General features: G+C 39.4%; 3 protein-coding genes across 3 annotated transcripts in view; 2 read left to right on the top strand and 1 right to left on the bottom strand.

Moving 5' to 3' along the window:
* Window positions 1–32,723: 32,723 nt before the first annotated feature.
* LOC110017066 (C-type mannose receptor 2-like) lies at window positions 32,724–35,141 on the top strand. The gene is made up of 3 exons (XM_020711561.2): window positions 32,724–33,086; window positions 33,230–33,580; window positions 33,825–35,141. The coding sequence occupies exons 1-3, from the start codon at window positions 32,831–32,833 to the stop codon at window positions 34,166–34,168; spliced, it is 951 nt and encodes a 316-aa protein (XP_020567220.1). The 5' UTR covers window positions 32,724–32,830; the 3' UTR covers window positions 34,169–35,141.
* Window positions 35,142–48,590: 13,449 nt separating this feature from the next.
* On the bottom strand, window positions 48,591–51,844 carry LOC105356460 (C-type mannose receptor 2-like). The gene is made up of 2 exons (XM_023966273.1): window positions 51,466–51,844; window positions 48,591–49,142 (listed from the first exon to the last, which is right to left on the bottom strand). Exons 1-2 carry the CDS (start codon window positions 51,806–51,808, stop codon window positions 48,799–48,801), a joined length of 687 nt encoding a protein of 228 aa, XP_023822041.1. The 5' UTR covers window positions 51,809–51,844; the 3' UTR covers window positions 48,591–48,798.
* A 19,292-nt stretch (window positions 51,845–71,136) lies between these two features.
* The window catches only part of LOC110017024 (C-type mannose receptor 2-like), a 1,174-nt gene continuing 221 nt past the window's right edge, over window positions 71,137–72,089 (top strand). Inside the window, exons 1-2 of the mRNA XM_023966260.1 lie at window positions 71,137–71,477; window positions 71,768–72,089. The exon at window positions 71,768–72,089 is cut by the window's right edge and continues 221 nt beyond it. Of these exons, the coding sequence (XP_023822028.1) occupies window positions 71,273–71,477; window positions 71,768–72,089 (527 nt within the window). The 5' untranslated portion in view covers window positions 71,137–71,272. The remainder of the gene's footprint in view (window positions 71,478–71,767) is intronic.

Below are 72,089 nucleotides of genomic sequence, written 5' to 3'. Positions count from 1 at the left end.
AACCAAACAAGGAAAAGAAACTGAAACTGTTAGACATCAATGTAGAACTCAGAGTAAACCATCTGTGCTTATTATCTGACCTTTTTTTTTCTTGCTTTTTTCTTTTTCAGGAAGTCAGACATGTATTCAGAACTGACTAATGCAGAGCTGGATGCCATCATTGCAGAGATCCAACAAAGTCACCCAAATACAGGATACAGAATGATGAAATCATTCCTTCAAGCCAGAGGACTGCTGGTGCAGAGTATGCTTAATATAAAGTTAATTATGTAGCAAATGCAGTCTCTCTGTTGGACCTAAATGATCCTGAAATGTTGTGTATTACTCTTAAAACACAAATAGTTTTTTAAGGATCATTAACAGATAAGATTTAAAAAAAGACTGAAAACCATTCAATGGATTGTATTTTGCATGAACACTAATTTTTGGAAAGGCTCTTCATATTTAATGTATTTTGTCTTTAAGAATTAACATTGTTTTCTTTTTTCTTTGTGGTAGTAACAAGAGTACGTGATTCCTTAAGAAGAGGGGATCCAATTGGGACTGAAGTTCTAGCTGTGGCCAATCGCACATTAAGATGGAGGCAATACTCTGTTCCTGCACCAAATGCAATGTAGCACATTGATGGAAACCACAAATTAATACGGTATTTTTCCCAATTCTGACACTTTTTACAAGTGTACCTTTCTTGCTCCCTAAAACTTGTGGTGGCTATTTTTACCACAACAGATGGACATTTGTTGTGCATGGTGGCATAGATGGCTTCAGCGGTTTTGTGAAGAATAGTTAGAAACTGCCTTTAACTTTTATTACACTTAATTTAATTTATTAAACTTAATTCACTAAGCATGTATTGTCATCTCAAAATTATATTACATTTGAAGGCAGCACAGCCAAGCTTTTGTTCTCACAGTTTATTCTCATACTCCCTTTTTCTGTGTGTGTGTGATGCCTCAGAGATAACTCCATTGCGACCTTGGAGCTTCTCTCCAGCAGCAACCTGTGGGCGTGATTTTCATACGGGGTCCATCGGACGATCTTCTAAATATGCAGATGCAGGGTTTATATACCAAGCCCATCTCCGAGCTCGTTGGTTCGGACTTTTGAATGCACCATGTTCATCTGTCTGTCCCCTTCGTGTTTGTACGAAGTAAAACCTCCACAATAGATAAGTAACTGTCTCTGAGTCTTATTCATTCATTTCTGTATGCAGGAAGCTGAGAGGGAACAAACCTATTTTACCTATTTACAGTCCTGTTTACAATTTCCAGTTTCCTCACAGGTCTAATTGTTTATCTGTGTGCTGCAACAAACAATCGAGCAGCTATAGTGTTGGAGGCCTTCATTGGTGCCGTCATCAAGTTTGGTTTGCAGTCACGTGTGCGCTCTGACAATGGTGGTGAAAATATCGAGGTAGCCCATTTCATTTTGGAACGCAGAGGGATTAACTGAAACTCCCACAATTCTGGAAGAAGTGCTCATAACCAATGGTGGGAGTAAACCATTGCACAACCAGTGTATTTCTTTATTATTTACTTTATAAGAGGTTGTCCAATGATCAAAGGGTCAGCGGTTCAATTCCCGCTCCCCCCAGCCAACTGTCGTGTCCTTAGGCAAGACACTTCACCCTCCTTGCCTCCAGTGTGACTCCACTTGTGTGTGGATGTGCATGAATGTCCCGGTGATGGTCAGAGGGGCCGTAGGTGTGAACTGGCAGCCACGCCTCTGTCAGTCTGCCCCAGGGCAGCTGTGGCTACACCAGTAGCTTACCATCACCAAGTATGAATGTGGAGTGAATGAATAATGGACACACTGTAAGTGCTTTGAGCGTCTGGAAAAGCGCAGATAAATCTAATCCATTATTAATAGACAAACATTTTCATACTTTAAGGCAAACATACCACCAAAAAAACACATTAGGCTATACTTCGATTTTTAGACATTTAACTGAGCATGTGATTTTATATTGCATAAGATCAACCCAGTTTAAATCATAATTCAAAGAAGAAATGTTTCTTCCCATTTGTAATTGTAATTTTTTCACATTTTAATCATGATCCTGTTCTTCCAGAATTGAGCGCCTGTGGAGAGATGTGTACATTCAAGTCCTTGAACCCTTCCATTTTCTTTTTTGTAATCAGGAGAGGGAAGGGATGTTGAACCCTGATGATGAAAGTCATCTTTTTGCTCTCCACTGGGCTTCCCTGCCTCAGTTACGTAGGCAACTTGCCTTCTTCATGGATGCTTGGAACCTTCATGGCCTGAGAACATCAGGTAGCAAGTCTCCTTATCAACTTTGGGCATCATTCAGACACCATGATGATCCTGATTAGGTATGTTGAGTGCATCATATCAGGAACAATTTTAATTATCCACTTAAAGCTTCAGATATGTCTATATTTCATAATTTAAACATTAAACGTTTGAACTGATTTCTTACCTTAACATTTTAGAATGAATTGAGAAGGCTGAAGTTAAAATGTTGAAGCTGGCATAGAGTTTGCATAAGAATCAATAAAGCTTGCATAATTAAATTTTTTTTTAAAAACGCATCTTTTAAATGTTCAGGTGGAGGCAGACTATGGTATTGATTGGGATGGACCATACGGCTTTAATGACCTTGAACATAAAGCAGGTCAAGTGGAAGTCCCACAAGCTGGCGACAGCTGACAGAGGATGACATGGCTGACCTACCTGACCCCAATGTTCCCTTTATGGATGCCCTCGACATTTACACAGCCACTTTACAACAGTTGATGCAGCCACAACCAGAACTGGATGAGTGAATCTTCAGCACAAAGATCCATTTATATTCTCATGACCCAGAACGGTTATTGCATCTTTTCAAACAACAACTCACCAATATTAGAAATGTTTTTTTTTTTCCAAGGCTTGCAAAACTATCAAACATAATTCAACATGTAAATCAGAAAATTTAACATTTATTAAAAAATGTAAATATATCAAAAGTTGTGTTTACTTGCTAACCTTGACAACTTCAACTTTTTTAAACACTAAATGGAAACTTAAAAAAGTAATGCCTTGTCTGGTAACTTGGGCGCTTTTGAGGCAGTTTCAGTGTCGATATGCAGGTTGAGGCCACAGGCATGCAAATGTCAGAAGACACTTCTACATATAGCTGATAGGGAGGTATACTTTGCGGCTGAATAGCTTGGTTGGTAAGGTGAGCGGCTACCATCCAATCCAGGGTTCGATTCCGGAGGGGAAGAAACAATGGTACTGGGGGCAATTACCATATCAATGGCGAGCAATTCACATCACTCAGTGAGGATCCTTAGGCATGGCCCTTAACGCTACTGCCTCCCGAGCGCAGTTCAGTTGCAGCTCACCGCTCCCCAGGGGATGGGTCAAATGCGGAGAAGAATTTCCCCATTGAGGGAAAAATAAAGTATCCGAAAAAAAATAAAAATAAAAAAATACTCCAACCTGTCCGAAATTTCAGGAGTTGGTGTAGTTCCTGAGAAGACCCTACAAAGACACAGTCAGAAGTAAAAAAAACAAAAACATTAAGACACTGCATAAATTACCTTTTGAACTAAAAAAATACATGAATCGCTGCTTTTGTGTAAGGTGATAGTCAAAAACAAGATGTCTAAGTCAAATAAATGTCTAAGTCAAATAAAGCAATCATTTGAAAGTGTTTCCACAAATATCCATCTATGGAAAGTTAGGTCCTTGGTGACATCAATGGATTCACCAAGAGCCTGCACCGATATGCTTTCAGGTCTAACCTATCTACGGAGAACCTTGTCAAAAAGGCACATTAGCGCCTTCATTTCCTGAGGAGGCTCAGGCGTGCTGGGATGGGGATCGCAGTGCTGGCCTTTTACAGGTGTGAAGTAGAGAGCATTCTGACCTCCTGCATTTCAGTGTGGCACGGCAGCTGCTCTGTGGCAGAGAGAAAAGCTCTGCAACAAGTGATCAAAGCTGCACAGAGGACTGTGGGCTGCAGCCTGTAGACCACCACGGAGATCTATGAGACCAGATAGAGGAAACGATGAAGCGTCGTCAAAGCGATAAAGAATTCACAGATTTATCAAACTCATTATAGAAATGATTAAATACGTAAAATGTATTTTTTATTTAATCAAAGTCGTTATGCTTTTTATGTTCATTTGAGCTTTTATTGTGAATTTTCTTGCAGTTACAAACCCTGAAGTAAGTCCTGCACCGTTACCAAACTCTGCTGAAGGAATTTTGATGGACAAAAAGCACGACCCTCAGGCCAATAATGTGTTTTTTGGAATGCTCCTTTGTACTGTTTTGTACTTAAAACAAATTTTATTGTGATGACTCTTTGTATGCTGCAGACATGTATCATATTAAAGATTGTTGTTTTCACTGCTGTCTTGTTTCTCTTTAAACTTGCCTCATGTTACAAGAAGTAATCAGGCCAGAACATGTTTTTACAATGTAGTTACTTTACCCTTACCAACAAGTTAGCATTGTCTCATTTGGTGAGGTCAGAAGACCCAGTGTGTATGTACATTGTACGGGAAGGTAATACGTGAACATACCCATTATTTACTACTGAAAGTACCATGTAATAGAGTGGAAATAGGGTGACTTTCTTTTACAGTACAGTTTCATTGTACTTAAGGGGTAAGTACCAAGTAATATTCAAGTGTACATACCCGGTATTTAGTAATGAAAGTACCATGTAGTTGAGTGGAAATAGGGCTGACTTTCTTTTACAGTCCAGTTTCAGTGTACTTAAGGGGTAGTTTCTGTGGTAAATTCATGGTAAATACCTAAAGGTATTTAGGTTTTTGGTTATTGTGATGCAACATCTAACTTTCCAACATCTTTTTTCACTAGCAGCTACTGGTGGAGCTCCTCATCTGACTGTGCTGGCGTCCTCTGGTTAAATAAAGTACAAGTTTGATCGTTTAATATAGTAAAAGATATGAAAAAACTTACCGGCACATTCTAAACTGTACTGTTGACGTAAGACTCGGTGTTATTCGGTAGCCAATGAGCTTCTGGATATCAGGGATGTCCCGCCTCCCCTCCCCTTGACTGACATGTCGCTGTTTTTACGTGTCGACAGGTTTTAGAATCAAAACCGCAAAAAATAAAAGCGCAACTCAAAAAATAAAAGCGCAACTCAAAAAGACAATTTCAAAATAAAACTGCAACTCAAAAACAGGATTTCAGAAAGACGAGAAAACAAATTGCCAGCTGAGAAATAGGATTGTGCTTTGGGTTATAGCTTTTGGTTGCAAATTGTGGGTTTTGGTTCTCAATTTATGCATTTTCATTCACAGATTTGGGGTTTTGACGCGCGTTTTTACTGTTTTGATGCGGAATACTTTAGGCGCTAATTTGACACCATACAAATGTCCATCATAACAGTCCCACACTAAACAGCTATGGCCATAATATTTTGATTAGCACGTGAAGCATATATTTTGCCCCTGCAGGGATTTATAGCAAAATATTTAAAAACTGCTCATCATGCTGTTTGTGGCAGTGTGACAGTCTGATTCTATTTTAACTGTAAAGTGCTTTGAGTTGCACAGGTAAAATTTAATAAAGTTTGATTAATTGATATTTTTGCTTCAGAGGATTCACAGATCACACACAGACATGTTGATTTAGTGTAATGTCAACAGAAAAACTTAACAGTATATTTAACATTTTAAGGAAATTCTTAGTCATAAATTCACAAATCTGGCTAAATGAAAAAAATCAATGCTAAACCAAAAAAATATGAATTCTGTTTGAAATAATTAATTTTTTTTTCTTCAGTCAAAGAGGCGGAATCGAAGGTAAAGAGCTAGTTTAGTGTTTGAGCCTCAGGTAAAATTTAATAAAGTTTGATTAATTGATATTTTTGCTTCAGAGGATTCACAGATCACACACAGACATGTTGATTTAGTGTAATGTCAACAGAAAAACTTAACAGTATATTTAACATTTTAAGGAAATTCTTAGTCATAAATTCACAAATCTGGCTAAATGAAAAAATCAATGCTAAACCAAAAAAATATGAATTCTGTTTGAAATAATTAATTTTTTTTTCTTCAGTCAAAGAGGCGGAATCGAAGGTAAAGAGCTAGTTTAGTGTTTGAGCCTCAGTAGCAGACACTATGTTAGATAAATATAACGATTTGAAGGAACCTAGAAATACCTCAGCAGGGTTTTTGATGGCACATATGACACACTAAACTGAAAGTTATGAATGCAAAATCAAAGATAGGGAGAAAGTTAGATAAGAGACAAACACATCTGATAACATTGGTGGTGCAAACGCAAAAAACTATATTTTGAAACCAAAGAAATGGGTTTTGAAAGCAAATATTAGTATTTTTATTTGCAAATTTGGAAGTTTAGTTTTTAAAACTGAACATTTTGTTTGCAATTAAGGACATTTTCATGTCAAAACTATGATTTTTGTTCTCAATTTGATGGTATAAAAATCACTTTATAAATAAGCAGAACACAGAGATTTTGAATATGATTCCATTGGTTAGAATCATCCATAGAAATTGCATTTATTTAACAGATCAGTAGAAAATGTTTTTATCATACATACACATCTCATAATGGCAGGTGAGGATGATTACAGGTGAAGCACTAAAATACAGAGAGATGTACATGCAAACATGCATAATAACACCACAAAGCATTGCAAAATGAGAAAACCAAAAAAATAAAAACCTTATGCAGGATCTTTATCCAGTAGCAGTAAAGACTAAACCCCTGCATAACAAAGAAACAACAACAATATAAAATACTGAGAATGATCTCCCAATGATGGGGGGCTGGGGGACGACAGCACCCTTTTCAAGATATAAAAAAAATAAAGCTGAGCTCCTGGCCGTCCTACTTACGGCCCTGCCAGCAATGCTAACTTTTTTCTACACTATGATCGCTCGTGTTAATTATACACAGATCCACATACCCACAGAGACAGAGAGATTGTTGCACGGTATATATCAATATATTTTAATGTTTGGACGTTGGGGACAATAGCAAGTGTTCTCGAGTCAGAATGCTTAAGTCAGAGTCATGTCACGACTTAAAGTCTTAGTTGAAGTCTTCTGTTAAAGTCTTAATCGAGTCTATAGTAATCAAATTCATGACTTTCGTCTGACTGAAGTCTAAATCATGTTATTTGAGTCCACACCTCTTGCAGGTCCTTATGTGATAGGTTGCCTAAACCTCAAGTGACAAGGCTGTTGTTTGCTGTGCTGGCTCCTAAACTGTAGAATAAGGCCACCCTCTTGGAGAGTTTTAACCCTTGTGCTATCCTATGACCCAACCCTTACACTGACGTGTTCTCCCTACCATGACAAAGGTGGATTAAGGTGGAAAGATTTCATGTAATCCATGGACACCAGTGAGGTTCACAAATCACTGAAGAAAAAAGGTTAAGCGCACTGTCTAGTGGGTCTAAATGACCCCACTCCCAATGTTAAAGTGCCTAGGATAGCACAAGGGTCACAGCCAAACTGTTCCTCCACCACCCCATGGTGTTCCTGTTGGTTGTAGGTTGTGTGCCAGTGTTGGGCAGCAGTGCCACCATGAGAATGTGTGAATGTGTGGGTGAATGGGACTGTGACTGTAAAGCACTTTGGGCTTTCGAGGAAGGTAGAAAAGTGCAATACAAGTATAAACCATTTACTATACAAGTATAAACCATTAACCCTTAGCATATGTACTCTGCCTTAGTTCCCTCCTTTAGTATCTGCCTAGCTGAACTTTTATTATGTCTTTAATTCTCTTTTAATTATTTATATATATTTTTAAAATTATACTTTATTAACTTTTCAAAAAGGAACACAACTCAAACCAGCACAGCACAGCAGACATCTAATAGTAATAGGAACACACAATATATGTTACAATAACATGTTGGGATGTTTTCTTAAAACAGTTACTAAATATTTAGAAATACAAAATGTGAGCCTCCTTTACAATGTATATCAGATAATTCTCGAGGAAGGTGATCCAGATGAGGCTGCCACGTCTTGTTGAAAATGTCGGAGTTACCCTTTAACAGAGCACTGAGGCGTTCCATTGGAAAAACTTTAAAAGTCTCTCTGTACCACTGTGTAACTGATGGAGGTTGCACTTGTATCCATTGTAGAAGTATACATCTCCTAGCCAGGAGTAAAAGTTTTTGGAGCAACCTCATCTGTCCAGGTAACACAGGCAGCCTCCCAGACTGGCCAAAAAGAAACAAAATAGAGTCCAGGGAGAAAGATTTATGAAAAATTGAGCTGAGCTCCGTAGCAACATTTTGCCAAAATCTGGAGATGAACTGACACTGCCAAACACAGTGGTAGTAAGATCCAACAGCGTTTTTACATTTTATACAGAGAGGTGAACGCTGTGGTTGAATCCTATGTAAGACCTCAGGTGTATATTGAGTTCTGTGTAAAATTTGACATTGGTTTTCCCTGAGTTTGTTGCATGCAAATGTTTTTTGAGCAGACACAAAAGCATTTGACCAAGTTTCAACATCAAGGTCAATTCCCAAATCTGTCTCCCAATGATACTTAGATCTCTCACTTGTTAGAGGGTTCAGTGCCATTAATTGTGCGTAACAAGGGGAAAGGAATTTCTTCTTGGAGGTGGCATTTTCATTAAATTTCAAAAGAAAATTTTCTAGTGGGTGTAGGATAGGTTGGTCACCTGGGAAAGAGAGGGAGGTCCGAACAAAGTGTCTCACCTGTAGGAAACCTAAAAAATCTTGACGTGATATCTTGAATCTATCTTGAATTTGTCCAAAAGACAGAAAAACACCTTTTTCGAAAGAATTGCAGACAAGTTTTAAACCCTTAACATGCCATTTGTTAAATATCCCAAAATCGAAGCCCGGGGAGAATGCTACATTTTTAATAAGAGGCTGCATCGCACTGAAAAAGTTTTTTCGACCCATTTGATTCCTGATGCTGTTCCAAATTCTAAGTGTAACAATAAGAATAGTGTTGTTCTTTATCCCCACTGGAAGTTTAGTTGGATCTAGGGATAAAAGACTCAGTAATGAGAAAGGCTCATAACACCAACTGTCTACATGGAGTTCAGATTGATGCAAAAATGAGTGTAACCATCCTGATATAATGTGTAAATGACAGGCCCAGTAGTAGTACTGAAGGTTAGGCAATGCCTGACCACCCCTATCAACCGGAAGCTGCAAAACCCTCATCTTAAGCCTAGATTTCTTTCCATGCCATATCAATTTGAAAAAAAAAAACCATTCAATTTCAGCAAAAGTGTTTTTGTTAATTTTCAATGGCAACATTTGCATGGGGAAGAGTAACCTGGGAAGGATGTTAATTTTTATCGAGCTTATCCTGTCCATGTCCATAAACGATAGGGGGAGGTCAAACCACCTATTTAGGTCACTCTTAGCTGATTGCAAGACCATCTTAAAGTTTAATTTATACATCTCTGAGGTGTTTGCAGATATCCTTAAACCTAAGTATGAAAACCCTTCATATGACCACCTAAAAGGAAAATTAGTAGGAGGGTCCTTTCCCAACCTGTGGCTCCCCAGTGGTAAGGTTTCAGATTTATCAAAATTAATTTCCTACCCTGAAATTTGGCTGAATTGCTTAATAATATTAAGTAGAATTGAAATAGATGTCTCTGTTTTTGTTATAAATAACAACACATCATCTGCATAGAGGGAAATTTTGTATTCAGTTTTGTTCAGTTTGATTCCAGATATCCCTGGATGGGTCCTTATAGCCTCTGCCAGAGGCTCCATAGCAAGTGCAAATAATAGGGGAGAGAGGGGGCAACCCTGGCGAGTTCCTCTGCCCAGAGGGAAACCATCAGATATTAACCTGTTCACCAAGACCCTTGCAGCAGGGGCACTATATAATAATTTAACCCAGTTAGAAAATTCAGGGCCCACCCCAAACCTATGCATTACACAGAATAGGTACCCCCACTCCACCCAATCAAATGCTTTCTCAGCATCTAATGAGATTGTAAGGGCTTTGTGACACAAGGCAGAACACAGGACTGGACTCAGATGCAGAGTTTTAGATTGTTTTAATCACTAGACTTGATACTCTTAGGCTTAGCTTTGTCAAGGAGGTAACAAAACAAACAGGCACTGGACACAGGGAAAACCAGGCTATAAATACATGAGGAGGGGAAACACAGGTGGAAACGATCAGGGATGATGAGGCAGGCTCAGCTGTGGGGAAACAGACACGGGCAGGGAGAGGAAGGACTGAAAAGAGAGGTAGGTTAAACCTTCAAAATAAAAAAGGAAGTAAAACACGAGACAACACAAGAGACGGACAGGAACTTGATGAGACATGACACTTTGAAGTTATTACTTTGTGAGAATTGAATAATGTTTAAGAGTCAACGTACATTGGACTGGGAGTACCTGCCCTTAACAAAGCCTGTCTGGTCAGGCTTCACCAAAGTCGGTAACACCCCCTCCAGTCTTTTAGCCAAGATTTTAGATAGTATCTTACAATCCACTCCGAGTAAGCTGATAGGTCTGTAAGATGTACACTCAAAAGGAGACTTGTCCTTTTTTTAAATCAAGAATATATGTGCCATATTTAAAGTTGGTGGAGTGCCCCCTGCTCAAATGATTCTTTAAACCTATCTGTTTAAGCTTGCATTTCCGGAACACAATTTCTCATTCTCTGTCAGCTGATTTTATTAATGAATCCAATTTATTTATTGTTTTTAACATGTGATTTTATTGTGTTTTACCTCTAACTTTGTACAGTGACCTTGGGTGTTTTGAAAGGCGCTTTTGAATAAAATGTATTATTATTATTATTAAACATATTCAATAAGGGTCTTACAATTTTTTTAGCCATTTTTTTATAAAAATCAGGCCCAAACCCATCAGGGCCTGGCGCCTTTCCACCTTTCAGGGAATTAATGGCTTTCAGAACTTCTTCTGGACAATGAAGACAATGTCGGTAAATCAGTTCCATTGAGAAAATGTTCTACAAAATGTGCAGTGTTGTCACACTCTAGGGAATAAAGATGTTGATAAAAATCTTTCATAATTTTACACATCATTTTGGAGTTGAAATGTATATGACCTATTTTATCTCTAAGAGAAGGTATTGCAAAGGACCCACTCCTCCCCTGAGCAAGTCGGGCTAGGAGGCGTTCAGGTTTGATTCCAGATTCAAAAAGTCTGTGTTTTGGAAAAAACATTGTTGTTTCTGCTTTTTGGGTAAGTAGTTGGTCCAGAGCAGACCTGGCTGCATATAATTTCTTAAGCACAGATGGCGAGGAGGATTGTTTAAAGTCTCTCTCCAAAGTACAAATTTGATGTTCCAGATCTAATTGTTTGGTGAGACTATTCTTCTTCTTTGCTGCGGTAAAAGAAATTATGGAACCCCTAAGAAACGCCTTGCCAGCTTGCCACAGAACAGATGCACTAACCTCTGGTGTATCATTTGTGGTGACATATAATTCCCATTGGTCTTCCAAATATTTTATAAATACACTTAGAAGAGATTGGTTCAAACGCCACTGTCTTGATAAAGGATCATAATAAGGTGGTAATAATTCTATAAAGACCGAGGAGTGATCTGATAAGACACACGGATTAATGGAACATAGATGGGTTTTATCCAGGACAGATCTGGAGACAAACAGAAAGTCAATTTAGAAAAAGACTAATGAGACCTTGAAAAAATGTAAAATCCCTTACATTTGGATTATAATTCCTCCAGGCATCAAAGAAACCCAGATCATTACATAGCCCATTTGTTGCTTTTGCCATTTTAGAGAGTGGCTGGGTCTTAGGTGGGCTGTAGTCAGAGCCGGGGATCAAACCTGTGTTAAAATCCCCTCCTATTAGAACATGAGAGGGACAAATGGGTGAAACTTCTGCCAGAAATTTTGAATAAAATGCACTATCATATACATTTGGAGCATATACATTACCGACCAATATTTGCTCACCATACAAGATTCCAGGTATTGTTACGTAACAACCCTCTCTATCTTTAACAATTTTTTCCACAGTAAAGGGTAAGTTTTTATGAATAAGTATTGCTACACACCTACTTTTAGAATTATAGGAAGAACAGAAAACCTGCCCCACCCAGTCGCGCTTTAATTTTGAATGTTCATGATCAGTTAGGTGAGTTTCCTGTAATGGAGCAATTTGCACCTTCTCTTTTTTAAGCAAAGTGAGAGTTTTACGCCTTTTGATAACGTGATTGATTCCCTTAACATTAAGGGTTAATATTTTTGTGCTACTCATTACATACAATCATCAGTCCAGCATGAAGTAAAGCACCATGGAAAGGGGAAAAGAAGAGATTCTCAAAAAATAATGCAATATCTGGATCTGCTGTGCTGGCAAAAACACTACCATCAAACAGTGATGGCCAAAGAACAATTACACACATCTCAAAAAACAAAAAAAGAAGAAAAAAAATACCAAATAGGAGTGGTGTAGCGATTACAACTGTATGAAGAAATAAAAATAAAAAAACACTAAATTCAAATTGTAAGGAGACCCACGATGCAGCCAAAAGTTGCTTCCGCTCCACAGGAAAAAAAAGGTTTTAATCCCACTCCCGCTCCACCCACCTAAACATATTATGACCACCCTTAGCCATAAATAAGAAATTAGAACCCCCATCATACCTGTGTGTGTGGACGCACTCAGGTGACAAACACACTTGTGCATAACTTGTTTTTAATGTCTCTATGTCACTGTAACAAAAGGCACTTACGTGGGCCATGTTGGTCAGTGAGTCCGTTATGTCCTCAGCCCAGAGTCTTAACAAAAGCCTCTGCATCTTTTGAAGAAGAGAACTTGTGCTCAACGCCTTGGTGCTTCAGCGCAAGTGTGGCAGGGAAACACATGTTGAAGCGGATTCCTCTCTCAATGAGCGCGCGACACACATCGTTGAAAGCGCGCCTCCTTTCGCGCACCGCTGAAGAGAAATCCTGGGTAAAATAAATCCACTGGTCGTCATATTCCAGCACTGGTGCCGCTTTCACCACTGCCATGATCCGCTGCTTGTCACTTGAGTTGTGAAGCTTGATGATAAGCGGCTGCGGACGCGAGCCTTCCCGCGTCCCGAGGCTCCTGTGTGCCCAGTCCAGCTTGATGCGCATGATCGCGTTTGGTCTCTTATCCAGACCGAGAAATGAGGGCAACCAAGTTTCGAAAAACTGAATGGGGTTTGCACCCTCTGTGCCTTCTTTCAGGTTGACAATCCGAATGTTGTCTCGTCTGCTTCTGTTCTCTAAATCATCCACGCAGCTGATCAGAAGAGCAATTTTCTTTTCTGCGTCCACCAGCCGCTTCCCCAGACCCGTAACTTCGTCCTCCACATACGAAACCCTCTGCTCCGCGGCTGTGATGCGTATTGAATGGTCATCCAGTGTGATGGAGATTTTGTCCAATGTCTCAGAAAACTTAGACAGTGTCCTCCATTGTTGCTCCAAAACTTTTGGAAACTTTCAATATCAGAGCCTCCACGTCTTCTGGGGCCTGAAGATGAGGCAAATCATCCGCTAGCAAGGCGTCTTTGTGGCTATCGCTAGCACTAGCATGGCGTGCCGTGTTCTTTTTAACTTGAAGTTTTGATTGTTTCGACATGGTTCTTTGTTCGTATATCCAATATGTCACTGAGAATTATCAAGACAACTCTTTTACACCCACCTGAAGGCGATAATGGTGGTAGCGGTTATTAAATCTTTATAAAGGTTGGATAGGAGCAGGAGCACAGCAAAAACACGTCTCCTAGTCCAATTATTTATATTTTTAATGTTTTTTTTATTATATTATGTATTGGTTTGACCTTGTGTACAGCACTTTGGGCCTTTGATGGTGGTGGAAAGAGATCTACAAATGAGTAAAATGAAATGATAAGATTGGGTTTACATTTAGACGTACAGAGAAGTTTAAAAGAGTAAGGCAAATACAAGAAACAAGTATGGAGTCACAGTCATCTTAAGATAAGATAAGATAAAGATAAAGATACTTTATTAATCCCAGCTTGGGAAATCGGGTTGTTGCAGCGTCAGCGTTAGGCTCAAGATACAAACACACAAACAATGGGTGACAATAGAAAACAGAACAATCCATCAGAAAAACAATTTGTTAGCATGACAGCTTTGGAGAGAAACAGACAGACAAATGAGTTTATCTAGTAAATGAATGACGAGTTATAGAGTGAAATGGAGTGAGGTAGGAATCATCTCCTGTAGCGGTTGGTGTGCCTAAGCCTCTTGGAGAAGGTGCTCCGCTGACCGTCAAGAACAGGATGGAGAGGATGCTCCGGATTATCCATGAGGGAAACGAGCTTATTTAAAGTCTTCCTCTCCATCGCAGCTTCAAACGTGTCCATTTTACTTTCGATTACAGAACCAGCTCTTCTAATATGTTTGTTCAGTCTATTGTCCCTGGCAGCTATGCTGCCCCCCCAGTAGGCCACAGAGAAGAACAGAGTGCTGGGCACAACAGAATGGTAGAAAATCTCAAGCATCCTGCTACACACTTTAAGGACCTTAGTCTGCCCAGGAAGCAGAGTCTGGTGCTGACCTACACAGCAGTGCAGCTGCTCTTTCAGCTCAGTCTGTTGTAAATGATAACTCCCAAGTACTTGTACTCCTCTACCTCTGCCACATCCCTGCCCAAGATCCTACGAGGCTGGGAAGCTGGTGGTTTCTTCCTGAAGTCCATCACCATTTCTCTGGTATTTTCCACAATGAGTAGCAGGTGGTTTACTCCAGCTCACCTCACGACTTTATCCACAAGTTCCCTGTAATCCTCCTCCGACCACCATTAATGCAGCCAACAACTGCAGAGTCGTCAGAGAATTTCTGAAGATGGCATGACTGAGTTATACTGGAAGTCAGTGGTGTACAAAATGAAACACGTGACAAGACAGGACACTGCCCAACCGGACAAACTGCGGCCTGTCCGACAAGTAGTCAATGATTCAGGAGACCAAGGCCCCATCCACACCCATCAGCCGCAGCTTCTCACCCAGTGACCAGGGCTGGATGGTGTTGAAATCAAAGAATGTGACCCTCACAGTGTCTCCCCCGCATTCCAGGTGTGAATAAGCACGCTGCAACAGGTAAATAACAGCCTCCTACACCCCTAGGCGTGGCTGGTAGGCAAACTGAAGTGGGTCAAGAGATGATTTACCAAAGGTCTAAGGTGGTAACACAAAATACTTTCCAGCACTTTGGCTGCATGGGACGTGAGGGTGACAGGACGGTAATCACTAGATCCAGAGGGAGCAGTCTTCTTGGGAACAGGAACCAAACCTGCAGTTTTCCAGGTGGCCGGCACCTTCATCAGACTGAAGCTCAGGTTAAAGAGGTGCTGGAAAACTGTGGATAGCTGGGCGGCGCAGGACTTCAGTATCCTGGGGCTGATGCCATCCGGGCCAGGAGCCTTTCGTTGGTTAATTTTTTCCAGGTGTCTCTTCACCTGGAAAAAATTAACCAACGAACAGTACACTCGACAACATCGAGTACACTCGATGTTGTTGCCCCCTTGAAACCTAAGTTCGTTAGACAAAACCGAGTAGCACCGTGGTTTAACGCTGAAACTCGTTCTCTTAAACAAGAAACCCGTAAGTTGGAAAGAGAATGGCGCCGCTCCGGTTCAGAGCAGTCTCTGGATATCTGGAAACATAGCCTATTAAATTATAAAAAAAGCTCTGCATAGAGCTAGAAGCCAGTACTATTCAACCTTAATATCAGAGAATGGAAACAATCCAAGATTTCTTTTTAGCACTATTGCTAAATTAACTCGCAGTCAGAGCTCAGTAGAACCACATGTTCCTTTTTTTCTCAGCTCTGATGATTTTCTTACATTTTTTGATAGTAAAATCTCAAATATCAGACATAAGTTAAGTCAAGTTATTCCTACTATCAGCCCAGAACAGGCTGAAGCGGTAGAATTGGAGGCATCCATAGAAACCTCTGTAACATTAGACTGCTTCATTATTGTGGATCAAGCGGAAATAGCATCAATTATAACGTCCTCCAAATCCTCAACTTGTCTGTTAGACCCAATTCCCACTAGACTTTTTAAAGAAACTTTTCCCCTAATTAATGATCCCATATTAACAATGATAAATGCCTCTCTGGAAACGGGTTACGTGCCACAGTCTTTTAAATATGCAGTTGTTAAACCTCTTCTGAAAAGGCCAGTTTGGATCCTAGCATCTTGGCCAACTATAGACCGATATCAAACCTTCCCTTTTTATTACTAAAATCCTAGAAAGAGTTGTAGTTAAGCAGCTTTACTGCCACCTACAGGACAACAGCCACTTTGAAGACTTTCAGTCGGGGTTTAGACCCCACCACAGTACGGAAACTGCACTAGTTAAAGTCTCTAATGATTTGTTATTGGCCTCAGAAAAGGGACTACTTTCTATTCTGGTCCTGTTGGACCTCAGTGCAGCCTTTGACACTATCGACCACAGTATTTTACTCCATAGATTAAAGCAGGACATAGGGATCAGAGGATCTGCTCTCCAGTGGTTTAAATCCTATCTGTCCGATAGGTATCGGTTCGTTAATGTAAATGGCCATTCCTCTCAGTGCACTCGAGTCAACTATGGAGTCCCACAGGGCTCAGTCTTGGGACCGATCCTGTTTACGCTTTATATGCTACCCCTAGGAAAAATAATCAGGAAACACAGCTTTAATTTTCATTGTTATGCCGACGATACGCAGTTGTATTTATCCATGAAGCCTGACCAGAATGACGATATAGAGAAACTGAACGCCTGCATCAGAGACATCAAGACCTGGATGACAATTAATTACCTCCTCTTGAACCCAGAAAAAATTGAGGTCATTATACTTGGTCCTAAAAACCTCAGAGATGCTCTGTCTGCTCAGATAGTCTCCCTGGATGGCATAAGTATAGTCCCTAATTCCACAGTTAGAAACCTTGGGGTTTTATTTGACCAGGATTTATCATTTAAGGCTCACATATCTCAGGCGTGTAGAACTGCCTTTTTTCACCTGCGGAATATTGCTAAGATCAGAAATATACTTTCTAAGAGTGATTGTTACGCCCCCCCTTCTAGTGGCCCAAAAAGGACGCAACACAAAAATGAAGCCCCATCTCCCTCCAGTCTCAAAAGCCAGCACACTTAAAGCAAGTTAAGAGATTTATTTTGATTGAAACATGAGAGCTAGAGTATTTACTTCAGAGTGGACCTAGGCCAAAATAACAAACAAAAATTGACCTACCTAACAAGAACCCAAATCTTACCTAGTAAAACAACATAAACCAAAAGACAACAACTTACCTCCCTAACATAACATAAACATGAGTCAAAGTAAATGGTAGTCCACTCCTACATCTCTAAACTCTATATAGCTGGTTTTGGGAGAGGTGGGAAATGTCAAATGAGCCTCCTTTGGTCTTCTTCCTGGTTCCTTTTATAGCAGGTGTGATTCCAGGAGTGACTTCTGGCAGCCAATCCACTTCCAGTGCTGGAGCACCACACCAATCACAGTCCGGCACCTGCACACTGCCATATGCAAGACACACAAAAAGAAAACCACACAAAGCAAAACGTCCTGGGACGTAACACCCCCATTCCCAAAGATTAAACATTAAAACAAAATGTTTAATACAACCCTGATCGCGAAAGGGTATCAGCTAACACGTTCTCAGAACCCTTCTTGTGATGAACTGAAATATTAAAGTCCTGCAAGATAAGGGACCAACGCATCAATCTCTGATTTGAATTACGCATTTGAGAGACAAATACCAAGGGATTATGATCAGTATAAACTCTGACTGGGCTAGAAGAAGATCCGAGGTAGACCTCAAAATGCTGTAAGGCCAACAGTAATGCAAGAGCCTCCTTCTCTATCGTACTGTAGTTTAACTGATGTTTATTAAACTTCTTGGAAAAATAGCTGACTGGATGATCAACCCCCTGCTGATCCTGCTGCAAAAGAACAGCCCCAGCTCCACCAGCGCATGCATCAACCTCCACAGCAAATGGTTTTGAAAAATCAGGTGCAGCGAGAACTGGTGCACTGCAAAGCAATGCTTTAGCTGCCACAAAAGCATTTTCACACTCAGAAGACCAAACAAATGGTAATGACGGGCTAACAAGATGTGTGAGAGGAGCTACCACTGCAGAAAAATTCTTGCAAAATCCTCGATAGTATCCACACATGCCCAAAAATCGACGCAGCGCTCTCTTGGTCTGTGGGGCAGGGAAATCAAGAATAGCCTGCACTTTTGCAGCCAGTGGGCGTACTTCACCTTGTCCTACTTGTTTTCCCAAATAAGTAATTGTGGCCTTACCAAACTCACATTTTGCAAGATTTAGGGTAAGGGAGGCACCACAAAGACGGCTGAAAATATCAGACAAGGTTTCGAGATGTTCCGACCAAGTTGAAGAATAGACTACCACATCATCCAAGTAAGCCTCACAGTTCTTAACTCCCAACAATACTGTATGCATTAGTCGTTGGAATGTTGCGGGAGCATTGCGCAACCCGAACGGCATGACAGTATACTGGAGGAAGTGGTCAGGTGTAACAAACGCAGAGATCTCCGAGGCACGTGGTGTCAATGGCACTTGCCAATAACCCTTCAGCAAGTCTAATTTTGTTACAAAGTTGGCTGAGCCAACTCTATCAATACAATCCTCCATCCGTGGAAGAGGAAACGAATCAGCCTTGGTGACCGCGTTTACTTTTCTGTAATCGGTGCAAAAACGAAATGTGCCATCTGGTTTTGGGACCAAAACACATGGTGAACTCCAAGCACTACTGCTCTGAACAGCCAAGCCATGTTCGAGGAGGTAGCTCACTTCCTGCTCCATTATAGTCCGTTTAGTTGGATTAACACGATAAGAGTGTTGTTTAATAGGTCTTTGACCTTCCACCTCAATATCATGACTCAGAACAGACGTCTGATGAGGATGATCGGAAAACAACAGCAAATTATCTTCAATCAAACGGATGATGTCACCACGAGCAGGTTCAGACAGATAAGACAAAAAACTGTCCAGTTGGCTCAATATGTCAGAATTCCCCAAACAAGCGGTAGGCATAATTCCACTTTTCTCCATAAGTCCATCCTCTGAAATATGATATTCGGAGGGACGAGCACACATAGAGACTGGAATTACTGGAGCCTCACCAGAAATAGAGCTCGAGTCCCCTCTGGAAAAATAACGCTTCAGCATGTTGATGTGACAAACTCGAGATTTCGTCTTTCTGTCATGAGTTTGGATAACGTAATTGGTGTCATTGATTTTCTTCTCCACCTCATATGGTCCAGAAAACTGTGCCTGCAGGCTGGAACCAGGCAAAGGCAACAACACCAGAACTTTATCACCTGCACAGAAACTTCTAGTCACAGACTTCTGATCATAACGTGACTTCATTTTAAACTGAGCACGTGCTAAGTTCTCCTTTGCCAACTGACACACATGTTGAAGACGCTCCCGAAAATTACTAACGTAATCCAACACATTACATTCAACATCAGATGTTTCCAGCCACCTGTCTTTTAGAAGTTGAAGAGGGCCACGCACCGTGTGTCCAAATATCAAAGCTGCAGGACTAAAACCAAGAGATTCCTGAACAGTCTCTCTGACAGCAAAAAGTAAAAGTGGAAGACCCTCATCCCACTCTTTACCAGACTCAAGACAGTATTTAGCCAGCATAGACTTTAGAGTCTGATGGAATCGTTCCAGTGCACCCTGGGACTCGGGATGGTATGGACTCGAAGTTTGGTGTTTAATCTTTAGTTCAGCAAGCACTTGTGCGAACACACGAGACATAAAATTTGTTCCTTGGTCTGTTTGGATAACCTTGGGCAACCCAAAAGTTGAAAAGAATTTTATAAGCGCTTTCACAATAGGGGTAGCCTTCATTGTGCGCAATGGGATAGCCTCTGGAAAACGAGTGGCAGCACACATCACCGTTAAGATGTATTGATGACCAGATTTAGTTTTTGGCAGAGGACCCACACAGTCCAACAAAACTCGTTCAAAAGGTTCTCCCAGAACCGGAATTGGCTTTAACGGAGCTTGTGGAATAGGCTGATTTGGTTTTCCCACAAGCTGACACGTATGGCAAGAACGACAATAGTCTGCTACGTCAGATCGTAGTCCAGGCCAAAAAAAATTACGCAGTATACGGTGGTATGTCTTTTTGACACCTAGATGTCCCGCTAGGCTGCTGTCATGTGCAAGACTCAGTACCTGCAGTCTGAAGTTCCTTGGTACTACCAGTTGGTCAGTGTTGTCCAAGTCACTTGAATGTTGAGTCCAACGTCTCATCAGAATGCCATTTTCCATAAAATATATCACATTTGGCATCTTTACCCCTCCGTTATCTACCGCAGAAGAAAAACAAGCAGCGAGTGTAGGATCGTTTTGCTGCGCTGTTAACATGTCTCTAGTAACATTCAAAATCATATTGTCAGTCTGACAACCTGACTTAGTCTCACTTTTAATCGTCGACTCACGCTTCTGGGGTGACTGAAGAGTCTCACTTTCATCAAGTGTGGACATAAAAGACTCAGACAAATCTATTGTTTCACCCATCTTACGAGCCTGTGCGCGTGTAATTGCACATACAGGAAACACATTTGGCACGGAGGATGCAAAAGCACTAGATGCAACAGAAGGTTTTTCAACAACTTCTGGTAATGGAAAAACCTGCCCACCCGCCAAGTCATTTCCAAGAATGAATGAAACACCACTGATTGGTAACCGTGAGCGAATGGCTACTTTAACACGTCCTGTAACCAGTGGGGAATGCAAATGTACTTCATGTAAGGGCACTCGCAGGACGCTCATTTTTATACCCCAAACTAATAAGTCAGAACCACATGAGGTTTCTTCTGACAATGGCAAGACTGACTCCAACATAAATGACTGATAAGCACCGGTGTCTCTCAAAATAGTAACTGGTACTTTATCTTTGTCCTCCCCAGTTAAAGATACATAACCATGAGAAATAAATGGTACAAAATTGGGTTCCACGTCAGTCTGAGGATTTTGTTCAATAGAGCTTTTCTCAATCAAAACAGAATTAACAAAACCCACACCAGTAGGAGTGACAGAGTTTCTTGTCAGTTTCTTTAAAGAACATGGCATGTTGCAACCAGATGTCCAGGTTTATGACAATAAAAACATTCTCGATTGTCACCAACAGAAGTGGGCATGCCCTTACGCGCTGCTTTTGGAGACGTTTTTTGTTCATTATTGGAATTACGATTTATTGATGGATGGAACACATTTTTATGAGTCAAAATAAACTCATCTGCCAAGACCGCCGCTTTCATAAGACCTGTCACCTTCTGTTCATTTAAATAAATGACCATGCGCTCTGGCAAACATTTCTTAAACTCCTCCAGTAGGATAAGTTCTCTTAAATCCTCAAGACTTTTCACTTCGCATGCAGAGCACCACTTATCAAACAAAATACTTTTTTCTCGCGCAAATTCCACAAATGTCTGGTTGGCAGTTTTTACTACATTCCTAAAGTTCTGTCGATACGCTTCAGGGACAAGTTCATAAGCCTGCAACACAGTTTTTTTCAAAACTTCATAATCTAGACTTTGGTCAAGTGACAAAGAAGAGCAGACTTCTTGGGCTTTGCCAAAAAGTTTACACTGCAACAGTAAAGACCAACACTCCTTAGGCCAATTTAATGCAGTGGCTATGCGCTCAAAAGCACCAAAATAAGAGTCAACTTCTGATTCACCAAATGAAGGAACTAATGGGATATATTTACTGATGTCAAAACCGTTCAAAGGAGAGACAGATGTGCCTGGAGGTGACGTGGCAACAGATGGTTTGTTTTCTAACTCAAGAGCTCTAACGCGGAGATGCATAGCTTGTACCTCGAGCTCCTTGTGACGGGTTTCCACTTCTTTAATACGGAGGGTTAACCGAAGATCCTCGGTGGACATATGGGAATGAAAATCAGAACCCGATTCAGTTTTCTGTCTGGCATCAAACACACCAGCAACCTCTGCCACCTTAGTCTCCGCAGCATCACCATCCTTCTCCTCAGCAACAGGTGACGCAGAGAACACGCCCCTCTCCAAAAGGGCCTCGCACAGCAGCTGCTTAATCTCAGCTTTCCGGATGCTGGAAGAGACTTCAAGGCCAAAGCTGTTAGCAACAAGAATCAAACGTGCTTTTGTACATCCATCTAGTTTGGCCCGCGACGGAGCCGCCAAAAAATCCTCAAGAAAAACATCCATATTTTCCCCACACCACAAGAAAAAAACTGCCAACCAGAACTCACCAACACAAGGCGGAGAAAAACCAATGGACGAGCCCCCAATTTATGTTACGCCCCCCCTTCTAGTGGCCCAAAAAGGACGCAACACAAAAATGAAGCCCCATCTCCCTCTAGTCTCAAAAGCCAGCACACTTAAAGCAAGTTAAGAGATTTATTTTGATTGAAACATGAGAGCTAGAGTATTTACTTCAGAGTGGACCTAGGCCAAAATAACAAACAAAAATTGACCTACCTAACAAGAACCCAAATCTTACCTAGTAAAACAACATAAACCAAAAGACAACAACTTACCTCCCTAACATAACATAAACATGAGAAAACATGAGTCAAAGTAAATGGTAGTCCACTCCTACATCTCTAAACTCTATATAGCTGGTTTTGGGAGAGGTGGGAAATGTCAAATGAGCCTCCTTTGGTCTTCTTCCTGGTTCCTTTTATAGCAGGTGTGATTCCAGGAGTGACTTCTGGCAGCCAGTCCACTTCCAGTGCTGGAGCACCACACCAATCACAGTCCGGCACCTGCACACTGACATTTGCAAGACACACAAAAAGAAAACCACACAAAGCAAAACGTCTTGGGACGTAACAGTGATGCTGAAAAACTCATCCATGCATTTGTTACGTCGAGGCTGGATTACTGTAACTCCTTGTTAGCAGCGTGTCCTAAGAGTTCCTTAAGAAGTCTCCAGCTTGTTCAGAACGCAGCTGCTAGACTGCTAGATTGTTAGCAGGAACTAGCAGAAGAGATCACATCACTCCTGTGTTGGTTTCGCTCCATTGGCTCCCAGTTGATTCTAGAATCAAGTTCAAGATCCTCCTATTAACCTATAAGGCCTTACATGGAATGGCCCCATCCTATATTAAGGACCTCATAGTCCCTTACCATCCAATGAGAACACTTCGCTCGCAAAATGCAGGACTGCTTGTGGTTCCTAGAATTAGTAAAAGTACGGTTGGAGGTAGAGCGTTCAGCCACCAAGCCCCTGTCTTATGGAATAAGCTCCCAGCTTATGTAAGAGAGGCCGATTCAGTTTCTACATTCAAAGTTAGACTGAAAACATTCCTCTTTGGACAGGCTTATTGTCAGACTAGTTAGTATTCAGAGATTATTTAACTTAATGTTAATTTGTTTAAATTAAACTTAATAGTAACTATTTGTTTTAAAAGGCTGCTATAAGTTGAAGCTGGGGTAACTATGGTGCACTGGGGTTCTGTCCTCTTTTCTCTTCTACTTCTACCCTTCCTCTCTTCTCCATTCTTGATCATTATTCATCATTCAGTTCTCCGTGCCTCTGTTTGGTGCAGTGCGATTCATGTATTGTCCCTCTTTTCCTCTCCCCTCCTGGGGAGTGGGAGTGCTTCCAGACTCCAGTTGGCTCATCCGTGCTCCAGCTCCTGACCGTCTACCTCGCCTTTGCTACTGCTCCTACACCTGGCTGTGGATCCTGCCTCTGGCTCGTCTCTGGCTCGTCTCTGCTCTGTACCCGACCGAGTACCTCGTCTCTGCTCCTGCTCCTACACCTGGCTGTGGTTCCTGTCTCCGGCTCGACTCGCGCCCCTGACTGTCCCCCCAACCACAGCTGGATGAAGCTCGTCTGCTGGACTTTATATATGTAGTTGTAGATTTAGATAAGTTAATTCTTCTCTAAGAGTTCTGGTAAATTGCCTGTCCGTCCTGGGGGAGGATCCCTCCTTCATGTGGGCACACCTGAGGTTTCTTCGTTTTTTCCGGAATCCGTTTTTTTTGGGAGTTTTTCCTCACCGCGAAGGGGGGTCTAAGGGCAGGGATGCCAGTGTAGCTTAGTCAGTTTGTCAGTTCATTTTAGTATTTTCCTATTGAACTCTTTGTATTCGTGATCCTTTTGAGTTTATGTTTTACTTCGAAGCCCATCGACACAACTGTTGTTGTGATTTTGGGCTATACAAATAAAATTGAATTGAATTGAATTGTGTTAATGCAAAATGAAAAATCAATACTTCAAAATGCTTTTTTCCTTGAAAACCACTTATTCTGTGTCGCAATATTCAATTCGAAAACCAACCTCTGCATCATCGAAAAGAAGACCAAGGAGATGATCGTGGACTTCAGGATGCCCCCTTCCCCCCATTCACACTGGAGAGGACGTCGTGGAAGTGGTTTTCAGCTTCAGGTATCTGGGCGTGCACATCTCCAGGGACCTTACCTGGAGCACCAACACTTCCTGCCTGGTCAAAATGGCAAACCAGCGCCTCTATTTCCTGAGGAGGCTCAGGCGTGCTGGGATGGGGATCTCAGTCCTGACCTTCTTCTACAGGTGTGTGGTGGAGAGCGTCCTGACCTCCTGCATCACGGTGTAGCACGGCAGCTGCTCTGCGGCAGAGAGAAAAGCTCTGCAACGAGTGACCAAAGCTGCACAGAGGACTGTGGGCTGCAGCCTACAGACCACCACTGACATCTATATGACCAGATGCAGGAAAAGGGCCTCCCGCATCCTGAAAGATCCCACTCACCCCTCACACCCTCTGTTCTCCCTGCTCCCCTCAGGCAGGAGACTGAGGAGCATAAAGAGCAGGACCACCAGACTGAGGAACAGTTTCTTTCCTGAAGCAGTCAGACTGCTGAACTCCGGTTGATCACAGCACCCCCCCCCTTTCTCTCCATGGACAACAAGCTCATTCTCAAGTGCAATATCACAGGGCTGTGCAATACTTAATATAATTTACTGTGCAATTTGAAACATACTTCTGTGCAATACTCATCAGGAACCACACCGTGGAACCACACCGAACCACATCCAGCTTCGCAGGACTACCTAGCCGTTTTTCTGCCTTCTGCGGTCCTCCTTCGGACGCACAGAGGACAAGCTTTTTTCCGGCCGAGAACAAACTGCAATTATTATTTTTTCCTTCATGATAAACTTTTAAACAGTTGCCTCTTTGCCCATTACAAAGGATTCCATCAAAAATGCACATTTGCATGCATTTACATAGACTTTTCATTGGAAGAGGTCGCTCGAATAAGCATTTCAGAGGCCGCTGTCAACAAAGCTTTATTGTTTTAATTTGCTAATAGATTTTACAGCTGATGCTGCCCAGAACCTCCAAGTTTTGAACTCAGTAAACTTGTTTTATCACTTCAGACAATGGTGGAGGCAATGTGGGGAGGGGGTAGCAGCCAGATCTGACCTGGTGGGAGGGAGGTCTTGTGAAATCTGAATCCTCTCTAAACTAACTTAACTAACTTGTTAATACTTACATTGTTTCTTTGAGAACATATGTTACAGTAAATAACAATGTGCCATAGATTTTTGCATCGTGTGTTTCCACTTTTCTTTGACCAGAACAAACAAATGCTGCACAAACTGCTGGTTTTCCACTCAGAGTGATTCACCAATCAGGTGAAAGCCAGCCGAGTCTGGTACACCCCCACCCCACCACCACCACCGGCCACCAGGCCCAAAAAATCAGCTTTAAGAGTGGATGTTTTCTTTTGAATTTAATCTCCTGTTTTATTTTTTTGAAAAGCCGTTTTACTTTAGATTATCTCAGTCCGATCAGCTGAAGGTTTTACAGCATCCCAGTTCTGTACTTGTTTCATCAGTAAGCAAAAGTCCCACAGATCTGCCCGACACCAACACCTGTTCCCCAGAAACACACTTCTCTCTTCACAACAGTCTTTGCATTGTTACACTCAACAGAATGCAAATGATGATCCATCACTGGGCTCATGTTTGACCTGACTCACATAAGAGGTTCTGTGTCTGTTTTGGCTTGTTGAACCTCCTATCCGTGTCATGCTCGTTTGAAAGCCAAAGTGTGACCTGGCTGCTGACTGAACGTGGAAACTGAACGTGGTGGCAGAAACGTAAACATTTATTACATAAACTTAAACAGGACAAAATCCGTGGAGAAACAAAAAGCAGATAAATCAGATGACCTGACATGGTAGAACTGAAAACCAGACACTTCTACTCTCTGAGGACAACTAACAGAAAAGATGACAGCTGTGGATGATTAACATGAGCCTGGGGTGACTGATAAAGGACAAAACATGACCAAATACATCACTGAAGAACCAAACTAAACCACAATATACTCACAGCAACAGTTAGATAACATTAAATACTATTGATCATTTCAGCATTATACGGATAAAAGTTGTTGGACATCTGTGTTTTAAATACCATATGTATTAAATGTGATTTATGTTTATCATGCCTGCAGCACATTGTGACAACCTAACAGTGTTTGATTGCTATGATGTCGGCAAAGTCTATGATAAAGTGAACAAACGCATGTTGACAATAATTTGTGTACAAAAACAAAATGACAGTTGGATCACTTTCACCTACAGTAGCTGAGAATTTATCTATTAGTAGTTTAATTTTAAATTTTACGTAATTTCTGTATTGTTTAAGGACAAAAAAAAAAGAGTTTTTTTGCCCTTCTCTGACTTTGAGCCACTGCCCTTCTAAAAACCTATGCACGGCCCTGGTTCAGCTAGAACACTCCAGAACCTTTTTTTGTTTTTTTTGACCAAGCTGCTCCTTTGCTGCCTTGGTTAGGCATTAGTGTCATGATGGAAGATTAAGCTATGCTTCCCCCTCAGTGCTCTCAATGATGGAAGGAGGTTTTTGTCCAAAAGCACAACATACATGGCTCCATTCATCCTTTCCTTCATACAGATCAGTCGTTTTTGTCTTTTTTGCAGAACAGCACCCCCAAAATATGAAGCTTCCACCTCCATGCTTCAAAACAGGTGTTGTGATCTTGGGATGCAGCTTTTTTGATGACATATTTATGATGAACACTACTGTGTTCGTTTTTAGTAAGGCTCTTTTAGAGAGGCTAGCTCAGAAACTGTGCGAGTCAATGCACATTCATTTATACCCAAACCCAGGGTTGGTAACCTGTAATATACGAAGGAACGTTCCATTTTCTTCAACGATCATAAACTGGATGCGATCTGTGGTCATCTAATGAAGATGGTCACCGGGTGATCGTCGCTGGATTCCTGGCGTGACGAACCTTTGACGGGCCTTATACTTCATCAATAAAGGGAAGTCGCAATTTACTTTCTTTCAAAGCTGGCACCTTATATTATATACATTTTTGCCAACGTTGAGATGCTGATGGCGTCCTGCTTTCCTGTAGCACCTGTGTGTTATGCCCCTAATCTGAAGCGGATCCAGGAGCGCTTGGCTGGTTGACGAGATTACTGTCTTTGTGTGAAGGAAAGTGCTTGATTTAACCCTCGGATTGTGTGATCGATACACATTTAAAGTTGAACAAAGATTGAGCAGTAGTTCGCTCTTTTTGCCCACAGCTTTCAAGTTCTGTGTTGCTTCTTGTATGTGCGGCACGTCACGGGAGGACGTCTGACAAACAACAGTTCTTGGTGTATCCCGAACTGGATTCTGACAGAAATCTGGACTGAATGCTGCCATGGCCACAGATTTAAACTCCTTCCTTCGGAGCCCCCGACAAATAATATCAAGGGCTGAACTATTCTTCCTGCTAACATTGGCCTTATTTTCCATCGAAGACTTTGGCATTGCCATAGTTCTTCGGGAGTCAGATGACTCCCGTCCAGTTAATCCAGTGTATTATGTATTTCGTGCTGGAACAAAAACTTTTATTCATAAATGTTATAATGCTTACTCGCCTGTGTGTCTCTCAGACAATCCAAATGAACTGCTGCACTTCAGCTGTTTAATTGGTCTCCAGAAGACTTTTACTATAAACTCTAAAGCCTTCTTAAAAACGTTCCCATCTCTAGGACCTTCAAGTGCAGTATGTAAGAAACCACAACTTCAACTATCTTTTTATTGTTGATAATCTCCGGGAATATTCCACCAAACCCTGGACCAGATAGTCCTACTTTTAGTACCCCTGAAGATTTTAAATCTAGTAATGGTCTTGGATTCATTCATCTCAATGTAAGGAGTTTATTGCCTAAAATGGATATGATACGCATTTGGGCAATATCAACTGAAGCAGATGTAAGTGTTGTTTCTGAAACATGTTTTCAGGGCTGACCGTCCCAAAAGAGGTGGAGGTATAGCCATCTATATCAAAACTAAACTTAATGCAAAAGTTCTTATTTAAACATCAATGTCAAAGAAATGTGAACTTTTAGCTCTTGATCAAGAGATCTCTGATTCTCTGCATATTACCTTAGTTGGTTGCTATAGAGCACCCTCTGCTGATAGCTCCGCTCTTCCCTCTTTAATGGAACTGCTGTCTTCCTTAAAATATAATGAAGTTGTGATAATTGGGGATTGAAACTGGAACTGGTTGCAACCTGTTTCTGATGATTTTAAATCTTACTGTGATTCCTTGAACCTGTTTCAATTAGTAAATGATCCTACTTGACCTAACCCCAAATTTCTGGAGAAATCCTTGCTAATTGATTTGATTCTTAAAAATTCTCCCTAAAAGTATTCAACTCCTGCTGTATTTGCAAATGATATAAGTGATAATTGTATCATTGCTACTTCGAGAAACACAAAAATGCCCAAAACCAAACCACACATTATCATAAAGCGCAATGTCAAGCAATTTTGTGAACAATCCTTTTGTCAGGATTTAAATGAATTTGAATGGCACGCAATGATGGAAATTGATAATGTTGAAACGGCCTGAAGTTATTTCCATAATGAATTTACAAAAATTCTTGATAAACATGCTCATATCCGGCACTATGAAGTGAAAGGTCGTAATAATCCGTGGTTTAGCTCAGAATTGGCTAACCAGCTACATGAAAGGAATGTAGCATGGGCAAAAGCTAGACATTCTGATGATCGATTTCTAACTGGCTGGCATTCAGAAAACTACGCAATGCCTGCACTACTGCAATTCGAAATGTGAAAGTGAAATGTGAAAAAGTTTTGGAAGATAGTTAAGTCCCTAAATGAAAATACTTCAGGTGTTGAGCTCCCTTCAAGTATAATGAAAAAACACTTGTAATATAACAGACAAGACAGAGATGCTTTCATGTTTTAATGAGCATTTTGTCCACCATTCCACATTTATGGAAATCGGCTCATGTGTTATCTCTACTTAAAAAATTTGAATCACTATAGACCAATTTCCAAGTTATCCATTTTGGCAAAAGTTTTATAAGACCTTATAAGTATACAATTAAAAGAATTTCTCACTTCAAATAATATCTTAAGCCCATCACAATGAGGTTTTAGAAAGCAACATAGCACAATAACCGCAGCTCTTAAAGTTTTAAATGATATTTCTGAATCCCGGATGACAAACACCACTGTGCCGCCCTCTTCATTGACCTCTCTAAAGCCTTTGATACTGTGGCCAATACTCTGCGTAAACAGAAACTGTTGGGCTGTCAGAGCATACTGTCGGGTGGTTTACAAACTGCCTGTCTGACAGGACACAGTGTGTCTTTACACACTGTTCAGAACCAAAAATCGAACATTTTGATAGTATCCTCAGGGGTTCCACAAGGCTAAATTCTTGGGCCGCGTCTTTTTACCATCTATATAAACAACCTTGATGAAGGCATTATCGATAACCTGCACCTATATGCTGATGATACCATCTTGTACACTTCAGCACTTTCAATTGAGCTTGCCATATCAAAGCTCCAATCAGCTTTAATTCAACTGCAGAACACCTTTTATCATTTAAAACTGGTTTTAAACTCTAACAAGACTAAATATATGCTTTTCTCTTAAAGCAAAGCCAAACTCCAAAACCTGCCCCAAATACTACAAAAGAAGGAGATTTAATTGAACTGGTAATAGAATACAAAAACTTTGGTATTTTAATTGATGACTGTTTAACTTTTAAACCACATATTCAGAAACTGGCTCACAGGCTGAAACTAAAATTACGCTTTTATTTAGGAATCAAATCATGTTTATCATTTGAAGCCCGGAAGAAACTTGTCACTTTTATGTCTGTCCTTGATTTTGGTGATGTGAAAAAGTAAAATAACCACAGACTAAAACACAACTTCAACAGTGCGTGCTTCGACATGCAAAAGCTACTGAGCTAGCGGCCAGTGAGGAGGCATGTGTGTTGTTGTTGTGCTGCTGCCTCTTGGCCAGGACGCTCTTGCAAAAGAGATTTTTGATCTCAATGAGTTTTTTATCCTGGTTAAATAAAGGTGAATGAAAATAGTTTCCGGAGAACTTTAGATGGGCTTGGATATTTTCTGGGTTTAGCAGGGAGGTCTTTTTATCACTGCAGGATTTGAATTCCTGACAATGCTGTGTGTTACCATAGTAACACACAATGTGGTATTTCCTGGATTAATTTTTACATTCCGTCTCATGCAGTTGTATTGCTTCTATGATAAATGTTAGACATCTCTTATCATTTGAAGTGGAAGATTTTGGATAACTGGTGGTAATTGCAATGATGTACGTGGAATCCCACAACGAAGCTGTCTTGGCTATATGCGCCAAAGTATTTTAGGAAATGATATGCAAATAATACCATTTATGCTTCTGTGTGGGTCTGTTAAACCATCTAACATTTTTGAAGACCGTTTCCATTCATATTTTAAAGGAAATTGTCATGACTTGGTAGGCGGGACAGACACAGGCGTTGGAACCCATAAGGAAAACACAGGTGAGTAAGATGGTAAGTAATTGAGTTTTATTTTTGGCGTGGCTTGGAGTCGTGGTGTGGCTGGTAATCTTGGTGTGGCTAGGGCTCATGGCGTGGCTGGAGGTCTTGGCGTGGCTTGGAGTTCCCAGGCTCAAGTGAACACTCGTGGTTTGAAGTCCTGTAGGTGAGGCGTAAAACAAGATTTAGAGAAGAGCAAAAACAAATGAGCAAAGGTTTTACTGTAGTTACCAGACTAAGCACCATCAGGGGCAACGAACTGGCGATGAATGCTGGAACTGGATCTCCTTAAGAAGGCTGGAAGGTGTTGAGGTGAGTAGTCACAGCTGGACCAAATCAGGAAGTAGAGCAGAGACGGAAGGGGGAGGAGAGACTGCCAGAGGCACCATGACAGAAATGGAGATAAAAATGACAAGAAAACAACAACAACAAATAAACAGGAAAGATGTTTGTTTTATTAGTGTTGTTCCTAAAAGAAAAACAAAGTTTATCATGCTTGGTTCTGAAAGAAACATTTCCATTTTCTATGTGTTACTTATTTCTCCCTTTTAGCCAGATAAGTAGAAAAAAAAGAAAGAAAAAATACAATGAAAACGTTTTTTGATTGTTTTAATTAATATGTATTAATGTGGCTATTAAAAAGATACATTTGCTAAAGTCCATTGAAGATAAACCTTTTCTTCTTTATCCCCATGAGGTTGAGCTTTATGTTTTAGTTGATACTTGAAAAAACTGACTTATTACAACAAACCACCATTTTAAAATAGTCATTATTTTGTTTACATACCCTGGATTAAAAATTCTGACTAAGACAGCTCGGTGAGGACAGTAGGTGAGGTGAGGTGAGGATGATATGGGCGAGAATCTTAGGCTCTGTGAAACTCAGCTTCAATGCAGGCTGGTGGATCCTGGAAAGACCCGGAAAAACATGGAGAGACCTGAAAAGTGCCAGAAGGTTTGAGTTGACTGCTGTTCTTTAGCATGCAAAACTAGGACGGAAAAAGTTCATTTTGTCTTCATTGCAACAAAACATGATTCTTTGTCTTTCCAAACTGTCATTTGAGACTAAGATTCAGGCTCTGCAGGGTTTTTTTCTGCTCCATTAAGTATTCAAGTTTGAGAGTGAGGTGATTCCATCCATCAAGAATAGGAAAAGCACTTTTTTTTGCATATGGCTTTAAAGTTTGCAAGTTCACCATCATGTAAATTTCACCCAAAGCTCTGACCTCAAACAGGAAGAAGCAAATATTTGCATGTCTTCTGGCTGCAGCTCTGTTTGCTGGTTCTCTTTGTCCAAAAACAGATTCTTGTTTCCAACAGAAACAAGAATTCAGTTTGTGAAAACTGTGTTTGCATCAAATGGAAACTTTTTCCCTTTTGAATATTCAAATGCAGACACATCAGTGGCTCACTGCAGTCTTTTCTGCTGCAGCACATCAGACTGAAGACAGAAGGTTCATCATCACAGTGAGGACATCACCCACGGTCAGTTTATCCTTCAAGTTACTCTAAAGATTTACATATAAGGATTTATTATCAGTGTTTTTTTTTTCTTGTTGTTGTTTTAATAAAAGACTAACATTTTTTTTTTTTACAATTGAAATAGATAAAGTTTTTGGATTTCATTGTGTGAAAAATACCTGTGAGAGAGTTTCTGCAGAGTTTAAACAGGATTCTTCATCCTGCATACATTCAGAGTTGAAGTTAAAGAAGAGTTTGAGCGGACGAAGCAAAGATGCAGTGGAGTCTGATCCTGATCCCTCTGATGGGTATGTGGACAGCAGCAGCTTTACTGTTGGAGGCTGTAGCTGAAATCAACACAAAGCTTCATAAATAATAATCTCAACATGTTGTTTGTTTGTTTGTTTCAGGTCAGCTGTATTTTATTAAATGTTACGTGTATGAATATAAATACATTGAGAGCCCAAAGAATTGGACTGAAGCTCAGAAATACTGCAGGAAGAATCACACTGACTTGGCCACAGTGACCAACATGACTGATGTTAAGAAACTTAATCAAACAGCAAAACAAAGACCAGCTTGGATTGGTTTGAAAAAATACACAAACAGCAAAGAAACATGGCACTGGTCTCTACCTGGACTGAGCTTCATTAAGGAGGAGGCATATTGGAGTTATGGTGAACCAAATAATCATGAAAGTGAGCTGTGTGTATTTTTAAGGGAGAACTTGACCTGGGTTGATGATTACCAGTACTGCACCATGGACCAACGTTTTATCTGCTACAATGGTGAGTTAAGTTATCTTTTTTTTCCAAATCATCAGAATCAAACACAGTCGTGTCCAGTTTTTTTGTGAAAAACAACAGTTATTGTTTACTAAAACAGCTGAAAATCCCTGTGCAAACATGATGTTTCTGTGTTTGTTCCACAGAAACTAATCCAACTCAGAAATTCCATCTAATAGAGACGCCTCTGAACTGGACCAACGCTCAGCGTTACTGCAGAGAGAATCACACAGACCTGATCAGTGGACGACAGCAGCTGGATCAGTTGAACCAAAGCCTGTATAGTGAGACTAGGGAGAAGCTGCATGACCAAAACATACCCCGTGTTTTCATTGGTCTGTTCAGTGACATGTGGGCGTGGTCAGATGAAAGCAGCTTCTCCTTCAGATACTGGGATCCACAGAGTGACAGGGATAAAAGTTGTGCTGTTTTAACAAACAAAGGAATGTGGAGCACAGATGGATGTGATCAAGAAAAACATTTCATTTGTTATGATGGTGAGATCTTCTCTGGTATATTTTTGACGTACACACAAGTGCAGTGACAAAATAGTTAAACCTAATCTAATCTGTAAACCTAATTATTATTTACATAATCTCCATGAAACTGACAGACTTTATTGTCTTAGAGTTGAAGACTTTTTATGTTCTCTGTTTTCTTCATTATTAAAATTTTAACATAAATAAAAACATGTTTTTTAAGCCTTTAAACTGCAATTTCTTCCCGTTTACCTTTCATCAGATCATGTGATCCTGATCAAAGAGAGCAGGACCTGGGAGGAGGCTTTATACTACTGCAGACATCACCACCATGACCTGGTCACCATCACTAACATGGATGAACAGAGATGGGTCCAGGAGAAAACCAAGAATGCCTCCTCTCCCTTTGTGTGGACTGGACTGCGCTACACCTGCTCTCTGGGGTTCTGGTTCTGGGTCAGTGATGAGGTGGTCCACTACAAGAACTGGGACTCACCTGAACAGGTGAATGAGTGTGACATGTCAGGAGCCATGGAGACAGGAGGAGAACACAAGTGGTTCAAGAAACATGATGAGGAGAAGTTCAACTTTTTCTGTTCAAAGTAGAAATCAGTTCACTGATGACAGGTCATTTATTTACTAGTTTGTTGGATTTGGTGCAGTTAGTTCTGTAGATTGTTATTTTCTGATCTTTTACTTTAAACACATCATACAAATAATGCCTTGTTTTGATTTGTGTGTAAAATATTGGCAGAATTGTAGTCTTTGTCACTTCTGTCCTGTTCTTTGTGATTAACACGAAGTAACAGATATTGAATAAAGCTGCCTCAAGATTTAATTCCCAAAATGTAACAATTAAAATTAGTGTACTAGTTTCACAATTGACAAAAACGAAAAAAGTAAATGGACTTTTGAAAACTGAACTACAAACATCCTTATTATTTTTGAAGGAGCAGGTGCGAATCTTTGGGCTGCAGGGCTCTCTACTGTTTGAAGCATGTCACTGCAAGACTTAACATTTTTGTACTTTATGTCTTTCTAATATGGGCTGCCGTTAGTAAGGTTAAATAGTAAAATAACAGCATATTTTTTGTTACTTTGCGTGTTTTAGGAAAAAAAAACAGCCTTTATTTTTCAAATGCATATTTTTAGCTTTGAATGAAAGCCCATGTTCAAGCTTAATATTCTGCTGTAAATTAGGATTTTTCACAATCAAGATGTAAAATGATTGCAGAATTTTTCTGTCCCCCTTCCTCTCTCTAAAATAGTGTTTAGATTGTTCATGAGAAGGCATTTGTGAATCTCTGTTTTTGCCTATATCCATTGCATTCAATGTAAAAGTCATTCATGTAAGTATTCTGTTTTCGTCACGAATTCAATGTCGTTTTTACTGTACCCCAGAGTGTTCACAGGGCTGGGCCTCCTAAAGGGGGAGTACAAGATAAAACTCAAAGAAGGTGCTAAACCTTATGCCTTGTCGCTGCCCAGACGAGTCCCTTTGCCCTTATATGACAAAGTAAAGGCAGAGTTAGAAACAAAGGAGAATATGGGAGTGATTGAGGCCATCGAGGAACCAACAGAGTGGTGCGCTGGGATCAGTGGCGGTTCTACCCTGAATTACTCCCTGTGCGAGACCCTACCAAGCCCCCCCCCTGCCCCCCATAGAGCATAAAGCTGTCTACTGTCCAATTCCCAGTTCCCTTCAAAATGCAGTATGTCGCCTAGTGCCTTGCATTGTTCTATCAGCTCCTTGTCTGCAATACAGGCCTTATAAAAAAAAATGTATGAATTGGAAATGTAAATGGTCGTGCTCTATATTGATCTTTATTTCAGAGATAAAACATTAGGTGATGCTTGCTGTCTTCAATCCTTGGATTGGCACATTTTTAGTTATGACATTTTAAATTATGTTTTCATCATAGAGTTATAGTAAATGGTAAATATTTATCTTTGAAACTACCTGCAAATTTATGAAAATTCTATTGACTAATATTATAACCCAACTGTCATGGTTGGAGTTTCTTTTGTATTGGTTTTTGCTTTCCGTTTTGGTTTGTCATGTTTGAGTTCTGTTTCCTGTTTTATTTTGAAAGGTTTCCTGTCTTGTCATGTTCTTGAGTTTTACTTCCTTTGTCCCAATCTGTCCTGATCATGTTCGCCTGTGTCTTGTCTGCCCTGTCTGTATAAGTCTTGTCTCTGCCTTTCGTCTTTGGCTGGTCCATTAACGTCATTAATGTTGCTTCCATGTACGTCTTCTGCCCTGTTTATCATGCTATGCCCACAGTGAGTTTTTGTTTTTGTTTCCCTGCTTAGCAGCGCTTTTTGTTAAGATAATAAATCCCTTGGCCTGGAACTGTGTGCTCCCGTCTCTGCATTTTGGGTCCTTCACGCTACCACAGCCCTCCCCACCTGACACCAACATTTGTAAATAAAATAAAAAATAAACTTCATACATGCAATCTCAAAATTAACCCCGAAATCCCCAGTTAACTGGTGAAAAAACATTTTGAAAATGTTTAGGCTGCCACAAATGATTATTAAAGTAATGGTCAATCTGCAGTTATTTGCCCCATTAGCATGTCATGGCAGCAGCAGAGCAGCTGCAGCAACAGCAAAACACAACAAAACCTTCATGTTACAGCAGAGCAGACAGACACACGAATCATCCCTAATGTTACAAGTTAAGGCAGAACAAACGTTTAAGAAGAAAATCTTAAAAAATAAACAGTCACGTTTTTGCAACATTTGGGCCTACTTCAGTTTTGGTCAGAACAAATACTAAGAATTCAACTTAAACACCAACGTAACAAGTAAATTTTTAATACAAATAATGCCCGATATAATACCGTGCAAAAGACATAATTTAACCTTAAAGTGCAAAAATTGTTGCTGTTTGAAACTGAAGTGCAAATTTATAATTGTTTTTAACTGATCTGCAAATTAATCATAGTTCATAGAAATAAAATTTTCAAAAACAAAGGCATGCAAGCATTTTACAAACCATAATGACAAGAAATGAATCACTACTATAACATTTAATTTTCTGTTTTTTTATTGTGTGGATGGATCAATGAGAGATTTTTCCTTGCTAGTAGCATCTCTGCTTTCCGACAGGTTAACTGTTGATTTTTTCATCCAGCACATTTGCAGCAGAAGAAAAAAACTCTCACTATCAATGCTGGTGCAGGGCGCTTACAGCTATTTCCATGCAAGCCCCGCAGTTTTTCTTTTCTTCTCACAATGAGTGCTAGCTGTCAGCTGTGGCTGACCATGAATCTCTGGACAAACAGCGGAGCTCCTTCTCTAAGAGGCTCAGACAGCTTTGCTCCAAAACTGCCCGGTACCAGAAATCCTTCATACCCAATACAGTAACCCTGTACAATAACTCACAATGCAACAGATAACCTTTGCACATTTTTTCTCTTTTTTGCACAATTCTTTTGCACATCTTTTTACCTGCACTGTTCTGCAAATAGCTTTTTAAATTATACCACCTTGTTGTTTGCATTTATGCTACATTTTCTTTGTTCTTGTTTTTTTTTTTTTTTTTATATTATTCTTAGTATTTTTTTTCACTGTGCTATGGTGACGAACTCTTGCTATGGTAACGAACAAATTTCCCACGTGTGGGATCAATAAAGTTATTCTGATTTTGATTCTGATTGCTTATCGGGCTTCTCCTCCTGCAATAACGTTAGTCTCCCCAGCCGAGCTGCTGCATGGCCGTCCTGTTCGCACCAAACTTGATATAAAAACTTGGCTCCTCCACACGCATCTCCTCAGATTAAATTTGGGGCCTTGAGCAATATTGTAGCACGACCCGAAGTTAAGATTAAACAGTACACAGATAAGCGCCGTACTGCACAAATTGCCAGCTTTCCATGTGGGTCCAAAATCCAGTTTTGTAAAGAAGGGCCGTTCCAAGTTCACGCAGCCGCCTCAAGTTTTAGCACAGAAAGGACCTTCAAACTCTCGGATGGCAACTTGCGGAATGCCATTCACTTCTCCCCAGTCTCATCTACCATTGTTGCAGAGACTCGTGGCAGTTCTTTACAGCCTGAGGAGTTGTATTTGCCCTATTTTACTCCTTTCCTTTAACCTCTGAGGCACCGGCATGGTCGCTGGCATGTTCTGCCACCTACCAGCTCAGTGATTATGTCACTTAAGCTTTGTTTTATTTCAGGGGGATGAGTGGTTATGATGAACAGTTACAAATGGCTATCTTGTTCCTGACTTTGACATTGTTTGTTAATACAATTTGGTATTACCAAAGTCATAGGTGTAAACCAAACAGTCTGGCCACAAGTTGTCATGTAACCCTTGTGCAATCCTAGGCACTGTAACATTGGGAGTTGGGTCATCTAGACCCACTAGACCTAGGGTGGTGAACAAGTTTGACACAAAGAGCCAAAATTTTTAACTGTGAGAGTCAAAGAGCCACACCACACACTGACTTGCCAGACATACACACACTGTTACATCCCATCCCATCCCAAGGGAGGTAGAAAATAGGTAACATAAAGACAATAATATTAAAGCCAGTAGGGTTTAAAGGCTGCCAGTGCAGCTGTTTATTTAAGTGACATTTGCAAAGGTCAAAAGAAGATAACACACTTAAATGCTCAGGCAATATTGCAATAAATAACAAAACCAAAGTGGAACTTAAACTAAAGGGACATCACCAAGACACAAAACATAACCAAAAAACAAAGATCACATGCAGAGGTGAAAACCGGGCAGTTACCACAGGCTTCTAATGCCAAGTCCAACAACAGGGGCCAGCTGATTAAACGGATTCCTCCCAGGAATTCAGCTGCCACTGGAACAGGGGTTGCTTGAGGCTTTTAAAGCCTCCCGCCCAGCCTGGTGATTAGAGGAGGGAAGGAGGCCGCAGTCATCTCCTGCAGGAGGTGAAGTCAAGTCACGTGGTGTGGTGGAGGCTTCTGTAAAGGACACACACACACACACACACACAAACACGCAATTAAAGCCATATTATTTTCCATAACACACTCCTCTCCCTACAACACAACAGCAAGTATTGTACTTGTGTTTATTTCAAGGAAAGTGTCCACCCTCAATACACACATCAAATGCAGCTTAGCCAGAGTTAACACAGCAACTACCCTGGAGGACAGACACCCTTCATTTCAGTTGTGTGTAGCATAAATTTAATTTTGACCTACAGTAAAAATGTTTTACTTTTATAACTGTTCTTTTTCTCTTTATTAAAAAAAACCTATAAATTGACTATTTGCATGAAAAACTGATAATTGATGGAATGTTAAAATATTCACACCAGCATGCTCAGTCAGGTGTGTTTTCCAAACAACATCTCAGACTTTCTTACCTTGCTGGAGTGATGGATGATGATCTTAGTGGGATTTCTGGCATCTCTTGTTTCTTGCAATCCTCTGCAGATCAGGTTGATATTCTATTGTAGCCACTGTAAGCAGTTCCTTCATGTGAGTGTCAGTCAGAATGGACCGATGACTTGATTTCCTGTGTTTCAGGGTATAAAACAGGGATTCGCAGACATATGTTGAGGAGAACATCGACAGCAGCTTCAGAGCGGCTCTTTTTACACACGGGTATTTTTCCATTGGCACAGTTCTCCAAAACACAACAAGACCTTCTTTCAAAACAGATTTCAGTCTGTCGTCCTCGCGTAGCTCAATTATCTCCAGTTCACTCGCTGCCTCATCAGTGACAAGCGGGGATCTCAGGCAGTCAGTCTCTGCATTAAAAGGGTCGATAAGAAGAGTTATCTGTGGTCGTTTCCACTGCAGGTCCTCAAACCGCAAAGTAAAGTTTCTGTCCAGTTGTGTAAGCAGTGTCACGTACTGCGCTGTGTTCATTTGACGGCAGCCTTCTGCTGTGCAATCCGCAAAGAAGGAAAGTGGGTTAGACTGCCATTTTGAATGTGCACTTTGAAAAGCTTCAACTTGTTCATAAAGGAGAATACACTTTGTGTCAGATCAGGAAGAGTTTTTAATTTCCCCTGCAGATCCTGGTTTAGTTTATCCAGGTGTGAAAACATGTCCACTAAAAAAGCCAAATCCAGAAGCCAGTTGGGGTCTGAAATCATGGAATATGTTTTGTTCTTTTCTGCCATGAACACTTTTACTGCTTCCAAAAGCTCCAAAAAGCATGACACTACTCTACCTCTTGAGAGCCATCTCACAGAGCAGTGCAGTGGCAGGTCACCAGGCAAATCTGCGTCAAGTTCAGCAATGAGATTTTTGAACTGCCTGTGATTAAGGGCGTGCGTACGGATGTATTTCCCAATCTCTATCACAGGCTTCATGATATGGTCTAAATTAAGTGTTTTGGACACGAGTGGCTCCCGGTGGATGATGCAGTGGAAATTCCAAAATTCATAGGCCCACAAGACCATTCACAGAAGCAACCATTGATGGCGCTCCATCTGTGGCTATTGCAGTGAGCTTTTCCAAAGACAAGTTAGCTTTTTTGAATACTTCAGTAATTGCTTCTTTTACATCAATGCCACGATTTCTGTCATTTAATGGCACAATGTCAAGAAACTCTTCTTTAACAACTTAGTCCTCAGAAACTATCCGTGCAAATATTACCAGCTGTGGCTTGTCCTGTATGTCGCATGACTCGTCCAATGCGACACTAAAATAAGCAGACGTGTTCAGGTCTGTATGTAGATCCGATTGAAGCGAATCATTGATGTCGGATATTCTGGTTTCAACTGTGTGTCGTGACAGCTGTAGATCGGCGATGGAGTCTTTGAGTTTTTTATTATCTGGAGCAAGAGTTTCTATTAAATCCACAAAACACTTTTTCAAAAACTCCCCTTCGTTGTATGGAACAGTGCCTTTGGGAAATTCTTTGTCAACATTAGCATGGCGTGTGCTAAAATGACCCTGAAGATTTGAAGCTTTGAAATGTGATATGGTGTTACTGCATAATAAGCGACTTTCCCTTCCGTTCAAAAAAAAGTACGAATCTTCCCATTCTTCCAAAAATATCCTGTGTTCCTCTTCATATTTTTGTTTAGCTCTGCATTTTGCCATTTTGTGAATGTGAAAATGTGTTCTTACTTTTTTCGGCACCCGCGCAGGTGATTGGCAGTTACTTATGTGTCAGGAACAGCACGCCCACTCTGCCAAATTAGTTTATCATAATTATTCTTTTTAATACAAAAAAAATTGGGTGTGATGAATTTGAGTGTGCTTTAAGAGGCGAAAAAAATTAAATGAGGCAAAGAGCGGTAACCGTATTTTCATGACCATAGGACGCAGTTTCGGTTATAGGTGCTTTTTCTTTATCTATGTTTTTAACACACACAAAAGGTGTTAGGTTTTAAGGCGCAGGCACGTTAAAACATACCTGTAAAACATTAATCATGTAAGTGTGTGTTTGAAAAAAGTCAGCCGGAGAAAAACTGAGTTGGTTGTGATTTATATTTTATTTTTTCACTCATCAATCAGCATTCAAAATCCATCAACTTCCTCATCTTCTGTATCTGAAACGAACACCTGGCCTAAATTTCTATCACACATGCCAGGTTCCCGTCTCGTTGCCGTGCAGCTCCTCATGAATGATGCCGCTTGCCAAAGCTCGAAGACCAGTGCAAGGACACACTTTATCATAAGCATCTGCAAATCCATTCACAAAGTGTGGCGTAACTCGCCCGGCGTCACCAGGAGTCACCAGTATCCGGCAAAGGATAAAAAATGTGCTGGGCTCTTGGGCCAATCGAGTGAATCCGATCTTGCCCAGTCTGGCCTAGAATCCCTGCGATGACTAGGTTCCCCCTCATACTTCAGGCATGAGGGACCAGCTTCAACTCTTTGACTTTGCAACAGTCTGAGGAGATCTGCTGCTTATTCTGCGTAAACACTCGTCTCTGAAATCCTTGTAGTCTTTGAGTTCTTACAGAGCCTTAGACTCAATGATTATCTGTTGGGACTGGGAGCTTTATAAAGTTAAATCACATCAAACTTAACACTGAAAATGTCCAAAGTGTGCCTTGTGGGCCAAATGTGGCCCTTTTTTATTTATTTATTTATTTATTTATTTTTTTTTATTTTTTTTTTTTTTTATTTATTTTTTTTTTTAACTTGTCCTGTCCAACAGCTAGGCAAACAGATGAGAGCTGAGGGCCTCTTGTGTTGGACATATTTTATTTTAACAAGAGGGGTTATTCATCTTCAGACAAACCAAAGGTATGTCTGAATAAACCCCTTTTGTAATTGAGGCCAAACTTTATTAAATGTGGCCCTTTTTTAAATTTCCAACTGCCCGCAGACTCCTTCCATAAAATCAATAATATGGTCAGTCAAATAACTGCATCTCCTTTTGACTCACAGCGATTCTGTATTATAAGGAATCACTGAAGCTTTTCGCGCTCAGTCCCATCGCGGACCAGAACGTCGGCCTCACGCTGCTGGTCATCGTGGCCACGCTGGTCTGCGTGCTGCTCATGCTGTTTGGTGAGTCTCCCTGGAGCAAACGGTAACACGACTCAGACAGAGCAGCTCATCTGCGGCTCCGGCTGATGCCAATTCGGAAGCTAACGGCAGCTACTAGCTACTTATTCCTTTTTTGTTTGTCTTTTTCACTTTTTTTATTGGATCATTGTGATCAATAAAGTTCTAGAAAAAAACATAAATAAATAAAATATGGGGTCGTGTGCATGAGCCACCAGGGGGCGCTCCTACTATGCAGTTTGGAGTTGCCGCCTGTCTTTCTGTTCCTGTTGATGTCTGTGGACTAGAGCAGTGTTTTTCAACCTTTTTTGAGCCACGGCACACTTCAACCTTGACAAAAATCCCGCTGCACACCGGCATTCAAAAAAAAAAGAAAAAGGAGAAACTCGGTTTTTATTGATCCACAGTCCCTTCATGATCTCACATGCATTTTTGTGATAATTGTGGCAGAAAAAGCTGGAAGCTGCAGCTGTTTTTTTAAGATGTAATAAAAGTTCAGTTAAAAGATTTAAAAACTGTTTGATTTGTGGTCGTTGTGGTTTCACGACGTTAAGAGGAGATAGTCGTGCGCCCAGATGCTCACACTGTCACTTTAACCAAATGCATCATGGGAGATGTAGTTCTATAATCCGCCGAACGCAGAGAGACTAGCGTCTCTGAGCTTCATTGTTTTGTTCACTTGTTCCACGGTCCGACACCGGATTCTGTGGAAAGCTACACCGCTAAAGACGAGCATTAGCTGGTATTTTTCTTAGAACCGAGAGACTTTTTCAGCAGAATTCAGAACAAGGAAGCGAAAACTTTAACCACTTCTGATTGGTCAGACTGATGACATGTGATTAAGATCCCAAGAATGATTGGTGGAGACAGTTAAAGGGGCGGAACTTTTCCTAACACAGCTGAAGCTGCGGCTAAATTGCGGTACCGTCATCCTTATCAAAATGTATTTAATAGAATCAAATAAACACAAAGAATGAAGTATTTTACGATCATATTCCCAATTTCATATTGTTCTATCAGGGCCTGTAGGGATAAACAAAGAACTGAAATCCTGGAGATGTAAAATGTTGTTAAAATAGTTTATAAGGGCTATTTCCCATGGCACACTAGTGTGCCGCGGCACACTGGTTGAAAAACACTGGACTAGAGGACAGTGACGTTGGATGGATTTACGCAAATCAATAAGCAAAAAAATAGTCCTTCAGATTTTAAGTTTATAATTTGTATTTTGCCTGGTTCTTATAGCTATTGATCGTAGCATTTTTATATGCTCTATTAACGAATGTTGGTTCTATTTATTTTTATGTTCTTGTCATTTGGGCCTTGAGTCCGTCATTAATTATTAAATCATTCATTCTAAAAATATGTTTATATATTTGTTTTTTGTGTAGCAATAAACATAATTGAACAAATATGAATAATATAGAAAATGTATGTTTTTATATATTATTTTTTAATATATTGCAGTTTTATCTTTAGTGTAAAGTGAACTCATTTTGAACTCTTTTAGGACTTATTCTCCAGTGACCTTCACCTGTGCTTTGTAGTTGCAGTAGCAACTTGGATTTCTTTGTGCAAATCTAGAAGTTTCCAGAGACGCAATAAATATGTCATGGACTACATCTCTCCCATCTGGGTTGAACATCTTATCCTTGGGAAAGTGTTCAAATTCGTGTTCTCATGTGGAGGTTGGAGCCGACATTCACCCTGGATGCAGGTAATGGAACATAAGGTTATCCAGGAATGATTGATGGAGCCTCTTTTGATCATCGGACTGTGTGCGCCAGTAAAATGGGCCCCGGAGAGGCGGAGCGGATCTGAAGTTGGCAACCTTCATCTATTGGCCGGTGATAGCAGGCGGGCTATCAGCTGACGAATCAGAGCGACCAGAGGAGGAGTGTCAACACATGTTAAAAAGACTGTTTTGAAACTTTTTTAGTGATCTCAGGAAAACCTATGAGTAATTCGCATGTAACTTGTGCGTCTGTAGGTCTTTTGACTTGAGAGTCCACATATCTGCAACAATGTCTTTAATCTGTGTTAGAACTATTGTCAGGGCAATAAACTTTCTTGTATTTTTAATCCGGTGGAATCCTTGGTTTGCTTTACCACTCTCGACTCCAGAACACGCACGGATGGAAAGATCTAAAAGCGGAAGATTTCTTTCCTACAATAAATAAAACAGAGTTTTAAAAAATTAAATAAAAATTGATTTTTATAAGGAAAGCCCACATAAAATAAGTCGTGATCCTTTTTTAAAAAGCTCCGTCCAAAAAATTTTAAATTATATTGCTGTGATTATATTTTGTTATATTGCTTTAAATTATATTACTATGACCCTATTGTACTACGACAGGGTCACAGTTTTCTTGAAAAGGAACGTAGGGCAGAATTTACTTTTAAATAAAAGGCAATTTTATGATGTAGGCCGAAAATGAGCTTCCCCTCTCTGACAGACCAGCAGCCGCCACTGACGATTATATATTCACCATCAAGATGCACTGCCAGATGACACATGCTATCTACGACAAGCTAACTGAGAATAAACGATGCAAAAAATGGACAAACTGATCACGATTTTGGTAGAAACATATTTTAATGCATTTGTTCTCTGGGAAGAAATGGAAACTATGGAAATGCAAAAAATTGTTAATTTATGTAAATATAATGTTACTAAAATAGTTAGAGATAATGATAATGTCAGGCCAAATGGTGGGCCCTTAAATAATTTGGACACCACTGGCATAGACTCTTGTCATTTTCCAGGCAACGGCTGTTTTACTTTGGTGGAGATTGGACATTATATTTTTTGTTTTTTTTAATAAAGATTTTGTTAACCCTTCCATCTGTGTTTGGACTGTTTTGGATTGCCCTCTCTAATTCATTACAGCTTTGCCTGTGTGTTCTCTAGCTCCTTTTACAGTTTTCAGCAGTGTTCATATTTCTACTTAGAGGGAGAATGGATTAACACTTTTGGTTTAGAACAGCAATCCCCAATATTTTTCAGGCAACAGGCCGGTTTAATGTTAGATAATGTTTTCACGGACAGGCTTGTACGAGGCTGAGGCGTCTTTTTTTTCTTCTTAATTAGGTTTCCGGTCTTTTAAGGATAATGTTCATCGTCATCCTCTGCAAGCAAACACGTTAGCCCAAGCATCTACAATCCATTCACAAACTGTGGCATACCTCGCCTGGCACTGCCTTCCAGTGTCAATAAAACTGTGTTCGCCATTCGACAGTGTGACTCCCCGGGATGTCAAAAGTGAGCGGCACCTCATCCATGTTGGTGATGCGGCTGGACTGGGTGTGTTTGCCCGCTATCTTTTCACTGAGTAGGAGCGGAAGATGGACAGCTTTTCGTTTTTAGTCCGCTGGAAGTTGCTGCGCCACCGTAGTCCTTGCTGGATGGAAAGATGACGGTGTTTCATAAAACGAAAGCACCAAGACGAACCTCCTTGAAAATGATCAATTATCATTTCCTCTGCAAGCGTGACTGCCTTCAGTGGAACGCTTCTCCCAGCTTTTCTGTGATCGTTAATCCATCGCTTGAGTCGGTCTTCGAACTCGAGCCACCTCGCCTTGTTTTTGTGGAAACTCAGCTGCGTCTTCTTGACTTGCCGGAGTTCATTTTCCATCTTCATCTACTTGCAAACCATGGATTCATTAATCTGGAATTATCTCGCAGCTGCTGGATTCCCATGTTCCTCCGCGTAACTGATAGCTTGCAGTTTAAACTGTGCTTTTAAACACCTGCGTGTCTCTTTGGAGGTGGAATTTTCAGGGTTTCCAAAACCATGTTGTTCTGCATCATGCTCACAACTGCACTTTGTACTATTTGGGGGGGTGTCTTCTTTCACGTCCACACTTCCCACCTCACGGTTCTCATACTGTCCTCTACTGCATCCTCTTTACCGAAGTCCCACAACAACACAGTAGGCGCACAGCACCATAGGTCGCACCATACATTTTGGAGAAAATGTACGACTTTTAAGTATGCCTTATGGTCAAAACAATACAATATTTACTCTCCTAATGTACAGGTGTACATACAAGGATTTAGAACTGGTCATACAATACCTATGATTACCTATAGACAATATAAATATGAGTGAATTAAACTGTAGAAACAGCCAACATTTCAATGAATCATTTGGTATGAAAATATGAACCAAACTCAAATAATAACATTGACTTTTCCCATCACTGCAATTTTCTATACATTCTTAGATACGTTTGTGAGAAAATGTATGTTCCTCCTGTTGTGTGATTTATTTAGATATGAAATAATAAAAGCCCTGTAAAGGGACTGAGGGAATTGCTCTAGGATGAACTTCGCCTTTGACCCACAGTGGCTGGGATTAATATTAAACCAGAAAATCAGAGCTGGGCTTTTAGAGCATCACTGCTTATCTCTATTATACATACATTTCTAAGTGATTATTCAGACTTAAAAAATCATTTGGTCTGGACAGAGTCCGAATAATTGTTCCGGTTCAAATCCTGACCCTTCTGTTTGGTCTGTATTCAGACTGCCATCAAGAGGGCTTTCCTGTTTGGAACCAAAGCTTGTAAACAAAACCATGTGCCCAAAAATATTTTCACACATTGGCAAAGGACTTATGAGGGTGGAGCAAAGCAGCTAGAGACAGAAATAATGGAAGTCTTGCGTTGTGCAATCTTTGACAGTACAGTTCACTTGTTCAAAGTTTATATTTTGCAGACCAGTTTTGAACGTGTTTATCAATGCCAGGTAAAACACTTTTTACTTATTTCTTGGTCAGCGTACCTTCATAGCCGACATCTCCTTGTTTATGACATATAGATTGCTTCTCACTGCTTTCTTGACGATGTGTATCACGTCAAAAACTATTTTAATGAGCCTACATTCATCTGACCACATTTAAGTAAGTTGCTGTGTCTCATCATTGTGATGTTATGACATTATTTTTAAGAAAATTCTTTAAGAAAATACAAGGTAGCTTTTAGGATGATGTTACAGGGGGCTTTGAGCACGTTCCACCTAACGAGACACATAAAAAAATGTAAGAAGTGTTTTTAGCTGTGTTAAAATAAATGTTCTAACAAATAAACAGTTGGACCTTTTTTCTGTTTGATAACACAACAAACATTGCTTTACATTTGTCTGTGACTCTTTGGTTCTTTCATTCCTAATCTGTTTACATCAGCTACAGTTTTGGTTCAGCTGCTCTGCTTCGAGGTCAGATTGTATTCAGACTGAGGAATCTTAGAACTAACTAAAGCTTATTCCAACTGGAAATTAAACAAGACTGCCTTGAAGAATGGGTCCAAGAGTCTGGGACCAGGAACCACTTGGGTGTATTCAGACTAAAAATTTGTTTTGGATTATCTGGGAAATGATTTCTAGTGGATTTAAAGCGAACCAAATTTGACCAGTCTGAATACACCTTAATAAAGAAATTAGGCCGCTTTAGCTTGGTTAATTTAATGAACATATTTTAATTGAATAAAGGTAAACAACAAAGATAACAATGCTGTATTTGTTAGATTATTGAGACAGTAAGAGACAGAAAGACCCCACCACCACACCACACAGACACACACACACACACACACACACACACACCCACACACACACACACACACACAGTTTTAACCTTAAAAAAGGAAAGTCTCATAATAAATGATTTTTGAAACCAGACTTCACTGAAAGGTTCTTTTTGGTTTCAGCTTCGACCTATTAACATGAAGACATTTGAGAATTGCTTCCTTCTGAAACCACCCTCCAGTGGTCATTTGAGCAAATGCAATATTTGAAAATTGACAGTTTGTTAGAATTTTCTAAGGGAGAATGTCAGTGCTCATACTTCAGAACTTCAAGATTTCAGTTGTCAGTGTCAGACTGTATTTGTTTCCTGTGAGTTCCCTTATTGATTCTTTCATGTTTGCATTTGGATTTGCTCTTCTTGTGGTTTTGCTCTGTTGTAATTTCTATGCTCTTTTTGGTTTTTCTTTCTCTATTGTTCAGTAATGCAGTTCATTTGCCTTTCTGCTGCTATGCGGAAATTTTCTTCCCTTTCCGTAACCCTTGTGCTATCCTAGGCACTTTAATATCGGGAGTTGGGTCATCTAGACCCACTAGACAGTGCTCTGAACCTTTTTTCTTCAGTGATTTGTGATCTTCACTGGTATCCATGGATTACATGAAATCTTTCCACCTTCATCCACTTCTCATCCTATAACAAAACTGACCCTTTTAAAATCTTGGCAAATGTATGTACTCCGTTTTAAGTAAAAAACTATAACAAGTTTTATAAAGGTTAGGGATTAAAAAAAATATATGAAAAAAAATGAACAGTTTGGTTTTTAAAAATTTCAGAAAGCGTTATTTACACAGAATCTTTTGCAAACCTTAATCCTTGTGCTTTCCTAGGCACTTTAACATTGGGAGTTGGGTCATCTAGACCCACTAGACAGTGCGCTAAACCTTTTTTCTTCAATGATTTGTGATCTTCACTGGTGTCCATGGATTACATGAAATCTTTCCACCTTTATCCACCTTTGTCATGGTACGGAGAACACGTCAATGTAATGATCAGGCCATCTGGACCCCATAGGATAGCACAAGGGTTAGATGGGAGATATACTTAAAATTTGTAACACGACCATGACCTAAAAAATATAATATGCAGGTTTACAAATGTAAACAAACAATTTTTTTCTGAGAAATATAGAAATTTAATTTGAAACCAATAATTTCAGTTGATAAAAAGCCTGTAATCATTGAGCAGATTTCTACTTTGAACAGAAAAAGTTGAACTTCTCCTCATCATGTTTCTTGAACCACTTGTGTTCTCCTCCTGTGTCCATGGCTCCTGACATGTCACACTCATTCCCCTGTCCAGGTGAGGCCCAGTTCTTGTAGTGGACCACCTCATCACTGACCCAGAACCAGAACCCCAGAGTGCAGGTGTAGCGCAGTCCAGTCCACACAAAGGGAGAGGAGGCATTCTTGGTTTTCTCCTGGACCCAGATCTGTTCATCCATGTTAGTGATGGTGACCAGGTCATGGTGGTGATGTCTGCAGTAGTATAAGGCCTCCTCCCAGGTCCTGCTCTCTTTGATCAGGATCACATGATCTGATGAAGAAAAAAACAACAGTATGATAGCCGTCTGCCATATTTGAAGTGGCGAAACAGTAAAATCAAAAGCTGCGATAACACTGCCCTCAGCAATGTGTGGTCAAGTGGTCACTTCAAATAAAAAGTCTATGTAAAGTGTCACATTCAGACATTGCTACACACATTTTTAAGATTATTTTCAGGCTCCTCCTACAAAACATGCAGCCATTGAATGGGTGTTGATCAATCAAATCAAAATCAAACAAGAATCTGAAATCAAATCCTTGTGATAAATAAAATGTCTGAGTTCACCTTGTCAGGAACAGGTGGTGTAAGACCCGACATGCAGGAGAAAGGGATTGGTGACGGAAACTAAACAATTTAATAAATCATTCAGAACATGACACCACCATGGAGACCCAAAAGGTGTGCCACAGAAGAACTGATGACCTGACAAGGTAAAACTGAAAACCAGAGATGTCCAGCTGGCCACATTCTTTTTAACACAGCATTTTTCAACAGGAAGTGTCACTTAGTGTTTCAAGTAGACTGCAAATCCCATGACCGATGGAAACGAGGTCAAACCAGTTATCAGTCTGTCAATGGTCGAACTGTTTGGTGTGCGAATTTAACAGAACAGAAGGGGTACTTTGCCCAGGCTTTTTTAACAGACCAAACATTTTTGCCAGTGTTGGTTTATTGTAGTGATGGGAGTTCTGACTCTTTTTGAATTGGCTTGCTAAAGAGGGCTGTCTCTTTAGGCTCCCAAGCGACTACAGTAAATTATGTTTATGCTGTTATTTCTGCCTTCCAGATAAGATGTACAAAATACAGTGGGTCAAAAAAGTAGTCAACCACATACTGTACAATTTCTCCCACTTAAAAACATGAGAGTCCTGTAATTTTCATCATAGCTATACCTCAATTATGAGAAACAAAATGAAAAGAAATCCGGGAAATCAAATTGTCTAATATCAAAATAATTTTTTTTTGCAAATTATGATGGAAAATAACCATTTGGTCGCCTACAAACAAGCAAGCCCCTCACAGACCTGTAACTTCTGTAAGAGGATCCTTTGTCCTTCACTCGTTATCTGGCATCTGTTTAAACTGGTAATCTACACTGACCAAAAATATAAACGCAACACTTTTGTTATTGCTCCCATTTTTTATGGTATGAACTCAAAGATGTGAAACATTTTCCACATACACAAAATAACCAGTTTTCTGAAATATTGTTCACAAATCTGTCTTATTCTGTGATAGTGAGCACTTCTCCTTTGACAAGACAATCCATCCCACCTCGCAGGTGTGCCATATCAAGATGCTGATTAGACAGCATGATTATTGCACAGGTGTGCCTTAGACTGGCCACAAGAAAAAGGTTTACTAAAGAGCATTTGGATGATGCAGAAGAGGATTGTGAGAATGTCCTATGGTCAGAAGAAAAATATAACTTTTTTGTAAGAACTCTACTCATCCTTGTTTCGGGAAAAAAATTGCGGAGTTGCATCTACAGAACTACATCCCTGCTGTAAAGAATGGGGGCGGAAACATCATGCTTTGGGGTTACTTTTTCAGAGGGACCAGGACAACTGATCTGTGTGAAGGAAAGAAGAAATGGGGCCATGTGTGGTCAGATTTTGAGTGAAAACCTCTTAAATTTGTCTTCATTCTCAGATTTCTGTACAGGTCTATTGTGGAGCCGGTTCTGTATGGAATAATTTTCATGCAGACTCTACACTCTTTTGTTAAATTCTCTTAACTTTTTATTATTAGTAAAGTTAAATGGTTCCACATGTTGCTTCTCTTTCCATTGTCACTCATCCACTGTACTTTGTGTTGCTGTAGTTTGCTGTTGCATCTGGCGCAGTTGTGTCCAACTTGTTTAGTGCTTCACGAGGCATCAATTTCGCCATCACTACTGAACAACAGACATTTAAATACACTGAGGGCAAAAGACAGAAATGAAAATAACTGTGGAAGATCAACCTGAACCTGGAAGTTGGGGAACAACTCAAAAAATAACCAAAACAAAACGAAAGCACATAATCCCTATACAGAAAAGACCCAATGGAAAACATTTATATTTTCTTAAGATATTTGATCCAAAAAAGTGTTAAAACTAAATCAACAAAAGTAGTTTGAGTCTTTTCCACATGTAAGGTTTTTGCAATGAGAATGTGCAGAGAGTTAGTGTTTAAACTTCCTTTTGTGTTTTTTTTTTTTGCATCTCGTTTAAAATTAGAACTATTAAAGGTGTTTGTTTAGAGATGAGAGGTTATATAGCAGACAGGATTTAAATCAAAGTGAGTTTACTTTTGAAGATAAAAATGATCACCTGTGTAACAGAAGAAGGGTTTTTCCTCAGAACATGGTTTGGTTTCCCACATGCCGTTCTTGTTACGAATGCTGCAGTCATGTTTTATACTTTCACTGTCATAGTTCAGATTCCAGTATGTGAAAGAGAAACTGCTCCCATCTGACCAGGTCCAAGCGTCTCTGAACAGTCCGATGAAAATGTGGTGAAAATGTGATAGTGAGCTTAAGTTATTCTCACTATTCCCATTATATAGTTGTATTATCTTCTCTTTGGGATTATTATGCAGCTCGTTCAGCTGTGGTCCACTGATCAGGTCTGTGTGATTCTCTCTGCAATATCTCAAAGCATCAAACCAGGTCATTGTATCTCCTAAATAATATTTAATAGCAGAGCTATTACTTCCTGTGGAGTAGAAGAGATAAAAATAACCAAAATTTAACTTTAATCTTTGTGTTAGACATGTTAATGTTTTTCATGTTTCACTTCTTATGTTACGTGTTTTAAACTAGTTAAATGGATAAACAGACAGGCAGACGTCTATCTATCTATCTATAGTATCATAGTTAATCACATGTTAAACTGACACAAATGCAATCACATTTCTTATTTCCATTATAGCAGAGGAAAGGTGCTGGACCCATACAAGACATGTCCACCCACTGTGTCTCAGTCATTTTTTCTATGGCCCCACAGGTCTCAGATGTAAAACCACCATCTGGTTCATTATCTTTCCACTTTGCCTGACTTTCATTGAACTGCAGTCCAGGCAGAGACCAGTGTGAAGTAACGTTGGTGCCTGTTTGTTTGAACAGACCGATCCAGATTTCTGTTTTCTCAGAATGTGTATTTCGGAGTTGCTCCATATCTGCCATGGTGCTCACTGTAGCCAGATCAGTGTATACTTTCCTGCAGTGCTGCTGAGCTTGAGTCCAATTCATGTTCTTATCAACATAGTGATACTCATGTTGCTGACATGTGAAGAGACAAACGTGACCTGAAAATAAAAGAGATTACAGACATAAATTTGCTTATTTTCAAAAGATCCTCAAATGCCTTCAGTGTACTTACAGTATAATCATGATTAGTGAGATCAATAAAATGATTAAATGATGAAGGAGCAGCTGAGGATCCACTCACCAACAAGAACCATCAGAAACAAACTCAGCTTCATCTTTTCTCAGAAACTCTTTCAACTGCAGGAAGACAAAAACTTTTACTTAAGAACAGTATAAAAGTGTTATTGATGCTACAAAAGAGATATTGCTTATTTATATAGAGTGCTTGGTTTTGGATTCTGGAGATGCATGGATATTTTCTAAACATTAATGCAAAGGACAAAAAAAACAGTTGTCATTTTAAAAATACTGTTTTAAAACAGAATTGTTTTCCTTGTATTTGCATATTAAAATCTTTAACTCTGATAAATATTCAAATGATATATTTTGTTTTTTTCTTTCATGAATTAATGCCAAAAATAACTAGTTATTTTTAAAAGAAAAGAAATGCAAAAGCTTTTCATTTGTATTGTAATAAAACATCAGCTTTGTCAAAACAAAAATGTGTTTCATATATGTGGTGTCAAATGACATTTTGAGTGCGAATAGAGACTTAATCCCCAGAACTGACTAAAAAGGAAACCTAGATTATTTTATATCTTTTTGATGAGGATTTTGTTTCTTTCACTTAACGTTTATTTGACGTTAATATTAATATTTATATATTGCTTGTTTCAGTGTTCTGTGATAATTCTGATAAATGAATATTTAAATGTATGTCCTCTTTCTCTCTGTTGTAACTAAACTATATAATGTCATTGGTAGAAATATACCAGAAAAGAAGTGTTATTTTTATTGAATTATTGACTTTTAATGCTTTGTTACAATATTTTTGTGGGTAGCTGACAAAAATTAAATTTATTGCCAAATTTTAACTGACAAAGTAACTGGAGTGTTTACTTTCAAGATGCAGAAACTGAGTTACAAATAATTATTTTTTGGCCAATGTAATAGGTAACTAAATACTTTTTTAAAGTAAGATCCCCAACACTGCAGACAGACAGACAGACAGACAGACAGACAGACAGAGGTTTTAGTAGCTTAATGACACCATCCACAACATCAACAATCAAAACACCCTTGCAGCAAAAATAATAATGTGTAACAAAAATGTGGAAAAAGATTTAAAATGATTAAAAACAATGAAAAGGAATAGAAGGTATGGTAAAATAAATTTGAAGAAATACATAAGTTAATAAACAAGTTTTTAATTTTTGTCAATATTTAGGAGAAAAAAAATGTAGTTTCTATGATATCTGACTTTCTAGGAACTGCTGAGCACTCCAACATGCTGGTTGGTTTACAGACTTTATTGGCATTTGAAATATCAGTCTAAATACACTCACCTGCAGGATTTCCTCCCCTCAACTTCAGTCAGATCTTCGACCTTCTGCTCTGATGATTTGGTGTGGAGTGATCACAGCATCACTGCATCCTCCTATCTCATCATCCTTTTTCCATAGATGTTTGAATGAAATAATGTTATTTGCATGTTTACAGACGGGGATTGTTTTTTTATAATTTGAAAACACACCCAGCTGCTGTTTGTTTCCTCGTTCATCTGAAAAACGCAAAAAGTAAAAAGCAAATAATTACTCTGGATTCATGTCAAAATCTCATGTTAGAACCTAATATACAGAACACCAAACCTAGAACAAACTGTGAAGCAACAACTTGTAATGGGAACATTTTTTACCATATGGGAGATGTAAGGGGCTTCCTTTTCTTTTTCCTGCTGTTTACAAGTGCATGACCATCACCTTCAGTTGGAAGAGACTTTATAAAATTTTGAATCGGTGCAAATCTCGTGAATCTTCCTCCAGGCCTGTTCTTTTACAGCTGTATTATGATATATGAAAGACTTACTGTTCTATGATTCTGACCAGGCTGAAACTGCAAGTATTAATTTCTCCAGATGGTTGGTACTTCAACCAATTAAAAGGGACGCCATACATACGTCACTACAGGTCCAAGTCCCCTGATTGCTCAAAGTTCCAGTGGTTTAACTTTCAAAGCGTGTTCAGTGGCTGTGTGTTTTGTACATGGAGCCAGAAAACAGCCTTAAAAACTTGGCCAGCAACTCACGATTGTAAGAGTCTTAAATGTGGAAGCTCAAAACATTTAAGCATGTTTACATAGAGATATTATTGGAAGTGGGCTCTTGAACACATGTTACTGAAAGCGATGTGAACGTAGCTTAACAAAGCAGACAAATTGATAAGGCAAAGCAAAAAAACAAAAAAAACAAAAGAAGAAACCAAAATACACTGAGGATGATTAATTGAAGATAACTGAGGATAATTATTAGATGAAACAATTACGACTCTGAAAAAAGGAAAACCAAGAAGAACATACCAGTTGCACATTCCTCACACTATTTATCCTCAGGATCTAAACACATCCTCATAACTTCTTAATGGACTAATAGAAATGGCTTCTAAAAACGTTGGGGTCAAACCCGTTGAAGTACACACCTGTCTTTATATTCTTCTTGCAAATCCATCAATGGCTCTTTTAAAGTTGATCTGTTGATCTTGTTTCCTGAAATGTAAATCATTTTCTTAACATTGAGTCCACATCTACCCAGAGCCATGCAAACCACCTGAACCAGGAAGCTCCTCATTTATGAGTCTAACAAGGTGCAAAGCCTTGGGGGAAGCACAGACTGTGAGAATAATGGACAGCTCAACCCCTGCTCTCTAATGTTCCGAATAGGAATTACCCGCTGGTTTCAAGAAGCCAAAATCCTATATACTCGTATTGAGAAATTACAGAGGAGGATTAGGGCCATGGAGAAAGACAAAAAAAAGGGCATTGAAAATTCTGACTCTAATCTCAGAATTCCGACTATAATCTTAGAATTTTGACTCTAATCTTAGAAATATGAGCTATGGAGGCCTGTGACCTTCTTTCTTCAGTTAGCTTTAGCACAACCTTGGAGTCATACATGCAGTAATGGAACTAACGAAAATTTCCTCTTTAAGTTTTCTGTTGCGTGCTTAAAGATTACCAGGGGAGGCCACTGTGTTAAGAGGATAACAGAAGGTGAGTAAAAAAAGAGATTTATTTAATTGGAATTTGTCAATAACAGGGCTTCAGACTGTGCTAGCATTGCATAACTGTTACCACAAGTTAAACATCTTTTAAAAATCTATAAAACATCTATGACAGACAAACAGTCTCATAGTGTTTGAAGTTGATGTGCATTTCTACACACTTTCTGTATAGGAAGGCACAGTTTTTTTTGCATGCAGCCTGTTTACCTTCAGTTACCTGATCATCTCAATTCTGGAGATTTTCTGAAAATACTACTGGACTAGTTTTAATCCAACAGATTGTCATGTTTTCTAACTATGCATGACTGTCTAGATAACAAGCAATACAGTTTAAAATATTGTTTCTAACAACTTTGCTTTAAATTTAGAATGGTCTTATTTCCAAAATAAACTTGTCACATCATATCGTATTGTCTGGTAGCCAAAAAGCTCAATTTTGGTCTTATCAGATCAAACAATCTTCTTCCACTTGATGATGGAGTCTTCCACTTTTGGTGAATTCTAGTTGAGTTCTAATTTGTATTTTCTTCAACAGCGGCTTTCTTATTCCCACTCTCCCTTTAGGCTTTGACCCCTTAAGAGCCTGGGTAGCAGTTGCTACATGCACTGTCTCTCTCGTCTCCTTCCAAGTAGTCGTAAGGGTCTTGGTGGCCTCTCTCACAAGTCTCCTACTTGCACGGTCACTCAGTTTATGAGGACGGCCTGTAAGAGGCAGATTCCCACGTGTGTCATATTCTTTCCATTTCTTGATGATTGATTTTACTGAACTTCAGGGGATTTTCAATGCCCTGAAATTTTTTTTGTATCCGTCCCCCAACTTGTACCTTTCAACAACCCATTCTCTGACTTGCTTGGAGTGTTCCTCTGTCTTCATGGTGAAATGGTAGCCATGAATGCCACTACACCAGTGTCTGGACCCTTCATAGACTGGTATTTTTTTAACACTCAGGTAATCTTCATCTCACTAATTGTGAGAATATTGGCACTAATTGGATGGACCTCTATTAAATTACACCCTTAAATTTAAAAGGGGGTAAATAATCAAGCCAACAATTATATTTCATTTCCTATGTTTGTTTCATTGACATTACGTTGATGAAATCTGTTTTCACATTGCTATTGAAGATTTTGTTCTATTAAATTTTTGTGTGAGGAAAGACAAATTTTATCGACCATAAGTGATTTATAAAAGCAACAAAATGGACAAATATACAAGGGGTTCAATACTTTTGCAAGGCACTTAGTGTTCAAATCATCTTAAATTATGACAGCATTTAGGCAGCTTGCTTGAAGATGATTGTGTCTTGAACATTATCCAGCCACTCTATACACAAAACTATCATAGACAGCTTCTATACACAATGAATCTGAAATACTGATGTGACGTTCTGTATCGACGCTTTAAAGTGGGAGCTGAGGGCAGGAGGGGGCGTTTCCTCAAAGCACATATCTTGAATTGTTTCATTTAGGGGAGAAGCAGAAAATGATCACGTCGTAAGTTTTGCTGCCCAGCTGTACCACATAAGTGATTCAAGAAGTGGTTCAAAATTTTCCGCAAGTTTTGACACCCATACAAATCCCTCAGGCTCACATAAGGATTGTACTAAGTCGGTACCGATACCGCCGTATACGGTTCTACTAATATGGCACAATAAGACAGACTTTGATGCTTTACTTAGCTGGGTAATTTCCGTAAGATTTTCAGACATATCAAGCAATTGTATTCTATTTCGTTGTGCTATATACAGTAATTATAGCCATTCCCTTTTCCTATCCACCAATTGTAGGCGACCTTATATGAAAATGGGTGAGGCGAGAATGTGCACGGAGCTTCAGTCAAAATGCAGAAGGCAAGGCAGGTGAAATTATGAGTTTGACGCTGTGACGATGAGCGGTGAAATTTGTGTATATTCAATTGACATGCTAATACCATCCCTAAATCTTGTCATATCTATATTGTCAGATAGTTTTCTGGTGGAAGATGCTTCAAGCTAGAGGAGCTGCTTCTAATGTTTGCAGTATGACAGTTATGATTTTCTGCTCTTAGTAAGTATTTCTACTGATAGTTTTAAGATGTAGACTGGGGCGCTGATTCCAATTTCTGGAACACCTTTTACCGTACCTCCAACATGTGTCGTGTGGGTACACTCTCTCTGTAGCTTCTTCAAGCTGAAAACTGCTGTGCTGGTGGCCTGTGAAAACAATCAGATGGTGCTGTGGGTGGGACAATGGTGGAGAAGTAATGTAGCACAGCTGCATTTGAGCCAAGACAAAAACAAGTTTAAAAATAATATCATTCTCATTGGATTGATAAGGTTGTCCAGCTGAAAAATGAGAAAATACCAACTATTGGCCGATTTTATTGGTCAACATCTAGAAATTGAAAATAGTTTTGTCTTTCTAGACTACTGTAAAGGTTGTATTTACTCAAATCAAGATGCGGAGTCAGTAAGTTAACAATTATGAAAAGGTAATTCATAGCTGTGACCTTTAACTGGAAAGAGGAAAAACTATTTGCATGTCTTCTGGCTGCAGCTCTGTTCTCTGTTTTCTCTGCATAATAATACAGTTTCTTGTTTCCAATAACAACATTTAGTTTGTGAAAACTCTGTTTGCATCAGATAGAAGCTTTTTCCTTTTTGAATATTCAAATGCAGACAGATCGGTGGCTCACTACAGTCTGTTTTGTTTATACTAGATTTTTTTATACATTAGAATAAACTAAATGCTGTTTTACACACGAGGTCAAACCAATTATTAGTCTGTCAATGGGCAAACTGTTTTGGTGTGCGAATTTAACAGAATAGAAGCGGTACTTTGCCTAGGCTTTTTTAACAGACCGAACATTTTTGCCAGTGTTGGTTTATTGTAGTGATGTAGTTCTGACTCTTTTTGAATCGGCTTGCTAAAGAGGGCTGTCTCTTTAGGCTCCCAAGCGACTACAGGAAATTATGTTGATGCTGTTATTTCTGCCTTCCAGATAAAATACAGTGGGTCAAAAAAGTAGTCAACCACATACTGTACAATTTCTCCCACTTAAAAACATGAGAGTCCTGTAATTTTCATCATAGCTATACCTCAATTATGAGAAACAAAATGAAAGAAATCCGGGAAATCAAATTGTCTAATATCAAAATAATTTGTTTTTGCAAATTTTGATGGAAAATAACTATTTGGTCACCTACAAACAAGCAAGCTCTCACAGACCTGTAACTTCTGTAAGAGGATCCTTTGTCCTTCACTCGTTATCTGTGTTAATGGCATCTGTTTAAACTGGTAATCTACACTGACCAAAAATATAAACGCAACACTTTTGTTATTGCTCCCATTTTTTATATATGAACTCAAAGATGTGAAACATTTTCCACATACACAAAATAACCAGTTTTCTGAAATATTGTTCACAAATCTGTCTTATTCTGTGAAAGTCAGCACTTATCCTTTGCCAAGACAATCCATCCCACCTCAAATTTTAACTGACAAAGTAACTGGAGTGTTTACTTTCAAGATGCAGAAACTGAGTTACAAATAATTATTTTTTGGCCAATGTAATAAGTAACTAAATACTTTTTTAAAGTAAGATCCCCAACACTGCAGACAGACAGACAGACAGACAGACAGACAGACAGACAGACAGACAGACAGACAGACAGAGGTTTTAGTAGCTTAATGACACCATCCACAACATCAACAATCAAAACACCCTTGCAGCAAAAATAATAATGTGTAACAAAAATGTGGAAAAAGATTTAAAATGAGTAAAAACAATGAAAAGGAAAAGAAGGTGTGGTAAAATAAATTTCAAGAAATACATAAGTTAATAAACAAGTTTTTAATTTTTGTCAATATTTAGGAGAAAAAAATATGTAGTTTCTATGATATCTGACTTTTTAGGAACTGCTGAGCACTCCAACATGCTGGTTGGTTTACAGACTTTATTGGCATTTGAAATATCAGTCTGAAGACACTCACCTGCAGGATTTCCTCCCCTCAACTTCAGTCAGATCTTCGACCTTCTGCTCTGATGATTTGGTGTGGAGTGATCACAGCATCACTGCATCCTCCTATCTCATCATCCTTTTTCCATAAATGTTTGAATGAAATAATGTTATTTGCATTTTTACAGACGGGGATTGTTTTTTTATAATTTGAAAACACACCCAGCTGCTGTTTGTTTCCTCGTTCATCTGAATAACGCAAAAAGTAAAAAGCAAATAATTACTCTGGATTCATGTCAAAATCTCATTTTTGAACCTAATATACAGAACACCAAACCTGAAACAAACTGTGAAGCAACAACTTGTAATGGGAACATTTTTTACCATATGGGAGATGTAAGGGGCTTCCTTTTCTTTTTCCTGCTGTTTACAAGTGCATGACCATCACCCTCAGTTGGAAGAGACTTTATAAAATTTTGAATCGGTGCAAATCTCGTGAATCTTCCTCCAGGCCTGTTCTTTTACAGCTGTATTATGATATATGAAAGACTTACTGTTCTATGATTCTGACCAGGCTGAAACTGCAAGTATTAATTTCTCCAGATGGTTGGTACTTCAACCAATTAAAAGGGACGCCATACATACGTCACTACAGGTCCAAGTCCCCTGATTGCTCAAAGTTCCAGTGGTTTAACTTTCAAAGCGTGTTCAGTGGCTGTGTGTTTTGTACATGGAGCCAGAAAACAGCCTTAAAAACTTGGCCAGCAACTCACGATTGTAAGTCTTAAATGTGGAAGCTCATAACTTTTAAGCATGTTTGGTTACGGCGGCGCATCATACGGTTTATGCACGGCTGTTACGGCAGCACACCGCTCCTGCGGGAGTCGGGGCAGCTGAGGAGAATAAATGTCCCACACCTACATGCGTGACAGCTAACGGGGCTTGAACTTTAAACACGCTCGAGCAGAAACAACATTAGTTTTAGACACACTGAAAATATGTGTGGAAAATGCAACAATCTCGCCTGGATCGTTGGCAAGACCAGAAAGGGGGGGGGGGGGGGGGGGGGCTGTGAGATGAAGGCGAATCTACAGCAAGACTAAAGGGGAACAGGAAATTGGAGTTGTCCTTAACATTCAATTTAGTTTTAATATTCTTCTCCCCCTTAGTATGATCTGTGTTATTACATATTTTACGATTATTTTAATGTTTTGTAATGTATGTAGCCTTTTTTTAATGAATTGGTATTTTAAATTATTTTAATTAATCACTCAACTACAAAAACCACCAGGACACATGTCCCATAATGCATTGTTTTGTAGTCTGTAGGGCTGCTTTCAGTCAGTTCAGTACTAAATTTTCAGCTGTGTCCGGGTAGGTTTGCCCCTTGCTCCCACCCCTTTCTTCTGATATTTTTGTGATGATTGACAGGTGAAGTTGGAGCAAAAACAAAAATATATGTCACACACCAGGTGATCTGTGCAGCGTTGAGTTCACCTGGGTGATCTCAAACACACTTATTGTGCATCTTGGCTGCACCTATTTGGTGTCACCAACATACATTTCCATCCGTTTTCTTTACTCATTTGTACTGTCATGACAGCGATGCTTTTGTCAGTTTACCTTGTTGTTGCATCTTCAAAAGTGCAGAATAAAATGTGACACTGAATTTGAAAAAGCACATTGTAATTTCTGCATCTATTATTGAAGTATTTATTGGTAATACAGTGGAAATCAATAGATTTGGTTAGCATGTTGATTTACGGTATGCGCCCCTAAATTTTCTGGTTGTGCCCCTAAAATTTTCAGTTAGGGGCCACAGTGCTCCTAGTGAAAAAAGTTAGTCTGGAGCCCTGTAAGGCACAGCAAAAAAACAAAAAAAACAAAAGAAGAAACCAAAATACACTGAGGATGATTAATTGAAGATAACTGAGGATAATTATTAGATGAAACAATTACGACTCTGAAAAAAGGAAAACCAAGAAGAACATACCAGTTGCACATTCCTCACACTATTTATCCTCAGGATATAAACACATCCTCATAACTTCTTAATGGACTAATAGAAATGGCTTCTAAAAACGTTGGGGGTCAAACCCGTTGAAGTACACACCTGTCTTTATATTCTTCTTGCAAATCCATCAATGGCTCTTTTAAAGTTGATCTGTTGATCTTGTTTCCTGAAATGTAAATCATTTTCTTAACATTGAGTCCACATCTACCCAGAGCCATGCAAACCACCTGAACCAGGAAGCTCCTCATTTATGAGTCTAACAAGGTGCAAAGCCTTGGGGGAAGCACAGACTGTGAGAATAATGGACAGCTCAACCCCTGCTCTCTAATGTTCCGAATAGGAATTACCCGCTGGTTTCAAGAAGCCAAAATCCTATATACTCGTATTGAGAAATTACAGAGGAGGATTAGGGCCATGGAGAAAGACAAAAAAAAGGGCATTGAAAATTCTGACTCTAATCTCAGAATTCCGACTATAATCTTAGAATTTTGACTCTAATCTTAGAAATATGAGCTATGGAGGCCTGTGACCTTCTTTCTTCAGTTAGCTTTAGCACAACCTTGGAGTCATACATGCAGTAATGGAACTAACGAAAATTTCCTCTTTAAGTTTTCTGTTGCGTGCTTAAAGATTACCAGGGGAGGCCACTGTGTTAAGAGGATAACAGAAGGTGAGTAAAAAAAGAGATTTATTTAATTGGAATTTGTCAATAGCAGGGCTTCAGACTGTGCTAGCATTGCATAACTGTTACCACAAGTTAAACATCTTTTAAAAATCTATAAAACATCTATGACAGACAAACAGTCTCATAGTGTTTGAAGTTGATGTGCATTTCTACACACTTTCTGTATAGGAAGGCACAGTTTTTTTTTGCATGCAGCCTGTTTACCTTCAGTTACCTGATCATCTCAATTCTGGAGATTTTCTGAAAATACTACTGGACTAGTTTTAATCCAACAGATTGTCATGTTTTCTAACTATGCATGACTGTCTAGATAACAAGCAATACAGTTTAAAATATTGTTTCTAACAACTTTGCTTTAAATTTAGAATGGTCTTATTTCCAAAATAAACTTGTCACATCATATCGTATTGTCTGGTAGCCAAAAAGCTCAATTTTGGTCTTATCAGATCAAACAATCTTCTTCCACTTGATGATGGAGTCTTCCACTTTTGGTGAATTCTAGTTGAGTTCTAATTTGTATTTTCTTCAACAGCGGCTTTCTTATTCCCACTCTCCCTTCAGGCTTTGACCCCTTAAGAGCCTGGGTAGCAGTTGCTACATGCACTGTCTCTCTCGTCTCCTTCCAAGTAGTCGTAAGGGTCTTGGTGGCCTCTCTCACAAGTTTCCTACTTGCACGGTCACTCAGTTTATGAGGACGGCCTGTAAGAGGCAGATTCCCACGTGTGTCATATTCTTTCCATTTCTTGATGATTGATTTTACTGAACTTCAGGGGATTTCAATGCCCTGGAATTTTCTTTTGTATCCGTCCCCCAACTTGTACCTTTCAACAACCCATTCTCTGAGTTGCTTGGAGTCTTCCTCTGTCTTCATGGTGAAATGGTAGCCATGAATGCCACTTCACCAGTGTCTGGACCCTTCATAGACTGGTATTTTTTTAACACTCAGGTAATCTTCAACCTACTAATTGTGAGAATATTGGCACTAATTGGATGGACCTCTATTAAATTACACCCTTAAATTTAAAAGGGGGTAAATAATCAAGCCAACAATTATATTTCATTTCCTATGTTTGTTTCATTGACATTACGTTGATGAAATCTGTTTTCACATTGCTGTTGAAGATTTGGTTCTATTAAATTTTTGTGTGAGGAAAGACAAATTTTATCGACCATAAGTGATTTATAAAAGCAACAAAATGGACAAATATACAAGGGGTTCAATACTTTTGCAAGGCACTTAGTGTTCAAATCATCTTAAATTATGACAGCATTTAGGCAGCTTGCTTGAAGATGATTGTGTCTTGAACATTATCCAGCCGCTCTTTACACAAAACTATCATAGACAGCTTCTATACACAATGAATCTGAAATACTGATGTGACGTTCTGTATCGAGGCTTTAAAGTGGGAGCTGAGGGCAGGAGGGGGCGTTTCCTCAAAGCACATATCTTGAATTGTTTCATTTAGGGGAGAAGCAGAAAATGATCACGTCGTAAGTTTTGCTGCCCAGCTGTACCACATAAGTGATTCAAGAAGTGGTTCAACATTTTCCGCAAGTTTTGACACCCATATAAATCCCTCAGGTTCACATAAGGATTGTACTAAGTCGGTACCGATACCGCCGTATACGGTTCTACTAATATGGCACAATAAGACAGATTTTGATGCTTTACTTAGCTGCGTAATTTCCATAAGATTTTCAGACATATAAAGCAATTGTATTCTATTTAGTTGTGCTATATACAGTAATTATAGCCAATCCCTTTACCTATCTACCAATTGTAGGCGACCTTATATGAAAATGGGTGAGGCGAGAATGTGCACGGAGCTTCAGTCAAAATGCAGAAGGCAAGGCAAGTGAAATTATGAGTTTGACGCTGTGACGATGAGCGGTGAAATTTGTGTATATTCAATTGTAATGCTAATACCATCCCTAAATCTTTTCATATCTACATTGTCAGATAGTTTTCTGATGGAAGATGCTACAAGCTAGAGGAGCTGCTTCTAATGTTTGCAGTATGACAGTTATGATTTTCTGCTCTTAGTAAGTATTTCTACTGATAGTTTTAAGATGTAGACTGGGGCGTTTATTCCAATTTCTGGAACACCTTTTACCGTACCTCCAACATGTGTCGTGTGGGTACACTCTGTAGCTTCTTCAAGCTGAAAACTGCTGTGCTGTGCTGGTGGCCTGTGAAAACAATCAGATGGTGCTGTGGGTGGGACAATGGTGGAGAAATAATATAGCTACAATTGGGCCAGATAAACAAGTTTTAAAATAATCTCATTCTCATTGGATTGATAAGGTTGTCCATCTGAAAAATGAGAAAATACCAACTATTGGCCGATTTTATTGGTCAACATCTAGAAATTAAAACTAGATTTGTCTGTCTAGACTACTGTACATGTTGTATTTACTCAAATCAAGATGCAGAGTCAGTAAGTTCACAATTATGAAAAGGTAGTTCATAGCTGTGACCTTTAACTGGAAAGAGGAAAAACTATTTGCATGTCTTCTGGCTGCAGCTCTGTTCTCTGTTTTCTCTGCGTAATAATACAGATTCTTGTTTCCAATTACAACATTTAGTTTGTGAAAACTCTGTTTGCATCAGATAGAAGCTTTTTCCTTTTTGAATATTCAAATGCAGACAGATCGGTGGCTCACTACAGTCTGTTTTGTTTATACTAGATTTTTATATACATTAGAATAAACTAAACGCTGTTTTACACACATGCATTACAGTTGAAATAATATTGTTGTTAATAAAACCTATTAGAGAGTTTCTGAAGAGTTTATTCAGAAGTCTTTTTCCTGCAGAAGTTCAGAGTTGAAGATAAAGAAAAAAGGATGTGACAATTAATTTTAACAATAATTCAATCCATATCATAAGTTGTGCCAGCAAAAATGACTCTGTTTATTTTGCTTCATTTAAACAAGCCGATTTGATCCAATTCACTGACCTAAAATTGTTTCAATAAATATTTATCCAAAAAAAACCAGTGTGACTCAGAGATAAATACCTGGGTAGTGAACAGTGCAGGTGAAGTTTTCCAGATTCCATAAATTTCTTGCAAGATAATCAAACAATAATTGATGGTAAATCCATTCACATTTAAATTGATTTTGACCCTTAATTTGTGCCTGGAGCTGCTGATGCCATTTTTCTGTTCGTCTATCTTAATCATTGATATTAGAACAGTCAATTGTCTTGATGCAGAAAGTTGACAGATTCAAGGCAGCCAGCCGGGGTGAGTCATACCGAGAGGAACTCTCTACGAGTAAAATGAAGGGACAGACGCCAGGGCCCCACGGGCCATAAGTCGGGGAGATCTTGGAAACTTCTGCAAATCATGGAGCATGGCCAGGTTCTATGGCAGCCAAAAAGTATCATAAATCCACAGGAAAAGAGGCGTAAAGAACAGCGGTATGGCCATCACAAGTTACCATTTTGTATGCATGTTTTAAAAGTAGCACGTAATTTACACCATTTTGTGTTGTCCCAAGATGGACGTCAAAAGCAGTCTTTTATTGTGCACAAAACCGTGTCGCAGAAACGTCATTCCAGTGCGTTCATAACATCAGTGAGTTCAAAAAAGTCTGTTCAAAACAGCACGTTCAAAACGCTGTTTTGTTTGAGTAAAAAAACATTAGTTACTTGCTATAGCATAGTTGTTACCGCAGTTTGTATTTTTCTACTGCAGAAGTTGTGAGTTCAGCTCCAGGGCAGCAGATTCTTTTGATATATTTTTCTATTGCTTTGACTAGATTTATTTGTGCTATCTATTAAATGGTAAATGTTGTATACTTCTACAGCACGTTTCTACCTCCTTTGAAGGCCCAAAGCACTTTACAGTCACAGTCCCATTCACACATCCATTTATATGAACGCACTCGAAGCGTAACAAGCAACCCTGATTGTAAAAGCAGAACAAGAGGCACTCAGCTGCAATCTGCGTGTTCATTTATCTGGACAGGACAATAAATAAATAAATAAATAAATAAATAAATAAATAAATAAATAAATAAATAAATAAATAAATAAATAAATGAAGTAATGTGTATTAAGTAATTTAGCTGCGCATCAGGATAGCAGTTCTGAGGTTTGAACCGAAGTATTTTTTATGATAAAATTACAAGTTTAAGTGTAATCAGTCCTCTTCAGTGCAGAGATGGATTTCTAACGAAAGATTTGTTTATCCATGGATTTGTCACAATCTTTAAATAGGAATTAAGTGGTTCTGTTGTAACAATGTGTTGGTTTGGTCATTTGAGGACTACAAAAAACTTTTTTTTTTATTGTGAGCGACAAAAATGCTGTTAATACTTTATTAAAAAAAAACATATTTGGAAAAAATAAAATTAAAAAAAGAAAAGAAGATAAAGAAAGAAACACTAACTACAATAAAAAGAATATTATCACTAAAAGTCAGCAAAAGAAATAGATAAACACGAAGAATTGGCTGTGTACGCCTTTGAGTCTAACAAACATGTCCTGCATGAGAAAAATACACAGTGCTGCTATCCTAACCACAACACTATAGCAGCCAACTAAAACTGTGTCAGCGTTAGCCTTTTTATTCACGTTTTGCGCCTGACTCTTAAAATGAAAAAAATGTGCTTTTGATGGCCTAAACGCTATTCTTTAGGTTGCTTTCGCTTTACTTCGCTTTAAACCTGTCTGCAATCCGAGCTAGCATATGGCAAACTCTCCCAAAGGGGCGCGTAGATGAGAAAGCACTCTAAACAGACCGGTGCAGACCAAAGAGAGCGTGATGTCATTCCTATTGTGCAGACTGTTTAAAAATTCGGTCAAATTTGTTGAAAATGTTCTGTGCATTCATGTCACATTTGTACTTTATCAATTATTTATTTTACAAATGATCTTATTATAGTTTTAAAGATTTTTTTTCAATCTTGAACTTAGATTTGATCTTTTTTGTATATGTTGTAATTGTTGCTGACAAAAATTAGGTACTGTGGTTCAAATTTACTTTTAATTCGTTTTAGATACTAATTAATACATTTTACATTATTCAGACATTTAAAGAATGCACCAAAATACATTTTATCTTTTTAATTTAGTTTTAAGGGGTGTAATTTCACCAAATTTTTGGGTACATTTTACTTAATTTTCTTTGTCACTAAAACCCAAAGGGTAGTGAGGTTAGATTTACCCAATGTAATTATTTTTCCTGCTGTCTAAAATAATTATGCAATTTCTAAACAATTTATATGCATCATGACTAAAACCCTGGCGAGTACCGTAATTTCCGGACTATAAGCCGCTACTTTTTTCCTGCGCTTACAGCCGTGCGGCTTATTCAGTGACGCGGCTAATTTATGGATTTAATTGGCGGCAGCCATGTACGTATTTTCGGACTCAGTGAATGGTTTGAATTCTCTAACACCAAGCACAAGTCATTTGTTTTTCAACACACCTCTAAGCAGCCAAACAGCATGGACACACTTCACTTCAGGTCTTAGACACTTCAGTCATGGTTCAACAAAACGAAACACGCATGCCCGGCCGCATCCCAGAATCCTTTGGTGCCATTAGACCCAACGTGCACGTGATCGCCACTACAATATGATGAAGCTTTCAAGTTAAAAGCAATCGTTAAAAGCAGCGTGAAAAAATCCACCATCACCAACGGGTTTGGAAAAGCCGGTCAGCTGCGTGACGGAGAGAACAGCGCATGCTCAGGAGTGAATTTAACTCTGAGTCATTGTGACTCGGCTGGGTGCACGTAAATATGTGGGAATAACATCAACCTTTATTTTGTCGGGACACGACTGGAAACACAAATTGACGTGATCGTTTTAACGGTTTCTAAGGACTGAGCGGAGTTTTGCATTGAAACGCTCACAGCCTCCGTGTGAGCTGGAGACTGCGTGTCGTGTGAGCTGCGGGGCCGATGGCAGTCTGAATGCTCCCACACGTAACATCGCATCCGCCCCTCATACACAAAACGTACAGTATTAAGTCCGATTGCTCTGCACAGACACGATTTGCTCCGTCCACCGGCGCAATGGGGACGAAGCGCTCCTCCTTGGAGCCGCCCTGGCCAGAGCTGTCGGAGTAGATAGGAAAGGGAGACAAGGAGCGCGCGGGATCGCAGAGGCGTCCGCGGAGCAACAGTGTTTGTTGTGGAAGGAAACTTCTGACGCACGCGCCGCGCTGAGGCGCGCGCTTTTCAGTCGCCGCTGCTTTATTTTACTGGTGTGTTTTTTTAACCAGCCCTGTTACTCCCATAACGCTGCCGCGACACAAGCGGAAGGAGAGCTGTTCCCGTTCACCCCTCCATGCACTGCTGATACTTGCTCATTCTTAAACACGTACAACAGTGTGGCGAGCCGGGCATTGGCCCCGCCTTTAGCCCCTCCTGTAAATTTCCTCATCATAACTGAGGGATATAATGTTGATTATATGGTTACTGTTTGTAATTTTATGTATGATACCTAGATTGTCAATAAGTAAAAAAAAATAAAATGAAATAAAAAAACCATTACTGAGGAACTTGTGAACAGAATAGAGCTCCATGCTGTTTGACAGACGTAGATATACTCAAATACATGAGCCTGAGGCAAAGTTGACTCCACCCACAGTGTGCTAATGAATCACACTTACTCTGGGAGTCAGGACGGGATTTGTCTGGATGACAATGTTGCCTTATACATGCGGCTTGTACTCCAACGCGGCTTGTGTATGTATAAAAGTAGTTAAACACGTGAAAATGGGTGGGTGCGGCTTGTAATCGGGTGCGCTTTATAGTCCGGAATTTACGGTAAGTTCTTTTCAGTGTATTACGCACACGACGTGTGTGAGTGTGAGAAGTAAAGAGCAAATGAAGTGTACCAGGTGCGGAGGAAAAGGTGTCAGAAATGCCTGCGGTGTCTTTGATTGATGTCTGGAAGCAGAAAGCTCCAAATTATTCACAAAAACACAAATGTTGAGACGTCAGGTGATGAGGCGTCCCTTCAACAGAGAATAAAAACAAAATTTAAAGTAAGAACAGCAGAGGTTGACAGCTTGCTACAAACAACGGGACCATCTTGTTTTCTTCTGTACACTCTCTGATGTGTTTCCACTAACTACTACATTTTGGGATGAAATTTTTTTGTTTTTGTTTTTTATTATTAAGACATTAAACTGTGCTAAACTGACTTTGGAAGACATAGCAGAAACGTTTCATAACCAACTAAAACTGTCAATAAATACAAATACAATACAAATGCATAAAAAAAGAAATGTTCTATCATTTTCCTTATTAAAAAGAAGAATCATATGAGGAAAAAATATTTTCAAAAATACATTATAATCTTTTTTTTTTTTTTTTTTTTTCCTGCTTTATTTCCATAAGGAGGAGCAAAACAATTAAGTTGATACTTGATGAAAGAATCGAAAGAAACAGACTTGGTAAAGCAGTTATGTTTTAAGTTTTTATTTCCTTGTTCATGTTCACTGGATTAAGAATCCTAACTAAGACATCTGCACATGACGGTTCTGCAGAGGGGGTGAGGTGAGGAGGATGGTGTGGACGAGAAGCTGAAGGTGGCCTGTGCTGTTAGAAACCTTCAGGAGCAACACTGTGTTCATGATGGGATGGAGGTAGCTGGGTGTTCAAATGGATTTAGAAAATAAAGTCATTTTGTGTCTCCTTTTTTCTGAAAACAGTGGTGCAGCTGCATGATAGCTCTTTTTCATTTTATTTTATTTTTTTACAAATGAACTTTATAGAATTAAAATGGTTTATAGTTGAAGTTCATCCACAGCTCTGACCTCAAACAGGAAGAAGGAGCAAATATTTGCATGTCTTTTGGCTGCAGCTCTGTTTCCCGGTTGTCTTCATCCAAAAACAGATTCTTGTTTCTGACAGAAATGTTAAGTTAGTGAAAATATCAGATCGAACGTTTGTCTCTCCTGAATATTCAAATGCAGACACATCAGTGGCTCACTGCAGTCTTTTCTGCTGCAGCAGATCAGACTGAAGACAGAAGGTTCATCATCACAGTGAGGACATCACCCACGGTCAGTTTATCCTTCAAGTTACTTTAAAGATTTACATTTAAGGATTAATTATCAGTAATTTGATTTGTGATTTTTTTGGAAAGGACTAATCTGTATAAATACTGTTTTTTTTTTACAATTGAAATGGATAAAGTGTTTGGATTTCATTATGTTAAAAATACCTGTGAGAGTTTCTGCGGAGTTTAAACAGGATTCTTCATCCTGCAGATGTTCAGAGTTGAAGTTAAAGAAGAGTTTGAGCGGACGAAGCAAAGATGCAGTGGAGTCTGATCCTGATCCCTCTGATGGGTATGTGGACAGCAGCAGCTTTACTGTTGGAGGCTGTAGCTGAAATCAACACAAAGCTTCATAAATAATAAATCTCAACATGTTGTTTGTTTTGTTTGTTTCAGGTCAGCTGTGTTTCATTAAATGTTACATGTATGAATATAAATACATTGAGTATTTAATGACTTGGACTGAAGCTCAGGAATACTGCAGGAAGAATCACACTGACTTGGCCACAGTGACCAACATGACTGATGTTAAGAAACTTAAAACAGCAAAACAAAGACCAGCTTGGATTGGTTTGAAAAATACACAAACAGCAATAAGAAATGGCACTGGTCTCTACCTGGACTGAGCTTCATTAAGGAGGAGGCATATTGGAGTTATGGTGAACCAAATAATCATCAAAGTGAGCTGTGTGTATATTTAAGGGAGAACCTGACCTGGGTTGATGATTACCAGTACTGCACCATGGACCAACGTTTTATCTGCTACAATGGTGAGTTAAGTTATCTTTTTTTTTCCTAATCATCAGAATCAAACACAGACATGTCCAGTGTGATAAAACAACAGTTATTGTTTACTAAAACAGCTGAAAATCCCAATGCAAACATGACGTTTCTGTGTTTGTTCCACAGAAACTAATAAAACTCAGAAATTCCATCTAATAGAGACGCCTCTGAACTGGACCAACGCTCAGCGTTACTGCAGAGAGAATCACACAGACCTGATCAGCGGACGACAGCAGCTGGATCAGTTAAACAAAACTTGGACTGATAACATGAAGGGGAAGCTGAGCAACACTGCAACCCGTGTTTTCATTGGTCTGTTTAGTGACATGTGGGCGTGGTCAAATGAAAGCAGCTTCTCCTTCAGATACTGGGATCCACAGAGTGACAGGGATAAAAGTTGTGCTGTTTTAACAAACAAGGGCATGTGGAGCACAGATGACTGTAGTGAGAATAGACCTTTTATTTGTTATAAAGGTGAGATCTTCTCTGGTATATTTTTGACGTACACACATGTGCAGTGACAATATAGTTAAACCTAATCTAATCTATAAACATAATTGTTATTTACATTATCTCCATCAAACTGACACTTGATTGTCTTACAGTTCAGAGTCTTTTTACATTTTTTTGTTTTCTTCATTAAAGAGGAAGATATTTATTCTAAAAATAGTTAATTTATTCTCACTGCTGTCATTTTTCACATGGATTAAAAAAATCTTTTTGAAGCTTTAAAATGCAGCTTTTTCCCGTTTACCTTTCATCAGATCATGTGATCCTGATCAAAGAGAACAGGACCTGGGAGGAGGCCTTATATTACTGCAGACATCACCACCATGACCTGGTCACCATCACTAACATGGATGAACAGAGATGGGTCCAGGAGAAAACCAAGAATGCCTCCTCTCCCTTTGTGTGGACTGGACTGCGCTACACCTGCACTCTGGGGTTCTGGTTCTGGGTCAGTGATGAGGTGGTCCACTATAAGAACTGGGCCTCACCTGGACAGGGGAATGAGTGTGACATGTCAGGAGCCATGGAGACAGGAGGAGAACACAAGTGGTTCAAGAAACATGATGAGGAGAAGTT

Source organism: Oryzias latipes, chromosome 18 (genome assembly GCF_002234675.1).
Source record: "Oryzias latipes chromosome 18, ASM223467v1".
NCBI lineage: Eukaryota > Metazoa > Chordata > Actinopteri > Beloniformes > Adrianichthyidae > Oryzias > Oryzias latipes.
Note: the sequence above shows the minus strand (reverse complement) of the source record. Positions and strands in the feature narration are given on the sequence as shown.

Excerpts from the sequence above, each read along its gene's own strand:
- LOC110017066 (XM_020711561.2), top strand. The coding sequence starts at position 32,831 with ATGACTGATGTTAAGAAACTTAATCAAACAGCAAAACAAAGACCAGCT. Across the intron at positions 33,087-33,229 it reads ACGTTTTATCTGCTACAATG|AAACTAATCCAACTCAGAAA; the intron begins GTGAGTTAAGTT and ends TTTGTTCCACAG. Across the intron at positions 33,581-33,824 it reads ACATTTCATTTGTTATGATG|ATCATGTGATCCTGATCAAA; the intron begins GTGAGATCTTCT and ends ACCTTTCATCAG.
- LOC105356460 (XM_023966273.1), bottom strand. The coding sequence starts at position 51,808 with ATGACCTGGTTTGATGCTTTGAGATATTGCAGAGAGAATCACACAGAC. Across the intron at positions 49,143-51,465 it reads ACCCTTCTTCTGTTACACAG|ATCATGTGATCCTGATCAAA; the intron begins GTGATCATTTTT and ends TTTCTTCATCAG.